The sequence below is a fragment of the Balaenoptera musculus genome, chromosome 14 (assembly GCF_009873245.2).
Source record: "Balaenoptera musculus isolate JJ_BM4_2016_0621 chromosome 14, mBalMus1.pri.v3, whole genome shotgun sequence".
NCBI classification, from domain to species: Eukaryota; Metazoa; Chordata; class Mammalia; order Artiodactyla; family Balaenopteridae; genus Balaenoptera; species Balaenoptera musculus.
In genome coordinates, this window is record NC_045798.1 from 18568884 (window position 1) to 18639225 (window position 70342).

Genomic DNA, 70342 nt, shown 5'->3' on the forward strand with positions numbered 1-70342 from the left:
AAAAGAGTTGGATTGGATCTCCCAATTAAAACCAGCAGGTTGCCCCCACACTGGCTCCTAGGAGAACCCCTGAAGGAGGCGGGGTCTGGTCCCTCTGACATTGTTAGCCCCTATGGCGCCTTTGTGCACATAGGTAAATGGTGCCCCTTCCTCAAGATTCAGAAAATTGCTGTAATAAATATACAAGTCTAGGATGCAAATGGTGTCTCCTCAGATGAGTTGCCCTTGTGCAGTACACAGCCTGCACAACTGTGCCCAGAAGCCCTGTAAGATGTACTGAAGGGAAGGGAGAAGGTAGTCCAGGGTTTGGAGAATGGAGATGGGATTCTGTGTTGGGAAGGAATGGTGGGGAGGGGAAGAGAGTCTAGAAGAGGAGGAACAGGGGGACCTGTAGTCCCCGGAGCCTGTATTAGAGTGGTCTTCGCCTGGAGAGGGCAGTGAGGGCGCTGTGGACTCGATGACTTCCTCTAGGCCCCCTCTGCTCTTTTTCCAGGAGATTGGGGAGCTCGTGGGGGGAGGAGCTGTCTAAGCCCCAGGGGCCACTCTGATCCCACCCCGACTCTAGACCCTAACGTTTCCTTCTGCATCCCACTGTGGTCTGACCCCCCTCTCCTGGAGAGCCGGAAAGAACCACTCCTGTTTTAAGTGGTTTCTCGCTCCCTGCCTCTGCCAGCTTGGATGGAGGAAGGCGTGGACGTCGGCAGCTGCCCCTGGCCCTCCGCGTGTCCTGGGGCAGCTGATGGTGGGGAGGGGCCTTGGTGAGTGAGGTCACCTTGCCGCTCCCCGTCGGCAGCAGCCGGCCTGGCTTCCCTGTGGGCATCAATGGGCACTCGGACGCCGGGCGGGGCTGGCGCCCCCGCCCCGCGTGCTGCCCACCCTGTTCTGCGGCCTGCCTCCCCCCGGGGCGCCCTGTCCGTCTGTGCATCTGCCAGGCAGGCCTTATCTGTAGACGGGCAAGCGGATGTGGGCGTGCTGGTGGTCGAGCAGCCGGGGCACAGCCACCGTCTCGTAGCCCTTGCCCAGCATCTGCTCCTTGATGCATGGGGGCCGGATGTCGTTGATGAGATACTCCAGTGACTGCAGGCTGCTGCTCAGCACGGCCGTGTTGCACACGCTCTTGCTGGGCAGGCCTGAGAGGGTCTCCGCCGGCGGCCCCGCCAGCTCCCGGGCCACCCCCGGCCCCAGCTCGGTCACGGCCACTGCCGCGGCTGCCGGATTGTAGCAGTCGCTGGTGGGGGTCACCAGCACGCTGTTCCAGGGGGCGGCGAAGTACTGGCCCACGGTGAAGCTGGTGGGCAGCCCCACGCCGCAGTTGACGGGCGACCCGCCGGCCCGCTCGTATACCCGCCCCCCACAGGCCTCGGGGGACTTGCTGGCCACTGTGCCGCCGCTGTAGGCCCGCAGTGGCTGGGGCGGCGGCGGTGGCGGCTTCTGCGGCCACAGCAGGTAATCCAGGCCCCCGTCTGCGTACCCTGTGGGCTTGGTGGCCCCAGCCAACGTCAAGGCCGGCGTGCTTCCCTGGCCCAGCTCGGCGCCCTTCCGGCAGTCGGGCGGGCCGGCGGTAGCCGGGTAGGCCAGGCTGGGGAAGCTGGGCACCGGGCCGTGCTTGGCTGGGCTGGGGTGGGGAACGGCCACGGCCTGGCAGGCGGCGGGCGCAGCGCCTTGGGCCTGGCACTGCTGGTTGAGCTGGTAGAGGATGCTGTGGATGGAGGGCAGGTTGGAAGGTGGCAGGGGCAGGCCGCGGCCGGGCAGGGGGATGACGGAGGCGGCGGTGGCCGCGGCCGCGGGCAGGCCGGGTGGCGGGGCGGGCGCCTCGGGCGGCTTGGGGTAGGCCAGGGGCCCCAGAGTGCTGGGCGCCGGGTAGGGCGCGATGCCCACCTGCACGGCGGCCGGCGACAGCTTGGTCCGCTTGCCCTCGGCGCTCTTGAGCACGCTTTTGGTGAGCCCGGGGGGCGCAGCCACGCCGGAGGAGGAGACGGCGGCCTTGACGACGGCGAGCAGGCCCTGGTAGCCGGCCGTATGCGGCGGGTAGGGGCTGTAGCGCTGGCCACTGGTGTCGTAGCCGTTGACGGTGCGGCTGAGGTGCTTGTGCTGGGGCACGCGGATGTTGGTGGGGAAGATCTTGATGGAGAGTGGGCTGTTGGCCACCTTCTCGGCGTAGGCGTCCAGCTCGGCCGGGCTCGGGTAGCGGGAGGAATGCATGGAGCTGGCCACCGTCTCGCCTGTGGGGACACGGGAGGGGAGGAAGCACAGGTCAGAGCCGACCCTGCGACCCGGGGAGGCCCGGAGGCCGCACCCCACCACTGTCCCTGGAAGGACTCGCCAGCCACCCCTCCCTCGCTTTTTCCATCCAGTCACTTGCTCCTTCATTCATTCTTTCTAAATCGTTAAGCTTCGCATCGAACTGTAAAGTACGTAAAGGAAACTGCATACATCACAAGCTTCCTGCACTTTCACAAACAGAACACACTCGTGTGACACCTAGGTCAAGGGAGAGGCCTGTGCCAGTCCCCAGAGGGCCCCCTGCGCCCCCTCCTAGTCAGTACCCACACCAAGGGAATGGTTCTCCTGGCTCCTAACGGCGTGGGCTCGTGGTGCCTGGGCCTGGCACAGGTGAGCTGGGATCCCGCAGTGCATGCTCGTTTGCACTGTCGGGTCTCCGCCACTTAAGGTTATGTTTCGAGGTTCGAGGTTCATCCGGGTGGCCATGGGCGCGGCGGTCCGTTCATTCTCATGGCCGTGTGATGTTTGAGTGTGACGACATCACAGTTTACTCATCCTTCCCACTGCTGATGGCATTTGGGTCATTTCTGGTTTGGGGCTGATACAAATAGTGTGACAGCCCCTGGGGCATGTATTCAGTGAGTCCTGCTGGGAATAGGCCCAGGAGCAGAACTGCTGGGACAAAAGGAGAGACGAGAATGCTTAGCTTCAATAGAGAATGCCCAACAACTTGCCGAAGGGACTGTGCCAGCTGCGCTCCCCGCCCCCCCAGCCCAGCACGGGAGTTACGGGGGCTCCAAACCCTCCACTCCACCTGCCCGGTACCGTCGTTCATTGTATTAGGTTGGCCAAAAAGTTCGTTCGGGTTTCCCCGTGCCATCTTATGGAAAACCGGAACGAACTTTTTGGCCAACCCCAATACCACCACTCTGGTGGGTGTTCATTCCTTCCGCCCCTTTACTTGTCCTCTCGGTGCCTCATCTGTAGAATGGGGTGATGACGACCCATGGATGGTTCAGTGCGTTGCTACATGGGCCTGGCGCTGGGCAAGTTGCCACAGTTGGCTTTCATCCTGGTGCTCACCAGGCAGCTGGGAAGGAGGGGTTTTGCCCCCGCTGGCTGCCCATCCCCTCCCCAAGTCTGCCTGTCACCTGCAAGACCTGTGTGGTGGCCACTGCCTTTTTTGTGAGCTGTCAGCACGTCAGCTGAAGGGTGGACTTTGTTTAGTTTATTTATTTATATTTATTTATTTTTTTGGCCACGCTGCGCAGCTTGTGATACCTTAGTTCCCTGACCAGGGATTGAACCCGGGCCCTCGGCGGTGAAAGCGTGGAGTCCTAACCACTGGACCGCCAGGGAACTCCCTGAAGGGTGTACTTTGTGTGACAGGCTGACTGTCCCCACTGTCAGTGGGCACAACTGGGCCCTGCTGTGGGGGAGGTGGGTTGCCGGTGGGCAGACCCCCTTCTCCCATCCAAAGCCCCTCCCTGGTCCTAAGACATTCCTCAGTGCCACCCAGGAACCCCTCTGGGGCGGGGAGTGGAGCAGGAGGCCTGCGTGAGGCAGATGGAAAGACCCTGGGCTTTGGAGCTGGCTGCCTAGGTGGAGTCCTGCCTGGTTGCAGGGCTGTGTGGCCCTGGGCAAGTTGTTGGCCTGGCCGAGCCTCAGTTTCCCCACCTGTGGAATGGGGATAAGGACTGTGGCAGATCTGCAGGGCGGCCTCAAGGAATGTCTGTGCCAAGGGGCCGAGCAGGGGGTGAGACAAACAGTAGGTGATGGGAGATCGTGACCTGGCTGGGCCCTTGGGTGAGGAGGACCCTACAAGGTCTCATGGTGCACTGCCTTCCTCTCGGCCCTGTGGGCACCCCTGGGACCCAACAGTGACTCCTGTGGGGGTGTGGGGGGGTGGTCACCACTCTGAGCCTCAGTTTCCTCATCTAAAATGGGGTTATACCGCTGCTAACACTGCCTCCCAGGATGGCTGTGAGGCTTTCATGAGTCGTGCGGTGGAGCGTTAGCAGAAGTGGGTCTCTCTAAGTGTGTTCAGACCCTTCCCATCTGCCTGGCACAAGGGTTTTCCTGGGAGAGGAAGGGGTAGGGCTTGTGCATGGGTGGGCCTGGCATTGTGGCTGGGACACAGTGCAGACCCCACCGCCTTCCTTAGGCCTTCCCACCACATCCCCTCCTTCCCGAGCCTCACCCCTGACTCCCTTGTGGACTTAAGAGCCAATCTGAGCAAAATGCATGCCGTGACGGGGAAGCCTCACCCCCAGGGCTTCAGAGGCAGCTTTCTGGAAGAAAGAGCATCCTGCTAAAGGCAATGGTGAAAGGAGCGAGGAGGGAGGAGAGAAACATATTTCAGCAGAAGAAACTGCACAGGCAAAGGTCCAGAGTTGAGGAAGCCTGTCCCAGTGGGAACTATAAACCAGAATAAAAGCAGAAGCCCAGAGCAGGCATGCAGGGGAGGAAAGACCATGACAGGCAGCTCAGGATGGTGTCGGGCCAGAGCAGGGCCTCTTCGCTGTGGGGCAGTGGTTCTCAATGGTTCTGCCCCAGGGCACACTGTTGACATCCGCAGACGAGTTCGGTTGTCATAGCTTGCAGAGAGGGTTCTACGGCAGCTAGTGGGTAGGGGTCAGGGATGCGGCTAAACATCCTGCGATGCGCAGGACAAAGACCTGTCAGGCCCCTGGCGTCTGCACTGCTGTGTTGGGAGCCCTCGCCCAAGGCATCGGCGGCTGTGGAAGGTTCTAAGCAGGTGAGGGGCAGGGCAGGCCTACGTTAGGAAGACCATTCTCCTCTGCCCTGAGGTGCAGGGATGTGGTCTGACCTGGGCAGGACAGTGGGGAGGGAAGAGGCTGGTGGCATCGAGTACCCCAAGGAGGCTGGGGCAGTGCCACTCCATCCGTGTGGCCTAACCTGGGCCAGGTGGGTGGAGCTGACCCCAGGCCCCCCATCCTGACCCTGCCTGGGGCAGCCCCCCTCCCAAGTGGCCTAAAATAAACTCGGTGTGGAGAATGGAAATGTCACTTTGGCCAACGGGGGAATCTTTCTCCGAGATTGGATTTAAACTACATTATACAAGCAATTTCATGGGCACTTAGCGCCGCTCGGAGAGTCCCGCAAAAAAGGGACCAGCTCTTCATTTACCAGCCATAAATCAGCAGTTGCTATAATGAGCACAAAAATGTCACTTTTATGCAATTTTACAGATGAACAAAACTGGTGAAATTAACTGTGGTAACCTACTATAGTCAGCAAAAGCGGCTGCCGGGGGAAAAAAATTATATCTGTATGTATTTTTGTTCCTCTTAAACTCTCTTCCCGAGCAAGTTTCTGCCATTGTGGTGTGAAAACTCATTTGTCCTCACCATTATACTTTCATTTGGAGTTTATCTTGAGTATCCAATGAGCCACCAACTGTGAAAATGATTAAATCTACAAAATCTATCTAATGGATGGAATAAATTAGGTGTTTAAAACCTTAAGAAGAAAAAAAAAAGAAGAGCAATGCCTGTTACTAGTTTCCATTCATTGAAAGAAGGGGCCCATCTGGCCCCTCTGCTGGTCAACAGGGCTCAGCCAGTGTGGGTTGGTCCCTCCAGTTTGTTGGAGCCGACGGCGGTGCTGTGACACAGAGGCTGTCCTTTGGTGAGCGCTTCGTATACGTGAGGCCCCGTGCCTACAGCTTTTCTCCATGCCTCTTGTTTGGAGCACCTGACAGCTCCGAGAGGTGGGAGGTGGTCCCATTTTACAGATAAGGAAGCAGACAAGTTGTGACATTTGGCAGGCGGCCTCCAAGATCTGTCCCCGACCCCAGTGCTTCTCACCTCCTGGTGTTCACGCCCTTCCACTCCACACGGGGCTGACCTGTGTGACCTGTAAGATACCGTGGAAGTGAAGGAGTGTGGCTTCCAGGGCAGGGTCGCGAAAGGCTCTGTGGCCTCCTCCCCTCTTGGATCACTTGCTCTGGGGAAGCAGCTGCCTGTGAGGATGCCGGAGCCATAGAGGGCCACATGCGCCTTCTCGGAGGCAGGTCTTCCAGCCCTGGTCGAGCCTCCAGAGGACCGCAGCCCCTGCCGACATCCGCCTGCAGCCTCACGAGAGACACGGAGCAGAGCTACTGGCTAGGTGGCTCCTGAGCTCCTGATCCACGGAAGCCGTGAGAGACGGTACATGATCACTGATGCTTTAAGCCACTAAGTTTTGGAGCAACTTGCTACACAGCAGTAGATAACTCATCCAGGCCCCCATTTTACAGAGGAGGAAATGGAAGCTTCCCGAGAATACACAGCCAGGGAGGGGCTGAGCTGGGATTTGCCTTCCGTGTCATCGTCATGTCACCTGCACCCCAAGGCAGGCCCCAGCTGAAGCCAGGACACTCAGGAGGCGGACAGTCCTGAGGAGGGACTATAGAGTCAGCCCGGAGGCTCAGAGAGGCAGGAAGCGACCCATCAGAGGACACACGGCCGGGCAGCTCTCACGGCTGCCCTCGGCTCTCAGAGACTGCCGGCCGGCGGCCCTCGGCAGGCCTCCCCTGGACACGTGCTTGTCTCTGGGTGGGCGTGGACCAGGGTCACCCTGTTCCAAACTTGGCTTGATTGCTGCACCCCTGTGAGCCTTTGCATCTGCGGCCTCTACTGTCTACCTTGTTCCTGAAGGGCCTTCTCCTGAGCCACCCCGGGGGCCTCAACCCCAGCCTTGTCCACCAGCGTACAGTGGCCATGGCTTGGGGGGGGTCTCTGGCCACTTGGGCCAGGCTGGGCCCCCGAGTCCGTCTGGCCGAAGGCTCCTGACCCTCCCCTGGAGGTGGGCGCCACCACCAGTGTTCGGTGCAGTTGCACAGCCCCATTTTGGCAAATGTCATGACACAAAAAAGGCCTTACATGAAGGAACCAGCCAAGCCAGCTGTTTGTGGCGGGCTTCTACGCAGTGGCAAGGATGGGGGGCAGCGCTCACGGGGTTGATGGGCAGAGGAGGGGACCCATGGCCCTATGGGCCCCCTGGGGAGCCCCAGGGCCCACCTTCCCTGGTTCCCCGAGTTGGCCAGGGCACCCCCAGCGAAGGTTCGGCACCACGGCAGATTCTGACTGCCCTGGGCTTGTCCTGCTGCCCCAGCAGACTGGGCTCCCTGAGCTGGCTTGTTCAGTGCTGTCCCCACTGCCCACAGGACACGGAGCAGGAACTCAGGAAGGTCGCGCTGAAGGAATGACGAGGCTGTGGCTAGAAGGACCCGTCCAGCCTGGGAGCCCCTGTTCACCGCCAGTCACGACACTTGGGAGAGTTGGTCCTGGGAGGAACTAAGCCAGAGACGGCCCCATGGAGAGATGCCTCCCCCGCAAGCCCGCATCCCCCGGGTGTCTCCTGAGCCCTCCCACGTGCAGGCACCGTCCTGGGCTTGGAGACAAGCAGTGGTCAAAGCAAACCAAAGTCCCCGCCCTCTCGGAGCTGACGTCTAGTCGGGGGAGACAGACAATAACGTGTAACGCGTCCGGCAGCGACAGGCCCCGTGAACAAGGAGAAAGGTGTCGTAGTTTATGTCCACAATTCTTTGGCGCTCCTCCCACAAATAGCGGAGGCTAATTTTCCTTTACTTAAACATGAACTAACTAAGCAACTCGATTCTACTGAATAGAACGCGGCAGAAGTGGCGCTGGTGACTATCATGGCTCAGTCCTGAAGGCGCATGGCTGCCTCCTGGAGCTCCGGGTGGGTCTGTCTCTCAGGAGGTCCATCCCTGGAGTCATGTCCATCCCCGCCATCAGGTTCTGGGAAGCCCAGGCCACGTGGAGAGGCCACGTGTGGGTGTTTCAGCCAACAGCCGGCACCCACCACCCGACGTGTGAGGGAGCAGGCCTTCGGAAGACTCCAGCCCCGGCCCGGGTCTTCCAGCAAGGCCCCCTCCCCCAACCCCGTGCCCAGCGACGTCACGGAGCAGAGACACCGCCCCATGGTGCCCTGTCTCTAGTCCTGAGCATACGACAGAGCTGTGTGAGGCCGCTGAGCTTTGGGGTGATTTGTTACACAGCCGTAGTCATCGGGACAGCAGGGCGTGGGGGACGGAGAGGGATGGGATGGAAGGGCGCCTCGTTTGGACATGGCAGTCAGCGCAGAGGCTTCTCTGATAAAGCAGCTCTTCAGGACCGCGGAAGGAGGTGCGGGAGTGAGCCGCGTGGACATCTGCTGGGAGAGTGGTCCCGGCAGCAGAGGCTGAGGGGAGTGGACGGGCGCCCCGGCGCCTGGCACAGCGGGGCCGGCGGGGGAAGGTCATAGGAGATGGACCAGAGAGGCAGGGGGTGCACAGAGCAAACGGGCTGGGCCTTGGGGGCATTGAGAGGACCTGGGCTTTGCTCCACGGGGGAGGGTTGGGAGCAGAGGAGGGACATGACCCGATGTGGGTTTTAATGGTACCCCTAAGGCTACTGGGTGGGAAACAGGAAGAAGTCATCCCGGGAGCAGCCTGACTGTCCCTATGAGACAGGGCACCCAGGAGGCCCCCGGCAGAAACGCACCTCGCTGGGCACTAACGCTTAGGGTGTTGGAAGGCTCTGACGACGCTGGGAAGCGGGTACAGTACAGGGATGCGGCAAGAGGTCACAGAGGGGGCTTCTGTCTTCCTCCTTCCCTCTCGAACCAAGACTTGAAGGAAAAAAGCCCTGGACGCCAACAGGGGCTGGCCTGGGAAGGAGGCATTTTATTTCTTCTCTGTGCTTTTCTGTAATTGCCGGTGGCCAGCTACACCTGAGTATTGCTTTAGGGTGGGGGAGAGGCACAGGCTCGCATTCCTCCCAGGGTGCTGCCTTTGATGTCTGCTTCAAAGCGTCCTCCACTGCCCTTGGCCTTGAGCAGCCTGAGGCTCCCCGGCTCCCCAGGTCATAGGGCAGCGGCTGCTCCTGGGCAGAGCACAGAGGGTGGTCGGCAGCCTTTTGAGAAGGAATCACGGTCAGATCCCAGCTCTGCCACACACTGGCTGTGTGGCCCTAGGCAGGCCGCTGCCCTCTCTGAGCCTCGGTTTTCTCTTGTGTAAAATGGGGATGATACTGCTGTTGCTGACCTTCGAGAGTCTTTGTGAGCACTGGAAAGGGTGCCTGCCTTCAGTGGGTGCCAAGGTTGTTGGTGATGAATTCACTAAAGCCCCTTCACTGCCTTCAGGCCCCCAGCTGCCTTGCCTTTCTCTGTAAAACCCTCCTGTGAGCCCCCCATCTGCGTGAAGTCTTAGCTGCTCAGGGTGGCATTCAGGCCACCTGGACTTGACCTCCCTCTGCAGCCCCCCCTCCCCACAGGCCCCTGGACGCCTGCATGGTGTCCCCGGGCCTCCTGTACACGCTGACTGCCCCCCTCTGTTAAGTGCCACCTCTGGGCCCGGCATCGCCCCAAACACCCGGGCCTCGCCCCTCTGCCAGCCCCGTGGAGGCCCCGGGAGGTGGGCCCTGGGTTCCAGAAGAGGAGGGTAGGCATTCAAGGGACAGGACATCCGTGAGGGTTGCAGACGAAAATCCCTGCTTGGTTTACTGACTGCTGGCAGACAGATGGGCTGCCAAGGAGCCAGAGCCCAGGTAGGGCAGGGACGGAGGTGGGCGGGGAAGGCGTGCCCTGCCCTGAGGTGTTCTCTTCTGTTTTTTTAAAATATTTTTTGGCCGCGCGTGGCATGTGGGATCTTACTTCCCTGACCAGGCACTGAACCCGCGCCCCCTCTGCATTAGAAGTGCAGAGTCTTAACCACTGGACCCCCAGGGAAGTCCCCACAGGTGTTCTCTTTTGAAACAGTGTTCAGACACCAGCAGGACACACCACACACCTGGTGGGCAGGTTGTGGCTCGGGGGCTGCCAGTTCGAGACCTCTGGTGGCAGAGAAACAATTTGTGAGCCAGGATTTGAGCCCCGGGCATCTGTGCCCCAGGCCCCTGCTCTCAATCACTGGGCACCGTGGACACCATGGCTGGACCGGTTCTCTCAGGTTGATGCCGATGGCCTGGACACCCTGCTCGTCTAGTCTGTGTCCGTCTGTCTCCCCCGCCCCACACCCCGAGGAGAAGTGCCCCATCTCTGGGTCCCCCCCAGTACCTGATCTGGAAGGGTGAACCTGGGGCGGGGTGGAATTGTCCATGCAATGCCCAGCACGCAGTAGGTGCCTGAATTATGTGCCGAGAGGATGAAGAAGAGGTGTTGCTTACACCCCCTGGTCTGCTGGCTCTGACCCTCCTGGTCTCAGCCGAGACACGCCCCCCCGCCCCCATCCGGGCCGCCTTCCCTGCCTGCCCCCCAGCACTCCCCTGCTGTAGCTGTTGGCTTGTCTCCTGGGCTGGATTTGGAGTTGTTTGAGGGCAGGCTTTGCTCCTTCTCAGCACCCTGATGCCTAAAAGAATGTGTGGAACCATGGCAGGTGCCCGGGGAGCATTGCATGAATGACGGTGCAGGGTCTAGCGAATCTCCCCGCATGAACTGAGCTGCCCCGGCCCCCTGCCCACCCGCCGTGGCCCCTGTGAAAGCCTCGTCGGGAATGTGAAAGGCTGCCTGGCTGGCTGGCGGTGCAGGCGAGCCGTCGCTGCCATTAAATTGACGTTATGGGCCCTTTACAGGTGTGTTAAATAGACGCAGTTATTAACGAGTACATTAAGCCAATTAAAAGCAGCCCTTTGAGTGGGATTTAATGTTGCTCCAGGGAGACAGGAGAGCGGGCCTCGGTGGCACCCTGCCTTCCGGAAGCGGGAGGGGGAGCATGGGTGGAGGGGTGAGAGCGGGCAGAGGAGAGCGGCTCGGGTTCCGACTGGAGGCCATGGCCTTTTGACGCCCAGCTCAGCCACTTGCCGGGGGTGACCTGGGGCAGCCGCGGGACGTGAGCCTCGGTTTCCCATCTGTAAGGGGCTGAAGGGGTGGGCGCCTCAGGCGTTGCCGAAGTCAGCGTGATACTCTGTACGGGCGGGCACGTGGTACCTGCCCATCAGGGGGCAGGTGGAGGTGGGAGGGGTGGCCAGGGCAGGACGCCAGCCCAGGATTCCTGCTCCCACGCCCTGGGCTTCTCCGTGCTGCCCCGGTGGCAGCCCCAGGTGCTCCCAGGCACCTACCACCCAGACGCCAGTCCCTGTGCGGCTGAGTGCAGCTTCCTGCTGGGCCACTGGACGTCCCCACCAACCCCGGCCCCGGCGAAGTTGTCCCCTTGGTGGACCTCAGACTTTCTGACTGTAAAATGGAGCTATTGGTAACTGTAGCTTTCCTAGAGGAGGGGTGGGAGAATGAAAAGTGTGCCGGGCACCGGAGCACAGCAGGTGTTTGGTGAATATGCCATTTCCTTCTCATGCTGTCACAGATTTTGCCTATCACCTCCTCCCTAAGGCTCAGGAAGTGGACATGATCTGTGTTGAAACGGGGCTGGGGTGGGGTGTCCAGGACAGGAGGGGTGGGCCCCAGCCCACCGGGAGGAGCAGCCTGTATCTGCATTCCCCTTCGCTGCCGACACTCTGCCCTTGGAGGTGGCAGCCTTCTGAATGCTCAATTAATGTGACACTAATTAGCTGGTGGCACCGGCAGAATCCCTAATGAGGCTGCCCCGGAGGGGGGGCAGGGGAAGGCGCTGGGCCGGGGCAGACGCAGCTGTTCTCGGGCCTCTGCTGGGAGGGAGGCAGGGAGGGGCAGGGCGGCGGCCAGCCACCCCGACCTGCCCCCAGCCCACTGCCCCGGTGGCAGCCCCAGGGCCTTGGAGGTCAGGCCTGGGTGTCACTCCAGGTGCCCCAGCTACCAGCTGGGGGACCTCAGGGGGCAGTGACCCCAGCTCACTGGCCTCCATTCCTCCTAAAGGGACGGAGTGAAGATTAAATGAGAGGATGCGTGTCAGAAGGCCTGGTACGTAGTGGTGCTCAGAGAAGGCTGGCTGCCTGCCTTCTAGCTCTTTCTGTGCCAGAGCAGGCAGTACAAGGTAGTGGTGGTCATTGGGCGCCGCACAAAGGGTCCTCTCATTCTCTAAGCATGTTGTGTGTACACATGTCCAAGCTCACACACATGCTCAGATGTCTAGGGTCACACATGTGAGCCACGTGTGCCCAGATATTCAGGGATGTCCTGCACATGCAGAGGCTGGCAGGTGCTCGCAGGCACACGTACCCGTGTCTACATCCTCCTTCCCCACCTCTGGGGCCCCAGCTGGAGCCCTGCGGTGGCCAAGGTGTCCCTCCCTGTAGGCAGGTCTGGGAGTACTTCAGTCCCTCCCCAGTCTGACTTTCCTGCACCTCAGTTTCCCTGACCTGCTCCCTGACTGGGCTCGGTCTTTGGGAGCCCACTCCTCACTCTCTCCCAGGACCCAGCAATGCCCATCCCCTGCCCTGGGCTTTGCCTGTGTTCCCATCTCACCCTGCTGCATTAGCCGTGATGCATGTGGGATCTTAGTTCCCCGACCAGGGATTGAACCTGCGCCCCCTGCAGTGGAAGCTCAGAGTCTTAACCACCGGACCACCAGGGAAGTCCCTGTCCCTCTGTCTTCGTGGCGGCTGTCTTTGCCCTTTGGAACTGCTGCCTCATCTTTCCCTCCTTTTGGCCATTTTCCTACTCCTGTCTGTCTCCATCCACATCCATGCTGGTCTGACCCCCCATCCCTTCCCTCCCCCCTCCAGTCTCTGTCTCCAATCCTTAGTCTCACCCCCTCCCACCCACTACTGGCTCCCTGCCCCTCCCTGTTGCTGTCTTTCTGCCACCACATCGTGGCTCTCTATTCTGGATACTGGTCCGTTGTAAGTGCTGAAGACTTCCTCTCTCAATTTGGGGGCTCATCTTGACTTTTTTTTTGGTGTATTTTGCTGAGTTTTAAATTTTACCGTGGTCCAACCTGTCTCTTCACTTGTGCTTTTTTTCCCTCTCAGTTTGCAAATCCTTCCTATCCTGAGGATGATGTTCTCTGTCATTTTCTTCAAAGAAGAAATCTATCTGTTTTCCATGGTTTTTTGGTCTGCCTAGAATTCCTGTTGATGTATGGTGTTGGGTAAGGCTCCAATGTCATTTACTCCATATGGATAACCAGTTGTCCCAGCACTGCATATTCATCCCCAGTGATCTGCAAGACCCACTTCATCCTAGATGGAGCTGGATAGTGCGTGGATCCATTTCTAGATGCTCTGCTCCATCCCCTGGTCCCCTCTTTCCCTTTGTTAGTCCCATGGTTTCAGCCTTAAGCCATGGCAGTACTGGCCCTTATACTTTTTTTTTTTTTTTAATTATTATTTATTTGGCTGAGTTGGGTCTTAGTTGCGGCACACGGGATCTTTCGTTGCGGCGTGTGGGCTCAGTGGTTGTGGTGCGTGGGCTTAGTTGTTCGGCGGCATGTGGGATCTTAGTTGCCCCGCCAGGGATCGTCCCCTGCGTTGGAAGGCGGATTCTTAGCCACTGGACCACCAAGGAAGTCCCTGGTCCTTATACTTCTTTGTCAAAAGCACCTTGGCCATTCTTGGCCCTTGGTTCTTTCCTTATCAACTTCCACATCAGGTTTTCAAGTTATACACAGGATGGCCAGGATGTAGGGATTGGATTGAAGTTTTTCCATATTGAATCTCTCTCCATGCACAGGACATATGTCTAAGTTTGTTCTGGTCTTTAAAAACTGTCATTATATAAACTTAAATTTTTCTCCATAGAGGTTATTTACCTCTTTTATCAATTTATTTTAGGTTCCTTAATAAATTGTAATAGTATCATAACTTAGATAAAATGGACAATTCCTACATAGACACAAACTACCAAAACTGACTTAAGAAGAAATAGAAAATCTGAATAGACCTATAACAAATAAAGAGATTAAACTAGTGATCAAAACATTTACCCACAAAGAAAAGCCCAGGCCTAGAAGGCTTCACTGTTGAATTCTATAGAACATTTAAAGAAGAATTAATGCCAATTATTCCACAAACTCTTCTAAAAAAGAGACTAGGAGGGAACACTTGCAAACTAATTCTGTGAGGCCAGTATTACCCTAATGTCAAAACCAGACAAAGACACCACAAAATAACTATAGACTAATACGAATATGTACTTGGTCCTCCATATCCACAGGTTATGTATGCATCCATGGATTCAACCGAGGACCAAAAATTCCAAAAAGCAAAACTTGAATTTGCTGTGCACCAGCAACTATTTTCATAGCATTTACATCATATTTACAACTATCTACATATCATTTACATTATATTTACAACTATTTACATAGTATTTACATTGTACTAGGTATAAGTAATCTAGAGATGATCTAAAGTATATGCAGGGGAATTCCCTGGTGGTCCAGTGGTTAGGACCCCATGCTTTCACTGCCGAGGGCCAGGGTTCAATCCCTGGTCGGGGAACTAAGATCCCACAGGCCACGCAGTGCAGCCAAAAAAAGAAAAAAGTATATGCATAGATTATACTCAAATACTATGTCATTTTATGTATCAATATAAGAGATGTGAACATCTGTGGATTTTTGTATCCATCTCCGGGGGGCGGGGGGGAGTCTTGGAGCCAATCTCCCAGGGATACCATGACTGTACATGCAAAACTCAACGAAATACTAGCAAACTTAATCCAGTAATATATAAAAGGCATTATATACCATGACCAAGTGGGACTTATCCCAGGAATGCAAAGTTGGCTTAACATCCAAAACTCAATTAATGTAATACACCATATAGATAGAATAAAGGACAACTACCACATGATCATCTCAGTGGATGCAAAAAAGCATCTGATGTAATCTAAGGTACCTTCATGATAAAATATTCAACAAACTAGGAAAGAAGGGAACTTCCTCAACCTGAGAAAGAGTATTTAGGAAAAATCCACAGATTATGTCACATTTAATGGTAAAAGACCGAATGCCTTCCCTCAAAAATCAGGAATAAGATTGCCACTTCTATTCAACATTGTACTAAAGATTCTAGCCAGGGCGATTAGACAAGAAAAAGATAAAAGTCATTCACATAAAAAGCAAGAAGTAAAACTATCTCTTTTCATAGATGACATAATCTTGCACATAGAAAATCATGTGAGGGCTTACCTGGTGGCTCAGTGGTTAAGAATCCGCCTGCCAATGCAGGGGAAACGGGTTCACGCCCTGGTCCAGGAAGATCCCACATGCCGCGGAGCAACTAAGCCTGTGTGCCACAACTACTAAGCCTGTGCTCTAGAGCCTGCAAGCCACAACTACTGAGCCCACGTGCCACAACTACTGAGCCCACGTGCCACAACTACTGAAGCCCACGCGCCTACAGTCCGTGCTCTGCAGCAAGAGAAGTCACTGCAACGAGAAGCCCGTGCACCGCAACGAAGACCTGATGCAGCCAAAAATAAATAAATAGATAAATAAGTTTATAAAAAAAAGAAAATCCTATGAAATTCACTAAGAAAACTATTAGAATAAACAAGTTCAGCAAGTTTGCAGAATCAATATACAGAAATCAACTGTATTTCTATACATGCACAATGAACGGTCCAAAACAAAATTAAGAAAATGACTGCATATACAAGAGCATCAAAAAATAAAACTTAGAAGTAAATTTAACAAAAGAGCAAAAGTTATAATCTGAAAAAAATTTTTTTGAAAGAAATTAAAGAAGATTTAAATAAATGGAAAGACATCAGACATTCATGGATTAGAAGACTTAATATCAAGATGATAATATTCCCTAAACTGGTGTACAGATCCAACACAGTCCCTATCAAAATCCCAGATGGCTTCTCTGCAGAAATTCACAAGCTGATCCTAAAATTCATGGGACCCAGAAGACCCAATACAATCTTGAAAAACAACAAAGTTGGAGGATTCACAATTTCTGATTTCATGACTTACTACAAAGCTACAGTAATCACGACAGTGTGGTACTGGGATAAGGAAAAACACGTAGATCCAAAGAATTGAGAATCCAGAAATAAGCCCTCACATTTATGGTAAACTGATTTTTGCTGAGGGAGCCAAACGATTCAATAGGGAAAGATTGGTTTCTTCAACAAATGGTGCTGGAACAAGATATCCACATGCAAAAGAATGAAGTTGGACCTTTCTTCACACCATACACAAAAGTTAACTCAAAATGGATCACAGACCTAAAAGTAAGAGCTAAAATTAGAAAACTCTTAGGCAAAAACATAGGAGTAAATTTTCCTCCTTAACGTAGGGTTAAGCAAAGCCTTTTTAGATACAACACCAAAAGCACAAGTGACAAAAGAAATTTTTACTTCATCAAAGTTAAAACCTTTTGTACTTCAAAGGACACCATGAAGAAAGTGAAAAAGGCAACCCTAGAATGGGAGAAAATATTTGTGAATCACGAATCTGATAAGGAACTTGTATCTAGAATATATAAAGAACGTTTACAACTTAATAAAAAGACAGCCCAATTTAAAAATGGGCAAAAGAGCAGAACAGACATTTCTTCAAAGAAGATATACAAAGGCCTGTATGCACATAAAAAGATGCTCAACATCCTTAGCCATTAGGGAAATGCAAATCAAAACTACAGTGATACCACTTCATATGCACTAGGATGGCTGGAATCAAAAAGATGACAAGTTTTGGTAAGATGTGGAGACAATGGAACCCTCATACACTGCTGGTGGGAATGTCAAATGGCGCAACTGCTTTGGAAACCAATTTGGCAGGTCCTCAAAAAAGTAAGCATACAATTACCATGTGACCCAGCAATTCCACTCCTAGGTGCATATGCAAGGGAAATGAAAACATACGCCCACACTGAAAATTATATACAAATGTTCATAGCATTATTCATAGTTGCCAAAAATGTGGAGATGACCCAAATGTCCATCAGTTGATACGCAGATAAACAAAACATGGCATATCCACACAATGGAATATTATTCGGCACTAATAAGGATGAAGTACTGCTGCATGCTACAACATGGATGAACCTTGAAAACATTAAATTAAAAAAGCCATACATAAAAGGTCACATATGATTGCATTTATATGAAATATCCAAAGTCGGTAAATCTAGAGCGACAGATAGTAGTTTAGTGGTTGCCTAGGGCTGTGAGGGGGCTGAGGGGTAGCTGGGCAGTGACTGCTATTGGCTATGGGGTTTCTTTTCGGGGTGTGGAGAAAATGGTCTGGAAGTTGATAATTGGTGATGGTTGGACAACTGTGAATTTATGCTAAAAAGTATTCACTAGTATACTTTTTTTTTTAAAGCAAGTTTTTTTAAATTTTTATTTATTTATTTATGGCTGTGTTGGGTCTTCGTTACTGTGCGAGGGCTTTCTCTAGTTGCGGCAAGCGGGGGCCACTCTTCATCGCGGTGCGCGGGCCTCTCACTATCGTGGCCTCTCTTGTTGCGGAGCATAGGCTCCAGACGCGCAGGCTCAGTAGTTGTGGCTCACGGGCCCAGCTGCTCCGCGGCATGTGGGATCCTCCCAGACCAGGGCTCGAACCCGTGTCCCCTGCACTGGCAGGCAGATTCTCAACCACTGCGCCACCAGGGAAGCCCCACTAGTATATTTTTAATGGGTGATTTGTAGAGTCCCTGTTACCATACACGTAAAACTGTCCCCACCCCCAACTGTAATAGTATCTTTTTGTAATACATATTTCCCAACTCTTTGTTATAGATACAGAGCTGGCAAACTACCACCTGCAGGCCAAATGGGGTGTGCAACCTGCTTTTGTAAATAAAATTTTATTGGAACCCAGCCATGCACACTCATTTCTGTGTCTGTGGCAGTTTTCGCACCACAGTGCCTCAGAGCTGAGTAGTTACAATAGACACTGTATGGCCTGCAAGGCCGAAAATATCGGCTCTTTACAGAAGTTTGCCCACTTCTGCTGTAGAGGAATGAAATTGCATTTGTATGTTGATATTCTTTTTTTTTTCTATTATTCTGCTTTTATTTTTTAAAAACTTTGTTGAAATGTAGTTGATTTACAATGTTGTGTTAGTTTCAGGTGTACAGCAAAGTGATTCAGTTATGTGTGTGTGTATATATACATGTATATTCTCTTTTAGATCCTTTTCTATTATGTTATTACAAGATATTGAGTATAGTTCCCTGTGCTATACAGTAGCTCCTTGTTGGTTATCTACTTTATGTATTGTATGTTGATGTTCTGTCTGCAAATCTTGCTGAATTCTTGTTCTCTTGAGGTTTCTATGCAGACAGTCTGACTTCTTTCTAATCCTTAAAACTTGTTATTTATTATCCCCTGTCTTACTGAGATGGCCAGGACCTCTGTACAGTGTGGGAAGGCAGTGATTTGGGTCTCTGTCCTCCTCTGATTTTATCAACCCTTGGGTTGGTTTGTGGTGGATTGTGGTTGTATCCTCCATAATAGAAGAAGGAAGTTGCCTGCCGTCCTAGTTTGCTAAGAGCTTATTTTTATTCATTCAATCATAAAAGGAGGCTAACTCCATCCGGGCCTGTCCTGGCCGTCACCTCTGAGCGTCTCTCCACTCCGGGGCTCGGTTCCGAGGCGGGGGTGGCCCTGGACCATCCCTCCATCCCCGGGGCTGTGCTCAGCAACAGCTCTGTAATTGAATCTGCTGTGCGGCCAGCGGCGGGTTTTTAATTTTATTGGAATTTTAAATTGCTTTGTTTCTTCCTTATTTTATTAGTGTTAGTGGAAGCAGCTGCACCTGCAGGAATGCTTGTGGGGCTACGGCCCGCAGGGGCAATGGCGCCAGCCTTTGGGATTGGGGGTGTTGGGCAGGAGTCAGGTGAGGAGGGGTGGGCGTTGGGGAGAAGCTCCATCTGTGAAGATGCGAGGGATGGGCTGGGGAACCTCTTATCCCTTTGTGGGTATGGGTGTGGGGAAAGGGGTCCTGCCCTCTGGGGGAGATGGGGGCAGGTAAAGGGTTTGAGTCTGCTGCCAGGCCCTGGGGATTCTCTCCTTTTCTTCTTATTCCCACGTCACAGCGGAGGAAACGAAGGCCTAGAGAGGGCCAGTCCCTCATTTGCCCAAGACCACACATACATCCCATTCAGGGCACAGCCAGGATTTGACCCCCCAGGCCATCTGGTCTCCAAGCCTGTGCCCTGCGGGCTCCTGGGGAGGCGGGCAGGGCAGCCACTCAATCCTCATCTTCAGAGGACCAGCCTGAGGCACAGAGAGGCTGCGTCCCTCACCTGGGGTCCGGCAGAGCGAGGCTGGACGCTCACACCAGGCTCCTGGGGCAGCTGCCACGGCCCCTCCCTCCCTGGATGACAGGTCCCTGAGTCTACCCCTGCACCAGCTGAGCCCCCATGGTGCCTCTCTGCCTGGCCCGTACTTTTAGCGGTGTGTGACTCAAAGTTTATGTATCAAAACCATGATGAGAAAGTCAAATGTTTATTAGGGGCACGGTCCTGAGCAGCTGAGAAGAACAGGCTTCTGTCCCAGGGGTGGGTGGGTCCTGTTTGGGACCCAGGGACTCTACCCAGCTGGGAGTAGCCCAAGATCTTAGGCCTGAGGTAGGGAAGGGGGATGGACTTTCCCTCCCGCCACATCTTTTTCCCTTTCTTTTTCTCCAGGTCACTTTCTCCGGTTAGCTGGAACAGGCTACAGCAGCCAGCCGCCTGGGCTCCTGGACACGTGGCTGCCCGCGCCCCTGGCTCCTCCACCTGCCTGACCTCAGGTCCTAGAGAGGTAAACTGCAGCCATTTCTGGTTCACTGGCTACGTTCTGGGCGCTTGTGGAGGTCAGTCCTCGTGCAGCCCAGTGTAGTCAGGCCGCCCTGATCCCATTTCACAGGACGAAGAGGGGGGAGGGCTCAGACCAGGCCACGTCTTCTCCCCACCGGGTTTTTGACATTATCATCACAGATGGTCAGAGCTGGATGGCTTCTTAAGTCCATCTGATCTGACCCCTTGCTTTACAGAAGGGAGAATGCGGGCCCCAGGAGGCCAATTGACTCATCCAAGGTCACGCTACATGTGGCCCAGTCAAGACCTTTCTCCCTTAGCGAGAAACAGCACAGCCCGAGGTCTGGTCACGAAGCTCAGGGCCAGCCCTTCCTGTCTCGGTTCTGCCTGGGGGCCACAGGAACAAGAGGGTCAGCCTAGGCCTGAATGCCCGGGAGTCTTGTCCAGGCCTTGACCAGGCAGCAGGGCACCCAATTCAGTTTGCTTATCTCCCTTCCTGCCGCCATCTCTCCTGTGCTCTTCAGTTACAGGCAGAGTCAGTGTCTTTTCCAATAAGTGCAAAGATGTCAAAGGGTCTGAGTGGGCAGGGGAAGCAGGACATCCTTGGTGGCCCTCCACATTCTCTAGTTCCGGCCTTGGAGCAGGAAGGAAGGACTGGCCCAGGTCATTGTGCCCAGCCCTTATCTCCAGCCAGTTGGCAGCAGAGGGCAAGGCAGGGGACAGTGGCAATCAGAGGTTAAAATGCACAGATCCTTTAAACCAGCAAGCCCATCCTGGAAGAATTTTTTGCACAGATAGATAGATATACGTACGTGTACGAAGCTGATGTTCATTACAGCACCGTTCAGAATAGCAAGAGACTAGAAACAACCTAAACGTCCATCAACAGGGAGATGGTTAAAACATTATATTCATCTGTACAATGGAATACGAGGGTACTCTTTCTGTCAGGTGAGGAATAATCTTCAAGACACATCGGTAAGAAGAAAGGCAAGGAGCTGAGAAGTATGTCGGGGTGCAAATGTTTACATAAAAGGTATTTACTGCCCCTCCTACGTGCATGCATTTTTCAGGAGGGTATTTAAGAAACTGCTAATGCTGGTTTCCTCTGGGAAGGAGAGTTATTTTTCACTGTAAATCCTTATGCCTTCTGAATTATGTGCCACGGACAATCTATTCAGTGGAGTATCTAATTTTATAAAAGAGAACGTGTTCTCCCTGGAGGCCATGTAAAGGAGGGAAGGGGGCTGTGCATGAAAAACATTTTTCCTTGAAACCGAAGGCCCTTCCAGATTATCTGTCATTGTTCTATTTTTGATGAGGCAGACATGCATTCTGTAAACCCCTATCTCTGAAAGAACACCATCAGAGGACCTTCAGTTCTGAGGATGTTGATATAACATCGTAGGTCCCCCTTGTCTTTCTGGAAATACCCTCCAGAGGCAAGTAATCAAAATTGAACCAGCACAGGACCTAATCAAAATATATAAGAAAAGGGAAGGAAAGGCAAAATATAAGTAATGGTTGGCAAAAAAACACTTCCCATCAGAAAAATGTGGCCACAGAAGAGATGAAGATTATGGCCAAATATTTCATTGTGAAGGAAACAATGTAGTAAGCAACTGTTTCCATAAAGCAGAAATGCAAAGAGTAGGAGGAAAAAACTTATCATAAAAGGAGAAATGGAATGAGCACAGGGAGAAAAAAAAGAAGTCATAGAAAACAGGATGAAAAGTGATCAAAATGAAAGGGAAATAGGGAGTCAGAAAGGCATAATTAGAAGAGGGTACATAGGGAAGATGGGCAAAAGACAGCCAATCTGTGCTTAACTAGAGTCCCCAAAAGAAGGAAAGTGAAATAATACAAGCCTTGCATCTGCCTGTCGAAAGGCACAGACTGTTCCAGGAGAAACAGACTCTGAAGGGTCAACCCCAAGACACAGGCTAGTAAAGTAATGGCATGAAAGATGTGGAAAGATCAAAATGAAATATAAAGGAGGAGGGCTCAGGCTTCAACTTCTCCATGGCAACATTCAACATCAGAAAAGAACAGAACAAGGTCTACAAAAATCCTCAAGGAAACAAAGTGACCCAGGAATTATTTTTTTGCTCATTCAAGTAGAAAGTCGACAGACCATCCTGAATGTGCGGGAATTCCAGGAGTGTTGTTCACAGGAGGCCTTAAGCCACAGACTAGAGGGCAACTTCAGATGGTGGAAAAATAAGGCAAAAGAACTGGTGATGAGCATGGACCCTGTTTATCTAGGAGACTGAGATGTATAGAACTGTGGGAGTGTGGTGATGTAACCAGAGGTTAACATCACAAGCCCTAGGAGTAAAATAATGGTATCACTAAGAAGAGAGGGGATGGGGAAAGAGGGGAACAGTAGTATAAGTACACAGGTGTCCTCATTTTTAATAGCTGGTATCAAAAGATACTTAAAGCTGATGTCAGTTAATAGAGGTTTAAAAGGATGAAGTGAACGCTGAGAAAGTGCTGTAGGGAGAAAAAGGAAATACACTAATTTCATCATTTTGTTCATTTTAGGGTAGATGGAATAGATGCTGTTACAAAGAGACAAAAAATTAGGGGATTATTTAATGCTACACCACTAGAACAAGAACACCAGCCTTCCCTATGATTAGTAGGTACACAAAGCAGAGAACTTAGATCACATAGGGAAAGACTTTTCAAAGCAATTAAAACAAAGCACAGCATGACTGAACTAATACCAGACATCTGTTATATCAATAAATGTAAATGGGCTAAACTCTATTAACATTTTTTTAAAAGGCATTCAGATTGGATCACAAAGCTTAATTCAACTCTATATTATATGAGTCACATCTAAACAAAGTAATTCAGAAAGGTTGAAATAAAAGGACTGGCAAAGGTTTCAAGAAAAATGTGAATTAAAAAAGCATCTTAATAGGCAGTTACCATCTTAATAGATAAGATTGAATCCAGGCCAAAAAGTATTAAATACAGCCAAGAAGGATGCAATTCACCATGGAGATTTAAGGTACTAATACCTGTGCATTAAATTCCATTGCATCTTGGATACACAAGACCTAACTAATGTAATTAACAGGGTAGATATAACTGGTTAACACCAAACTCTGAATCCCGGAAACAAAGCCACATCTTTTCAAATGCCCATAAAAAGTCACAAAACTCACAAAAATCACCAGAGATTATATCACAAAGAAAACTTCACTGAAGTCCAAAAAAGTAGAAATCATAGATAGCATTCTCAGATTATAATGCAATAGAACTAGAAATAACACAAAACACAAAGGCACCTACTACCTGGGTGGACAGATGGAACTCAAATGAGCCTGAAGCCAAAGAAGAAGAAATCAAAGCCAAAGTTATAAAGTTATCTAGAAAATACTGATAATAAAAATACATGCTAGAACCTACAGCATACAGCTAAAGCAGTGCTGAGAGAATTCACAGCCTTAATTTTCCTTTTTTTCTTGTTTAGCAGTATAAAGATTTAAGCCTCTCAAGAAATTTTTTAAAAAGGAAAGCAGGAGGAAGATTTTAATAAAGATAAATGCATAAATTAATAAATTAGGAACCAGAAAAGGGTAATTACTATAAATGGATCCTGAAGATGGTTCTTTGGGAAAGAGGGGTAGATAACCTCATTAGCTAACTAACCTAATCAAGAAAATGCGGAGGGGAGCACACACAAAATATACAATATAAGAAACAAGGGTAAAGTAATCATTTAAAAGAATTTATTTTGTGCAACCTCATGCAAATAAATTAAAAAACCTGGATAAAATGGGTACGTTTCTAGAGAAACATAATTTACCAAACTCATTCAAGAACAATTAGATCAATCATTACAGAAGAAATAGAGAACATTATCTCAGAGTTACCCAGCCCTCCATCTCCCAAATAAATACACTAGCCCAGACTGCTTCATGAAGGATCAAACAATCTTTAAAGAACAGATAATCCATTTCTACTTAAGCTGTTATAAAGCACAGAGGAAGAAGGAAAGCCTCCATTGTCTTTATGAAGCAAATGTAACACTGATAGCAAAACCCAACAAAAACTGTTCCAAAAAAAGAAAACTAAAGACTATTCTCACTGATGAAATTGAGGCAAAACTCCTAAACAAAATATAAAATCCAATTCTATGGTATGTTATAATGTAATGTTTATCATGACCAAGTGGGAACCAACCAGGAATGCAAGGATGGTTCAATATAAAGAAATCTGTATCATTATTCATATTAACAGAACAAAGAAAAAACCCATATGATCAGTTTCACAGACATTGAAAAGTCATTTGGTAAAGTTCAGATTCCATTCTTGATTTTTAAAATTCTCAACTAAATAGGAATAGATGGACACTTATTTAACCTGATAAAATATCTGCCCCTAAACCAGCATTCTGTGTAATGAGGAAATCCTAGAAGCTTCTCAAGGGCAAAGACAAAGCAAGAATGTCTACTGTCACCACTATTATTTTTCACTGTTCCAGGGATAGTAGACAACACTATTAAATAAGACAAAGAAATCAAGGTATAAGACTTGCAAGGGGCTTCCCTGGTGGTGCAGTGGTTAAGAATCTGCCTGCCAATGCAGGGGACACGGGTTCGAGCCCTGGTCCAGGAAGATCCCACATGCCGCGGAGCAACTAAGCCCGTGCGCCACAACTACTGAGCCTGCACTCTAGAGCCCGTGAGCCACAGCTGCTGAGCCCGCGTGCCACAACTACTGAAGCCCACATGCCTACAGCCCATGCTCCGCAATGGGAGAAGCCACCACAATGGGAAGCCCGCGTACCGCAACAAAGAGTAGCCCCCGCTCGCCGCAACTAGAGAGAGCCCACGTGCAGCAACGAAGACCCAAAGCAGCCAAAAATAAAAATAAATAAATTTATCAAAAAAAAAATTAACTTTCCAGAGGAAGGAAACTTTAAAAATGTGTAAGATCTAAATGAAGAAAATACTAAAACATTCCTGAGGGACACAAAAGAAAGTCTGAACAAACAGAAAGGTATAGATCATGTTATTGGAGGGAAAGACATCATCATACAAATGTCATTTCTTCCTAATTTATAAATTGCATGCAATCCCAGTAAAAACCCAAACAGGATTTTGTTCTTACCTAGATAAGTTGATTCTACAGTCCAGACAGAAAACTAATGGAACAGCCAAGGAATTTCTGCATAAGAGGATGGTGAATAACAAGCAAGAAGCACCAGCAAATATTAAAATGTTTTATACACATGCTTACAGCATGGATGAACCTTGAAAGCACTATGCAGAGGGAAAGAAGCCAGTCACAAAAGGCCACATACTGTATAAGTCCCTTCCTAGGAAAGTCCAAAATAGGGGAATCTATAGAGAAGGGAGGAGCCAGGGGGATGAGGGAGTGGGTAAGGGATTTCTTCTGAGGTGATAAAAATGCTCTAAAATGAACTGTGGTGATGGATGCAAAGTTCTGTAAATACACTAAAACCACTGAACGGTACACTTCAAGTGGGTGGATTGTATGGTACGTGAATAATATCTCAATAAAGCCATTAAAAATGTTTAAACGTGTTATAATGCTACAATAATGAAAACAGTATTGCACTGATATTTGAATACACTTGCATCCATACCCCGCACTTTGCACCAGATAAATTATCAAATAATCAAAGATCGTATATTTTAAAAATTAAACCAGAGAAGAACTAGAAGAACCCCTGGGGACACCTTTTGTTTGTTTGTTTTTTAAAAAAATCTCAGCGTGAGAAAGTACATTCTAAGTATGACACAAAATCCAAAGGCCATAAAAGGAAATACTGACAAATTTTAGTTCACCAAAAAACTACTCCATGGCAGAATCAAAGACAAATGACAATTTGGGGGAAACATCTGCAATTCATATGACAGACAGAAGTCTAATTCCATCATATACAAAGAGCTCCTATAAATCAATAAGGACAAAACCCAATGAGAAAAATAGATCAAGAAGATGAATAGGTAAGTCAGTCAAACCACATCCATCAAAATTACAAATGCACATACCTTCGACCTGGTATTTCTTCTTGTAGAAATTTATGCTGTAGTTTTATTCACACCTTTGTGACACATACACAGTGACAGAGTTTGTTGCTGCATTGCTTGTAATGGCAACAGGTTGGGTATGGTTCTTCTTAGGGGACTGGTCAAATAAATTATGGATCATCCGTGCTATGAAAAACTATATGGCAAAAGAATGAGGAAGCTCTTTAGAGGCTGACATATAGGATATACTGCTAAGTGAAAAAGTGAGGGGTAGGACAGTGGATAAAATATGTATATACACACATATTTGCTGGGATGTGCATAAAACGTCTCCTGAGAGGACACACAACAGCGGGGAGAGGACGAGTTTTATCTCTATACCCCTTTATTCCTTTTGAATACTGGACCACGTGAGTATATTACCATGTCTGAAGATAAAATACATATTAAAAAAGCAAAAAGCAACAACGTAAACACTATGGTAAATGGCAACCGCTCCTGCACTATAGGACAGAGGCAATAGGAAAGGGTGAGGACTGTGGTGAACTGGAGATGGGTGTCCCCTTTAAAGAGGCAATAGTTACATTCTAACCAATAGCTACAGGACAGGAACACAGGCTTATGTTACCAGATCCTCTGATTTGTGTTCAAGACACACTACCATCCAGATTTTTATACAAATCTCCCCGTTTTTAAATGTGTCTAAATACTTGGGAAAAATAAAAACCCAAACAACCTATGGTGGTTAAAAATAATCAGATCAGAGGGTTTGGGAGCCCTGTCCTGGATGGTGAAGGAGGACAGACCCTTGGAGGTTACCAAGTCCGGCTCCCTAATGGCCCAGAGAGGGAAAAGACATGCCCAAGATCGCCCAGCAATTCAGGCCCCAAGCTGGGATCCCATTCAGGACTACAGTGAACTTTTGAACAACGTGGTGGTTAATTCAGGCATAACTTACAGTTGGCCCCGCATATCCTCGGTTCCTCCATATCTGCGGATTCAACCAACCACGGACCCTGTAGTACTGTACTATTCACTACTGAAAAAGATCCACCTATAAGTGGACCTGCACAGTTCAAACCTACATTGTTCAAGGGCCGGCTGCGTTTGCTTCCCCGTTATCCTCTCTGCTGATGCAGAGGGAGACAGACGGGACACACGGTCAGGTCACAGAAGAAGTGCTGGGGTCGGGGCCATGGTGCTGGTAGTGGTCAGAGAAGGCTGCTGGGGAGAAGGTCACGCCCAGTGGCAGTCAGCCAGACCAGGGGAGTGGGAAGGGACCCCAGGGAGGCAGCACAGACGGGCAAAGGCCTGGGAGAACACGGACGGTCCAAAGCAGGGTGGTGGTGGGCAGATGTGCCGGAGCGTGGACGGCTTTCCCCGCCTGGGAGCTGCCCTGCAAGGGCCCGAGGTGGGGAAAGCTTGGTGTGTCCAGGAGAGAGGCAGCCCCGTGGACTCGGGGTGGGCAGAGGAAGGGGCGGGGCTAGGGCCACAAGGAGGGCGTGTCACTCACACTTGCGCAGCTCCAGGCTCTTGGTCGGGCAGGCCAGGTGTTGGCCGGGGGCGTTCTGGGTCCTCTGCAGGCAGGCCAGCATGGCTGAGCGGGGGGCCCACGGCGGGGGGGGACGCGCTCTGCGGCAGGGTCCCTGTGAGGAGGGAGAGGAGGTGCTGGTCACCGGGGCTGCTCTGTGCCCACCTCCCCCCTCCCCACCCAGCCCTGCTCACTGTGTGGGCCGCCTCCTCCAGGGGGCTTCCCGACACCCCCAGGCCTGCTCAGACCCTCACCCCCTCCGTGTTCCCCCAGCAGGCCGTCCTTCCAGGGGTGGCGGCCTCCAGCTCTCCTGTAACCGCCCGCCAGCAAATCCGTACCAGCCTCCCCGCCCCTCACCTTCAGCCTTGAGCTCATCAAGGGCAAAGACCCCATCTGGTCATCTTGGGAAGCAACATGGACGGGTGCCCGGGAACGGCCAGTGGGCGAATGGGCGTCCCCACTTATTCAGGTGTTGGTCTGCCCTCACCCCCGGCCTGGAGACTTCTCACAGCGCCCCTGGAGGGGAGATGCCCGGGATGGTGTCCCCGGGAGAACCAGAGGTGACCTGTGCTGAGCCCTGAGCCCAGGCCCCGAGGGCCACCAGGGCCCCCTGACCGAGTTCCCTACCCCGAACGGAAAGGGCGGGGCCACCCAGGGCAGCTCTGCCAGGCTGGGGCGAGGCCCCCCATGGGCAGCAGCTCAGATGTGGCTCCAGGCAGGTCCACGTGTGCTCACTCACCCAGATTCACACAGAAACGAGCATTTTTATCTTCACAGAACCCACTTTCCGGAGAACCCAGAGCCCCCGAGGGGCAGGGTGACACAGCCTGCCCTGGATGGATGGGGAGAGGGTGGGAGGTCTCCTGCCAGGGTCAGGGTAAGGAGAAGGCGGGCTCAACCCTGGACACTGCTGATGTCCGCCCAGCCTGGGCGCCCCATGCCCACCCCGTCCCGCTCCCACGCCACCGCCACTGCCAAGGCCTGAGCCACCAAGCTGGGCTGGTTTGAAAACAGAAGAAAGTGGAGGGGAGGGTGTGTTGAAGGGGAAGAAAGAGAAGTTATTTAACACTAAACAGGTGTCTGGAGCCCTAAATTCTGCCGCTTTCTTCTAATAATGAAGTATTCACGAGGAAAAGCCTTTTTTCACTACTTTCTTAAGATACTAATTTCACAACAAGCTCCTTGTTACGGCGCAATTATTCCGATCTTGTATTTCCCCGAGACGGGTACAGCCTCCTGTCTGTCCTGGACTCCCGGTAAATGAAAGACAATCACGTACCCACCTTTCATTATGCTCTATTTTACTTTCAGCAAAGGTAGCCTGAAAGAAATGATTTACTCTGAAAGGGACTTTTATTCAGTTTCAAAACCAATTTTCTCCTATTACTGTCTCAGAAAAAAAAAAAAGAGAGAGAGAAAGTGGGGGGTGGATGGGGGAGGGTCGGTGGTTCTCATGCGCCACCCCGCCCAGTCGCCAGCCTTAACGCAGCGATGCAATGAAAGATCTGGTATCCACTTCCTGGCTTTGATTTCTGGTAATTTTAAAATATGCCATTACAATCAGGCAGAAATTATGCAGTTTAAAAAGGGAATGAAGTAGGGCTATTGCAGGGATGAAAGCCCTTGACTGCGGGAACGAGGCGCCGCTCCCTGGGGACGCGGGCAGCGGGAGCGGGCCATGCTGGGACACACCCGCACACATGGGGGCAGCCGGCCCCCCTGGACACCCGGGGACACGTGGACATGCTGCCCGCCATGCTGGGCCTCCACACGCATCCCGGACATGCTCGCTGCATACGTTTTCCTGCAGGTGGGCACACCCCGTCACACCCTCGCCCACCCCGACCGACACGCTCCCCTGGCACCTCTCAGCACACGCGGGAGGTGCACGGACACGCACAATCATGTGCCCACCTGGAAGGTAAGAGGCCTGTGGTGACCCTGGCAGCCCGGCCCCTCGCCCCTACTCCAGCCCAGAGCAGCGGCCACTTCTTGCTGCTCTGATGCAGGGGTTAGGGGACAAAGGGGATAGCTGGAAAAGGCCAGCCAGCTGCAGGGCCCAAGCAAGCCCTCTCCCTCCACAGATGGGGAAACCCAGGCCAGAGGGAGGCAGCACCCTCCCCGGGGCCACCCAGCAGACAGTGACTGGGTCAACCTGACCCCTCTCCACTGGGCTATACTGCTTCCCACAGGCTGGGGCAGCGCTGGGCCGGGAAGGAGGGAGGCCAGCCTCCTGGCACACCGAGGAAACCTGGGCTGGAAGCCTGGAACCTCCCCTGCCCCAGTGCCTGCTGTGTGACCCCAGGGGAGCTACTGCCCCTTTCTGGCCTTGTAAAAGCACTTCCATGATCCTTCCCAGGTCATTTTTCTCCAGGGTCCTGGCCAAGCCCAGCCCCACTTTGGGAGGTCCTCCCCACCTCTGGCCTTTCACCAGGTGCTGGGGGCCCAGAAGCCCAGCCCCTCTCCAGCGCCCCCCCTCCCCAGGGGCCATGCACCCCAGCATGCTTTTCTGTTGAAAAGGGCAGGCTGGGACTGCAGTGCTAATCGGGTGAGGGGTAGGCTGCCTGTTCTGGGGCCTCTCTAGACCCCATCAGCTGCCCTCCAAGCAGGGCTCTGGTTTCCGAGTGCTCGGATGCTGGACGACCGGGCAGCTCTGGGAGCTGAGGTCACGTGGCCCAGCTCAGGGGGCCACAGAGGATTCCCCAGAGGGGACGGTATCCACGTGAAGGCCTCAGCTCAGCTTTTCTGGTGCAGCCACCTGGATCATTTCATCCCTCGCCTCTGGAGGACCAGCAGCCTAAGAGGCTGTCTTCACTTGGAGAGGAGCGATTTCTCTCTCTACACCCCCAATCCCCCCAACCCCCTGCCCATTCTCCCAGGAGCCCTGAGCCTGCTGCTGGGGCGGGGGGGGGGGGGGCGGCGGGTGCAGCGTGGGATGTGGGCAGCGGCCAGTTCGGTATCATCCACATCATCTACAAACAAGACAAACAAAACAGAGCCCTCTTTTTGGCCATAAAAATTCTCTCTGGTCCCAGAGTAGAGCCTAACCTCCTTTACCTGGCCCTCAAGGCCACTATGACCTGTCCTCCCCGCCTCCCACCCCCATCTCTCCTAGCTCCCTCCTAGCGTTCTCTCCAGCCTGGCAGCCTCCCACCTCCAAACCTTTGCCTGTGCTGGTCCCTCTGCCTACAGCACCGCCACCTGATCCATTTTAACTCAGACTCTGGCTCCCCTCCTCTGGGCATCCCCCCTCACAGCCCTAATCACACAGAGTTGTAATTGCCAATTTTCATGTCTGTCTTTCTCCACTGGACTGTGAGTTTCTCAGGGGCAAGGACCGTGTCTTATTTGTCTCTTTCTCCCCAATGCCTGGCAAAGAGTAATCACTTAATAAATAGGTGTTGAATGAATGGCTAAATTAATGAATCAGTTATTGTCAGATGAAGTGATGGAGGCCCAGAGAAGCCAAGCGTCGTGCACAAGGTCACACAGCAAGCTTGGAGACAGGACTGCAGCAGGTGCCTAAAACACTCATGATCTTCCCATGACCCACCCCCCGCCCCCTGCTTGGCATCATCCCATCTGCAGAAAGCCAGCCCCTCAGAGCCCCCGCCCCAACTCATTACTCCCCCAGCCAGGGACCATCCTGGGAACGCTGCACATTCTGAAACCCTATCAGCAAATTGGGCTGTTTATAAGCCCAAGGTCTTTTGTGACTTTAATAATAAAAAAGGGGGGGAGGGGGGAAATGTCGCAAGCCTCAATGATTAGAATGCTTTGGCACCGTCCCTGACATGGGGGCTGATAAGACGCCTTATCTCGGAAGCACCCCTAGGAAAAGGTCCCCTCCACCAGATAACGCCCCCAGCTGTCGATATGCCCTTTCATAGCTGAGGATTTAGATAAAGAAAATGTGACAGGGGAGGGGAAAGAAAGGAAGGAACTTTCCAAGTCCGAGGAGGAACTGAGTCTGTGCTGCTCGCCTCGGCAGAACAATGCATAGCAGAAGGGTGTCTAAAGGCTGTCTTTATTTTTATTAAAAGAACAGGGAATTGGGGCCTTTGGCCCTGCCCGCCTTTTGTCATCTCTCCCAGCCTGTCCGGCTGCAGAGGGTGTAGGGGAGCCACCCCGCCACCCCCCACGCTGCCAGTGGGAACAGGGAGCTTGAAAATTACAATACGCACGTTAGTGCTAGTAACAGCAGCGCACGTTTACTCAGTGCTCCCTCTGTGCCACGCCCCATGTGCACCCTGTGTGCTATCTCTCACAGCATCCTCCTAGCAGCTGCTGTGGTGGGTTCTGTTTTTAGCCCCATTTCACAGATGAGGAAATGGTCACAGAGAGCAGAAGTAATCTGCCCAAGGTCACACAGCTTTTAGGTGGCAGAGCCCCAGGGTGTCAACACGGCTCCACACTGTACGGCCCCCAGCCCTGGCTCCAGAAGCAAAGTCCCGCTTCTCCCCGGTGCCCACGTCTTCGGTTCTACTCCGGGAGGGGCTGGGGTCACAGACAGGGAGATGAGAGGAGGAAGAGGGGCTCTCAGGAGTCCACCTACTCATCCCATACACATTCATGGAGGACAACATGAGAGGCCTGCGTGAGCAGAACAGTACAGAGGTGGCTAAAGCAACGCCCTGCCTCCAGGAGGGAACTGTTTCGAGGCAGCTGTCATTTACCCAGCCATTCATTCACTCGTTCATTCATTCAGGCAGCAAACACTCCCTGAGCACCTTTTGGGGGCCAGCCCCGTGCCATATGCTGGGAGTATGGAAATCGGTGAGAACATCCTGCCGAAACAGAATATCCAACCGGAAGCGACTGCCTACTCCCAAGGCCAGCCTGTTCAAAGTGGACTTCCCTGGCCTCTCCCTCCGGCCTCCAATGTTTCTCTGAAGTGGCAGGTGGGCAGGACTTTCCCCCATGTATCCTGTAGGTCAGCAGTCTGCCCCTCACCAGGCTGGGCTGGCCCTGGAGCCCGTGGAATGCAGGGACGTACTTGGGCTCCACAGCAGGAGGCTGTGACCCTGTGAAGGCCACGAGCGGTGCCGCGGCCAGCCCCCGTCCTTCCCTCCTCCCTGGAGCTCCCTACTCTGGCCTCTAGGGCTCCACTCAAGGCCAAAGACCTGCTGTGGCTTGGAGGAGAAGGTCATGTGAGGCCTTCCCGTCATCCAATGGGACTAGGAGTTCACAGTAGAGGGCCAGCCCCGGAGGCCTCAGGGTTGCACCTGCCAGGCAGGGGCCAAGCACCAGGGTTCTGACTGGCCGAGTGACTTTAAGGAAGCGACAGCCCTTCTCTGAGTCTCAGTTTCCCTTGCTGAACCCTGACGGGCAGTGGCCCAGCCGATCGTAGGAGGGCCTTTGAGCCTTTGAGGGGATGTTACCATGTGGTTTTCAAACACAATCCAGTGCACTAGCTGTGTGCAAGACACAGGGCTGAGCCCACACAGGGCGGGTTCCAGATGTAGTCTGTTCTTGAAGGATTTGGAATGTTGAGTCAGGAAGCTGGTAAAACCCAGCATGTTAAGTGCTGAGTGGACAGTCAGGGCTCTGAGTTCCCTAAAAATAGGCGAAGGAGAAGCCTGCTATTCCCAGGGCCTCACAACCTTCACGGGGAGGGGGCAGGAGTCTCCCCACCTCCGCCCCCCAGTTCTCACCTCCATCCCCAGTACTGCACTTGAAGCCTTGCTCTTCTTCACCCTGTCCTGGCCCCAGAGCCTGCCCCCAAATGCAGGGAAGAATTTGAAGTAGAGGCAGAAGGCCGAGGGCCTGGGGAGGGGAATGAGCATTGGATTGAGAGCCTGGAAGAGCTGGGTCGGATCCTGGCTGTGTGGCCCTGAGTACCAGCTCCCTTCTCTGGATGGGTCCCCACCACCATGAGCCAGGCCAGCACAAAGCCTCAGAAAGCTCAGTGCCCCCCTAAACCACAAGGGGCAGGATTTGCCTGCCCTTGGCCAGGACAGAAGGGTGGAGGGGCCCTTGCCTGAGAGTGCCATAGGGAACCTGGGTGCACAACCCTTCCCCAAGGACGGGCGGATCCACTGTCTGTCTGTCTGTCTTTCACTCCTGTCTCTATGGTTGTCGCTCACTCCATCTGCCTTCCTATCCTGGCGCTTCCCTTCTTCCTCCCTGCTGTCTCCTTTCTCACTCCCTTCCTGACCCCACTCTCCCCTACCCCTTCCCCCTCCACCCGCCCCAACTCTCTCTGCAAGGCAGCCAGAGTAGAAGCCCTCCCCCACCCCCTCCTGCCGCTCCCTCCCCCATTCCTGTTCCAAGCCCGAGCCCGAGGCCTTCCAGGGGACCCTGTTAATAATTAAATGTTAATCTAAAAAGCAATTTGAGCTGCGGCTAGGCAGATCTGGTTAGAGATTACATTAGCATGGAGGAGGCGAGGGTAATTTTCTTTAACCCCTCTCCTGATCTCTCAAGCCCGGGAATCTTCAAGTCACACTGGCACTGCTGATTAAACTGGCGCAGGGCTTGGCTGTGGATAAAGGGGCCTGTGAAAAGTGATTATTTCCCACTGCCATTTGGGCTGCAGCACCAGAAAGGGGAGTCTCACTTTCTTTTTTTTAAGGTTGGGGTAGGGGGAGGGCACTGGCCCCTTCCAGAGGAGGCCTCATCTACTGCCAAGCATTACCGCTGCGTCCATCCCCACCCCCAGAGGCCGGAGGTCTCTCTAAAATGCACATCTGGCCACTGAGCATAGCCTGGCTGCCTCTGTTGCTAGGACAGAGATGCCGGCCTCCTGCCTGGGCGACAGCACCCCTCCACTTAATCCTCACTCATAGTTCCTAGCACCTTGTCTGGGCCCTACCCTGGGCAGACCACTGGAGCCACAGATGCTGGTGGCTCTGGGCTGCAGGGGAGGCCGAGGAGTGAACCACCAGCCACGAGTTCTGGATGGCGGGCAGCAGAGTCCAGAGGCGGGCATCCCTCAAGACATGCCTCTCACCTGCACACTTGCAGGCCTTTGCCCATGCAGTCCCTTCTGCTTGAAGCCCTTGAAATTCTACTCAGCATTCACCCGAAGCCCAGGCTCCTCAAAGGCTTCTTGGAGACACACGAGATGCCTGATAAATGTTTGATGAATAACTGGAGTGCCCCGAGCGGCTCTCCCCGATCCCTCCTCCATGGGTTCACGGTGCCATGACCAGTGCTTGTGAACAGTAGGCCCTCAGGAAACCCTCTCATGAAGGAAGGATGGGCGAGAGGCTGGCCCAGGGAGCTAGGGCAAGGCGGGATTAGGAAGTATCCGACTGGGACACAGGGCTGCGGGCTGGGGCGTGCGGCGGTACCCAGGCCCTTCAGCACCATGGCCAGCTCCCAGCACAGGCACCCTGGAAAGAGGGGCGGGGTGGAGCCTGGGAGCCTAATGATGTCAGTCGCCATGGGAACTACCTTGACGTTATCTGCCCTGGGCAGCGCTCCAACCTTCAGAGATGACTACGTGACAAATTAAGCACCTACTATGTGCCAGGTCCTGTGCTAGATGCTGAGGCAGATGCCAGGAGAGGGGTGTGTGCGTCCGAAGCGCAATTACAAGGCAGGGTGACAAGTGTACCCTTGATGCAGCCACCCTACCTAGCTTGGGGGCTGTCAAGACAAAGGGACAGCCCCACTGCCTCATAAGGAGGGTGACAGTATTGTGTCCCAGGCTTCAGAGCCAGATGCCTGAGCTTTCTCTCTTAACTAAATCCCAGCTTTATCCATTAAGTCTGGCCTTGGGCAAACGCCTCCATCTCTCTGAGCCTCAGTTTCCTCGTCTGAAAAAGGGGTTAATTCCTTACCACAGCTCAGTACAAACAAAGTGCTAGGGTCACAGTAGTAACTCCCTAAGTGGTAGCCGTTACTAGCATCATTTATGATTATTATCAACAGGTAAGTAGGAAACAGCCAAGTGAACAAGGCAAGGGGGAGGGGGTCCCAAGCAGAGAACTACACAGACAAGCTTATGGAGACCTGAAAGAAATCAGTGAGTGTGGAGAACCTGAAGCAGCTCTGGGTTGCCGGAGAAGACCGAGAGCATCCCGTCCTGGCCGGGCAGGGTCACCAGGACAGAGGGGACAGCGGCAGGGTCCCCCAAACCTCAAGGTGGGGAGAGCCGCTTTCTGTGGACACGTGCTGGGTCAGGGCAAGGAGAGGCTAAGAGCAGGTGCTGGGTGCATGGGTAGGTGGGGGGCTCACAAAGGCTCAAAAGCCGCCCCCTCAGTGATGGGGTGAGATGGGCAGTCACTGCCACCAGCAGCAGACCTGGCTGGCTCTATCCCAGAGGCCCCTCCACAGTACCTAGGGAGTGAATGCGGGGCTCATTCGCATGAAAATGAACCTTCGGGAAGCCCTGGCTGGAGAGCAAAGCCCCCAAATCTCAGAACCCCTTGGCCAGTGTCCCTGAGAGCCTTCTTCTCTGAGAGCCAGCCCCCAAGGGGGGGAAGTCTGGGGCGGGGTCCCATCCTACAAGTCATTTGTTCCTCTCCTAGTTCTGGCCTTGGCTCTTGAATGACAAAGTGGCAGTCACCTTCCAGCAAAGGGGTGGGGCGTGCGGTGAAGCCGGAATCAATACCAAATGTCATCAGTGCTGTGATGCTACTACAGTGGGGGCCGGGGGAACCCAGCAGAAAGGCCCCAACCCAGTATTTCTGGAGGGGGGCATGGACCCTTCCCAGAGGAGCAACATGGTACCAGATGACTCCAGGGATAACGGGTCTGGAAGAAGAAACACTGTGCGCAAAGGGCATAGGTAAGATGCACGGTAGAGCCAGGAAGGGCTGGATGCGCCCAGCCCTCCTCCCGCCTACTCCAGGTCCCTACATCCGCAGTTCAGCGTTAACCCAGCAACGGAGAAGGAGAAAATCTAATACTCAGAGCAATAATAGGAGCTCGTTTTTATTTTTAGTGTTCCCCATGGGCTCAGCACTTTACAGACATCACCTCATTTAACCCACCCCAGGCCTGGGAGAAGGAGAGAGATGATTACCATGGTGTGTGTACCCGTGAGGAAACAGAGGCCCGAGGAGGGGGAGGGGCTGGAAGAGGTGGGCCTGGGCCAGACGAGCATGAGGTTTAGACCCTGGGGGGAGGGGAAGAACGGTGGAAGATTGGGCCCTGGCAGGAACGGCCAGGAGTGCTTAGGAGAGAAAAGCCTAGGTGGGGGTGGCCGGTGAGGGCTAGTCTTTAAATCAAGGATCAACAGATGCTTCTGGGGGTCAGGCTGGGGCAGAAATCAGTAGAGCCTTCCAGGCAGGGGTGGGGGAACAGGACAGGACACTTGGGACCAATAAGAGCACAAACATAAAAGTATTAACCCCTGAGAGGCAAACCCCACTTCTGCGTGGGCCAGGTCTCCCCATTCTGCCCTTGCTGTGAGCGAGGCCGGGGATGCAGTGTCCCTAAGCCCTTCCCTGGTAGGGGAGCTCCCTCTGTGTCATCTGGCCACAGGGCGCCATGATTTTAGTGCTGGGGTGTAGGGGCCAGACCACCTGGGTTCAAACCCCAGCTGGGCCAGAGCCTCCCCTACCTCTGGGGAGTTTGATTTTTCCTCTTTGTGCTTCTCTGCATTTACAATTTTTCTATGGTAAATATGCCATCATTTCTGTTTTCTTAAAAATAACTTTTCGGAAGGGATTTCAACCACTGACCACCTGGACACAAAGCTGGGGTGCTGTAAATTCACTGACTTGACAGGGAGACAGCGGCCAAGGAGGGCAGAGGTGGGTGGGGAGAGAGACAGGAGGAGGGGAAGGCATCGAAAGCCAGGAGTGGAGAGACAGACAGACGGAAGCATATCGGGTCTAGCCCAGCTTCCAGCAGGTCCTGTGGACCACGCTTCTACAACAGGTCCCTGCTCCCACCATGCGCCCCATCACCTACAGGCCTCCACTCAGGCCCCTTCACTCCCCACTCCACCCTGCAGGGGCCAGGCTGAGCTTTCCTGTGTGGAACTCACTGCCTTCCCCACTCAAAACTCCCCCGCTGGCCTCCAAGGCATTTCTAACAATATCCTCTGCGGCCCTGCGTGTACCCCTTCCTCACTCCTTGCCCACTCTGTCACTCTCCCCTGGTGCACCTGGTCCTCTCAGCGGCCGACCCTGGTCTCACCCCAGGGCTTCTGCAATTACAGTTTTGTCTCTACCTAAATACTCTAGATCCAGTGCTCTCCCATAGAAATATAATGTCATTATAAATTTTCTAGTACCAACAGGGGGAATTATGTTTAATAATATATTTTATTTAATCCAATATATCCAAAATAGTATTACTTCAACATGGAATCAGTATTCAAAAATTACTAATGCGGTATTTTATGACCTTTTTTCCATAGTAACTTTTTGAAATCTGGGGTGGATTTCACACATAGAAGACATCTCAGTTCAGATGGGGCGGCACTCTCTGTGCCAGCTCCGTCCCCTCATTCACACCTCAACTCAAACATCACCTCCGCCAAGAGGCCCTCCTTGATCACTCTGTCTAAGCTGGCCACTCTGCCCTGGCCACTATCCTGTCACCACTGTAGTTCCTTCACTGTCATTACCACTTTGAAATGATCTTATTGAGGAATGGTTTAGCATCTACCTCCTGTACTGGAGCACTGACTCTGCTGTATTTGCACACTGGGGCGCATAGTAGGTGCTCAGGGTGAGCAGGTGGTAGGGGGTGGAGGTGGCAGCCTGGGGCCCTCATCTGCCTGCCTCATTCCAAATTCTACTCTCAGCGACGAGAGGCAGAGGCCTGTGTGTGTGCGCACACGTGGGGGGGACGTGCACACACACACGCACACATAAAGACCCCCCCCTCCCCCTGCTTCTGAAAAGCGGGCCCAGAAGATGGGCCTCCTTTCAAAATCAGCCCGGCGCAGAAAAACGGCTGTGACAGCACAAAGCCGAGATTGAATCAGCGACGGGGCCGATTGCCTGGTGACGGTTACAAATGATCTGATGTGGAAAAGACGGGATCAGATGTGTGCAGAACAACGGCTGCTCCGGCCCCTACACGCCAGACAATGGGCGGCTGGGCGGGCAGGCGAGCGGGCAGGTGGCTCCAGAAGCCCAGGCCGGAACGTGCCCATCGGTGCGGGGCCCAGGAGAGACTTGGCCGTGTCCCTGCACCGACTCACGTGAGGTCTGCTTGACCAGGATGGTCGTTCATGCCACGCAAGGCCAGACCCTCCCCAAGTGCCCTACACCTGGGAAGGAGGGCCCCAGTGTGCGACCAAGTCCCCAGCTCTGGGCAGCTGGATGATGGCCAAATTTTTCGTGATCAGACTTGTCATTTCCAAACACTTAGAAATATTACTTTTGTCATGGGGGAGGAAAAAGAACTTTCTCCCTACTTCTTGTACCCCACTGGCCCCCGGCTTCTGCTCTCAGAGCCAGGAGCTATGCCCCCTCCACACACAGCCACCAAAGCGGCGCCCACCTACCCCCAAGGGGCGGGGCAGGGCAGGGGTTTGAACCTCTGAGGGTGGAACTCCGTGGCTCTCAACCACCTCGTACTGAATGTCGTCCCACCTTGACCCTCTCCACAGCCCCCTGGGAGGAGGCTGGGTCCAGAAAGACTGCCTGGCTTGCCCAGGGGTGCACAGCCGGGAGGCGGCCGAGCCTGGGGCCTCACAGACCCAGCTCTAGTCTTCCCACTCTGAGGCCAGGCACAAAGCAGATGCTCAATAAATCCACACTGAACAGAGGATACACTGGGGCCTTTCTTTCCCTTCTTTCGTCCAGACCACTCCTTGCATGCCCGGGGCTCACAGCTCTCCTCTCCGGTCATCTGCCCTGGCCCCTGGGGTCTCTCCCCTCCTTGTTTCACTGCACAGTTTACCACTTCAATCCAACAAACCCCTCTGCACGTCTGGAACACCCGGGCCCCCAGAGAACCGAGCGGGTGTTTGTCAAAGCAGGTGGGTGAGTGGCACATCGGATGGGAGGCCACGCGAGCCCCATCCCAAGCTGTGTCCTGGAGGCGCGAGGGCTGGGAATCCTCTGGAAGAGGGGGAGGGCCGCTTCCTCACAGGTCTGAGCAAGGGGCTGCTTCAGCTGGCAGCAACCACATGCTGGAGCCACGTCCCAGCCTTGAGCCCATCCTGAGAGGTGCGGGCACAGCCATGCCCCCCATGCTCCCGGGGGACAGAGGACAAGGGTTTGTCTGAGGCCAGCTGGTGGGGTGGGGGCATGAAGCTGGGTCTGCTGGACTCTTAGGCCTGTGGCAGGGCCATGCCAAGGGAGGGCTGGGATTCCAAGTGGGCACCCAATGTCCCACCAGCCACCCCTGGGGTGGGCACTGGGTCACCACCCTCAGGGGGCCACCATGGCCCTGAGTGGTGGGCGTGACTGTAGACCGAGGCTGATGCCAAATAACCTGAGGCCAATGAAGTTAACCCTCTACCACCACCACCAGGACAGCGTCCTGCTGGTCCTCACCGTCCAGACCTGCTAGACACTGCCCCCTTCACCCCTGACCAGTGGCATCCAGGAAGGGCCAAACAGCACCGCGGCTAAAGCGCAAACCCAGAACTGCTGTGTTTGAACCCCAGCCCTGCCACTTACCAGTGGGACTCTCTTGAGTCTGAGTTCCTTGGGTCCTCAGTTTCTCCATCTGAAAAATGGGGCTAGAAACCTCCCCTCCCTCACCCAGTTGTGGTGAGGACTAAGCCGGGTGATCAAGTACTGTCACTCGATCGGGGACAGAGGCTACTCTGTTGCCCTCTTAGCAACTTCAAATCCACTGCCCACTAGGTGCCCACCGTGCTGGTGATGTCCACCCTCAGCTTTCACCGTCATGGACCGGAGACGAACGCAAGGGGCTTGCAGAGGTGAAGGGATTTGTCTGTGGTCCTGCAGGGCAGGGGGAGGGGGCTGGGGAGGCATCCTCAGCCCTGGCCTGGGGACCCTTGAGCCCCAAGATCTTAAGCCCCAAGTCCTTCCAGCACAGTTTCTCCTTCAACTCCCAGGGACAAGCCCCAGAGATGCCCAGGTGGGGGTGGGAGCGAGGGGATGGCTCCATTCACAGAGACTTGCCTGAGCACCGGCTGTGCGCCAGGCTGTGGGGACCTGAAGAAGAATCAGACACAGCAGGGAGGATCCGGCGCATGCCCAGCAATCCCACCCCCGGGTCAGACGGAGCTTCGCGGGAGCCCAGAGAAGAGGGCTCATCCCCAGGATGAGCGGCTTCCCGGCAGAGAGGGCCCCTGAGCCCCTTGACTGCGTGCTCCAGGGGCAAGGGCAGCACCTGGCTCGGAGCCCAAAGGCCCCCAACAGGGGCTTCTCTGACGAGCCAGGCCTTGGAGGGCCAACTAAACGGTGTGGGGCTGGGAGGGACCCCTCCCCGTGGGCAGGTGCCAGAGGTAGTACTTTGCAGTCATTCACCTACCAAATCTCCTAACCTCCCTGCGGAAGGGACCATTATTATCCCAGTCTTCCAGGAGGAGAAACTGAGGCACAGAGAGGGCCAAGTCACTTGCCCAAAGCCATCCAGTGAGGGACTGACGGATCAGGGATCTGAACTCATCTCCACGTGGCTCTGCGATCCTGACCACCACACCCACACAGCCCTCGGAACGAGACAGTGCGCCGGGAAGGGGTGGGCAAGGACTCCAGGGCTGATCACTCTAGGTTCAAATCCCAGCTCTTCCTCTCCAGCTGTACAGCCTTGGGCAGGTCAACTAACCTCTGCGTGCTTCAGCTTCCCCATCTGAAGAAAGGGGTTCAGATCAGTGAGGCTGAATTTTGGCATACGATGAATTTCATGCGTTTATTAAATTGGAAAAGAAAAGAAAAAAGTGAAGAACGTGAAAGCCGGTGGACTTAAGACAGTGCCCAGCCAGGTGTGGGGACAGTCAGGTCGCTGGGCCTAGGGCACATTTTGGCCCTGGGCCGTGGGCTCAGCCTGGCCCGGCCCAGCCCTGCCAGGTGGGTGCCAGGCCTGGGGAGGGGTGGCAGCGGTGTCTCCCAGCCTCGCCAGGGCATGCGCCAGCACGTGCGTGTGCGCGGCTGTGTGTGTTGCTGCAGCAGTTTCTATGCAAACATGTTAATTTGTTTTCATTTTGTGTTTTTTTTTCTCTCGCAGGATAATTGGGTGAGTTTGAAGTCTTGGCGAGGCTGCTGATTATAGCTATTTGGGTGGTGCCCTCGTGGGGCTCGGGCCCTGCCTCCTGCCTCTGGCAGTGAAGGCGGTGGCTGCGGGTGCCTTCAGGGGTGCGTGGAGCTGCCGCTGGGTTCTGGGGACTGTTGTTGGCCGGGGATGGGGATGGGGAAGGCAAGACATCCTGGGAGCCCCATCATTCCCGCCACCCAGATAACACCACATCAGTGAAGGGTACAAATCCTGCCCACAAACATCTTTTCTGTGCTCTGTTTGTTGAAGTAAAAAGAAATTGTGACATGGCTGCCAATATTGAAAAGAAAAGAACTAAAATTCCATCTAAAATTCTCATTGTCTGGTTTCTCTTGAAAACAAACTAAAGCTGGCAGCTCTGGAGCCCACGTTCCCACGAGGCCCAGTGGCAGCTGGCTTTGTTCATTGTGTCACCTGGTTGGCCCCTGTGGGCACCTGAATTTTCCACCCGGGAGTAGGGCACAGGCTTTGGGGTCGGATGGTCCAAGGCTCCAACAGAGGCTCCACCCGCAGAAGCTGTGTGACCTCAGCCGGCATCTGCCTTCCCGAGCCTCCTGTCTCATCCGTAAACCCCTGCCTCGCCCTGGGAGGATTAAACCGAGATGGCCGAGCTTTCAGGAGCATAGTAAGGGCTTGGAAGTGTTCGCTCCCTTGGGTGGAGGAGGGAGAGCTGGGGTGGGACCTGCCTGCTCCTTGGATGTCCTGCACTTGACCCCATCCCCAGACATGCAGCCTTGTCACTGATCTGTTTGTATCTGTTTCTTCCACTAGGCTAGGCAGGGACCTGGTCCTGATGGCCAGGGCTGCATCTTTGTTTAGACTTCACTGAAAGCCTACCACACGCCACACTGTGGACGGAGAGTTTGGAGAAAGAGGCTTGGGGCTGTGGCACTGGTGAGCAGGGTATAGGCCCAGAGGAGGGACTTGGAGCCCTTTAGGGAAGAGGAGAGTTGGAGTCACCCCTGAAGAGAAGGCATGAGTGTGCCCGCATGAGCGTGGGGCGGGGAAGGCACTCCGGGTGGGAGCCCCGGCCTGAGCAAAGGCACAGAGCAGGGAACGACCTGGTGGGTGCAGGCTGGTCCCGGGTCGCTGGACTATGCCATGGGAAGCCTAGTGGCCTTTGGGGGCTTCCTGTGGGTGGTTCTGGGCCTCCCACAGGGCTGAGCTCACAGACGGGACTTGGTCAGTGGCTGCAGGCCAGGTGGGGGTCAGAAAAACACTAAGAGCTGGGCTTTCTGGGAAGCTACCTTCCCTGTGTTCCTGGGCTCCTTAGGGCCCTGGGACCCCTGACAAGCCACTTCAGCTATCTGAGACTCAGTCTGCTTACCTGCAAAATGGGGCTACGGCAGGGACCCAGTGAGCCAATCCCTGCCATGTGCTTGTGCTCCTAAGAGTTACCCTCACATCCCTGCCACCCACCCACTGCCTTGTCCTCTCACCTCTCCCAGGAGGTGGCAGGGGTGCCGGGAAACCCCAGGCCACGTTTGTGCAGCCTGAGTACGTGCAGGCACTGAGCTCGGCACATTACTTGCCCCCTGGCCCAGCATCCCTGGTGCTCCCAGGGGTGGATTCTATTTCATTCTCATTTTTAAGCCAAGGGGATCGAAGCTCAGAGAAGGTTTAATGGGTAGGGCAGCCCTCAACAGGTCCCGGGCTCGGTCTCCACTAAAGCTGCAGCTGCTAGCCCAGAGCCTGGCCAGGATGGAGGGATGGAATGGACGCCTGGTACCCTGTTGCCCAGGCAACAGAGCCAGCCAGCAGCCCTCCTCAGGCCACCCCGGCAACTGAGGCGGCACCTCAAATTGCAAGCTCTGGGTCCAGGCCCAAAAGGCAACTCCATGGGAAGAAAAGGCTTTGAAGTCGGCCAAATCCTGGCCCCAGGACCAGCTGTGTGACTATGACAAGTGGCCTGTCCTGAGCCTCAGTGTCTTCACCTGTAAGTGGGACTATTGCCCTTGACCTGCAGGGTTGGTGGAGTGTCTGGCCCAGTGCTGGCACACAGTAGGCCCACGGCAAACCAGGTTAATGGCTGCCCTTGGCTCCTCTAGCAGCTGGGGCCCCCAGAAAACAAGAGGCAGGCAAATAATGGTGGAAGGAGGTGTCAGGGAGAAGATGACAGGCTCCCTGGCCAGTCCCTTGGGGATGGCGGCAGGCCTCTGTGGAGGACTCAGGCCTCCCCGGTCACACAGGGTGGCAGCTGGCAGCACCCCCTCCCCCACTGAGCACCACACAAAGGGGCCTCTATTCCTGCTCTGAGCATTTGTCCCTGGCCGGCTGGGCTGCACCGCCTCTCCCCACTCCACTGGCTGCCCCGCCTGGCCCAAGCCTGCCCAAGCCTACACAAAGGCCGGTGTGTCCCTGCCGAGCCAGCCTGGCCTCAGAAGACCCCATCCACAGAGAGCTAGAGAGCTCAAAAGGGTCCTGGGGAGGGTCCGTAGAGTTGGCCAGGCCTCACATCCAGGCCACTGATGGGGAGGCGGCTGGAAAGGCATAAGAAGGGCTTTGGAGTGGCTGAACCTGAATCTGGCTCCAGCTTCCCCACCTCCTAGCTCTGCAGCCCTAGGGCAGTTTGGACCTCAGTTTTCTCATCTGTACAATGGAGGCAATGATGACAACCTGCCCAACTTTCTGGGCAGTGGAGGGTTTGGTTAGGTACGCGGGCCTGGCGTGTAGTTAGCACCCAGCACCTCCGAGGCAGATTAGAGGCAACTGGGGGAGGGGGCGGCAGGCAGCATCCCCCTGTAGACCACTCCCCTCACTACCTCCATCCAGCAAGGTCCACGTGTGTTGGTGCTGTCCCTCAGGCCTGGGCCTGAGCCCCTTACTGCCCCTGGCCCATCTGCAGGCAGTGGGATGACAGCAGCTACTGTTTATGAAAACACCCACTGTGTGCTGGGACTTTTAGCTCCATCATCTCCTTCTGACCCTACAGCTACCCTGGGAGGGCACAGCAGGATGGGCTCTGCAGTCCAGCAATCCTGGCTCCACTACTTCTGGCTGTGAGACTCTGGGCCTCGCACTCCCTGTTGCTACTAAGAAGAGCAGCCCGCCCTCAAAGGGTCCATGTAACAACTAAATGAGAAAAAGCCTACTTCATGCCTGCAGCCCAGAGCTTGGCCCCAGCCAGCTTGAAATCCTGACCTACTGGGCTATGACCCCCAACTCACAGGTGGGCAAACTGAGGCCCGGCTGGCAAGTGGCACAGGGCCTGGCATGCAGGGGGAGGGCAATAAACCTGATGGATCATTCTAGGAGATGGGATTCAAAGCCAAAGTCTGGTGGACACTGAGCCCCTCTTTTCTCCTTGAGGATTTTGCAGACGTATTTTAGGCGGCTTTTTTTTTTTTTTTTTTTTTCTTGTTTCACAGTCATCCTCAGCCTGTGAAGGGTGTGGCTGGAGACCCGGGCCGGGCGCCTGACCCATCTCCCTGGCTGACCCCCAGGAGCCCTCACCCTGCCAACACAAAGTCCCCCTTTCTCCCTTCCATGGGCGCGGGGCGGCCAAGTGAACAGCAGAATCCCAAGTAATTAAGCCGGCGTGCACCATCCGGGTGCCCGGGAACACTGTGGAGTTTCCCTTTTATGTTTATAGCAATTGTATGAAAATGTGCAACACGGAGCGGCACCAGCTGACAAATGAGACGAAACAGACAGGATTCCAGGCCGGCTTTTTTCCGGCCCTGATTGGCATTAATTGTGAGCGTTTACAAAGCACAACTCGGCGCCTGACATTTGCTTCAAGCGAACGTTTCCTTCTAATAGTTTTAATGATTACAACGGGAGCTGGTGATCACTGCCAGGTGGGGAATGGGCTGCCTGGTGTCTGGCCTGGGCTCCTGCCAGGGGCCTGGCTGGCCTGTGCTTGCCCGGGTCCCAAGGGTCCCCTTTCCCCCGCTACCTGTTGCAGGAGGGCTGCCCCAAGTACCGGGCCTCAGGCACCAGGACCCCAGCATGAGGCCTGGAGCTGCCAGTTTATGAAGTTGATGGGGAAACCCACTGGCACAGGGATCCTGGTGCAGACCTGGGGGAGCTGGAGGGCAGGGGAGGAGGGAGGAGCAGCACACTTGGCTGGCCTGGCTCTGAGGCTGGAGGGGCTGAGTTTCCTCAGTCTACAAGGGACTAGGAAGGACCCCACAAACGCTGCCTGCTGTTTCCTTGCCGTGTGACCTGGGCTGAATCCCTTCCCCACTCTGGGCCTAACCTTCCTCACCTACAATGTGAGGGTCAGGAATATGGTCAGACCAGAGTTCCGGTCCCAACTCGGGCCTCTTTCCAGCTGCATGACCTTGGGAGAGGCCCTGGCTCTCTCTGGGCCTCAGTTTTCCCCATCAGTAGAATGGAAGTCATAATCCCCACAGTTTGCAGAGTGGTTTCTAGACTCCAATAGAAAGGGTGTAAAAACCCTGAGTTTCTGGCTGGCCTGGAGCCTGTGTCTCATTCCCTCCCCAGAGAGTCCTCCAAATACTTCACTCACTCATGCATGCATTCATTCACTGACTTATTCATGCAATAAACATCGAATGTCCTGATTAGGAACCTGGGAAGACATCAGTGAACAAAGACCTTCACTTGGGGAAGAGATATGACAGATAACAGAGGCTTTTCACATGCAGTTTCGCATCCACTTCTTATCCCCATTTTACAGAGGAAAAAACTGAGGCATGGAGGGGAAAAAACAACAGTCTGACATCCCCCAGCTGGGATGAGGTGGTGTGGCAACAGAACCCCCGCAGGCTGCCGCAGAGGTGAGTGCTCTCAGATGACCAGCCCACTCAGCCCTTCCTGAGGTCCCAAGGAGCGCTGACCCCATGGACAGGGCTCATCTGCCCAGCCGGGCTGGGCACCATGCCAGGTGGCCAGGACCAATGGGAAGAGCGGAGTCTGTGAGGCCTGGGCAGCCTGGGGGAAATGAATTCCTGGGGCTGCATTTCCTGGGCTAGAAATGGAAGAAGAGGCGCCTCGTCCGGGAGCCCCACTCATGCCCACATTTGCATCGACACTGCACAGTGCCCATTCCATGCCAAGAAAGAACAGCAGATACTTGGACAGCTCCATGGCACGTGCAAAGGCCCGGAGCCCAGAGAAAACCCAGTGGGTTCAGGAACTTCTGGCAGTTTGCTGAGGCCAAAAAAGCCTCCTCTCAGCAGTCAGGCCCCATGGGGCCTGCTCACCCCTGCCCCACCTAGCCCCCTGACTTTGCCGGGCCCACACTAAAGGAAGCCCCCATGGTGGATCCCAGCTCCATGCTTGGCTCCAGCCAGAAAAACCCTGGCAAATGTTTCTTTTGGAGTCAGTTTGGGGGATGGGGCAGGGAGAAACGTTTTTTCTTTTTTATGGGAATTTTTTTTTTCCCTTTTGCATATGGTGGCACAGATGGGCCCATGATCCATAAAAACTGTTTGCAATTAAACTCCCACTTTGCATGGCTGGATTTGTCAGTTGTGTGAGCCACAAGCACGGGGCTCCACACTGACGGGGAGATGGGACTTGGGGCAGGACGGGCGGAGGCCCACGAACCTGCTCTGGGCTTGTGGCCCAAGATGATGGTGTGCTGAGACAGCCATGCCAGCTCCCTCTCTGGGCATCCCCCAGCCCTCGCCAGGAGTCGGAGTGTGGCCAGGCAGCTGGGGTGGGGCTTGGCAGGGCTCCCCTGCCCAGCGGAGACTTGGCCAGTGCTGGGTGCCCCGGCTGTGTGGGTAATGAGGGTGGAGATGGGGGAGGTAATCACCACTCAGCCCCTGCCAGAGACTGGGGCTGGGACCCAGGACAGGCAGGAGGGTGGTCGGGCAGCACGAGCCATAATGGGGGTCTAGTGGGCAGAGTGCAACGCCAGGTTCAAGGCTGAGGAGCCAGAACCTCTGGCCCAGTTGGCAGAAAGGATAACAGGTGGTGCCAGGAAGAGCTGCCAAGGGCCAGAACTGGCTCCTTCCTCATCCCCAGGGGAACTGGCAAAGCCTCTTTGTACCTCTTGGAAGCAGGTAGGGAAATCGAGGCAGTCACTAAGAATATCTCAAGGGCCTGGGCTTCCCCTTGCCACAGCAAGGGACCCTCTGCATTTGGAGCCATCTCCAAGGGCTTCCAAAGTGGAGGTGAGCGGCCTGCACCCCTTCCACTAGTCCTGGCCTCAAAATGCCACCCCAGCCGCCGCGCTGGCATGCCTGCTTAATTTGGGTTAATAAATGCATCATTTGGCTTTAGGAAATCCCGCCTTCACTAATAATTGTTCCCCAATGAAAAGAAATAAGGCCCCGATACCCCCTTTCGCCCCACCCCCTCCAAGCTGGGAAAGAAAAGTCATAAAAATAGCTTGTTATCTCACCTATTGAGGCCCCGACTGGATGTTACTGCTAATTGGGTATAACATCCTTGTCTTGTTCTCTTAGAAGCTAAATCAAGAAAGCGCCACTGCTGTGAACTAATTATATCTCCGGCCTGCAGCCTGCAGCTTGTCTCTCCCTTTATTGAGTTAAAAAATGGTCACGAACCTTCATCTTTTATCCCCACCAAGCGCTGGGTCCAGGCTGCCTGCCACGCCTGGTGGTGAGGAGAGCGGACAGCCCTGTGGGAAGGTCTAGGAGGGCTTTGGGGACACGCAGCAGGGTTGGGGAGGGCGGGAAGTCCCTGCCCCAGGTACCTGCCTGGTTCCCTCCCCCAGTCCTCACCCCCAGGCCTGGTGTTCAACTTTTCCTGGAGAGAGAGACTCTGGCCTCTCTCCTCCTTGCAGCTGGGCCCACGGGGACACCAGGAGCATTTCAGCCCGGCAGGCATTTTCATTCATTGATTCATTCAACTATTTCTTGGATGCCTACCTACTATGTGCCAGGCAAAGGTTCTAGGCTAAAGCCTCCAGTAGACCAGAGGTAGCCCCAAGCACCAGCTGACCTCACCCTGGGTTCATGGAGGCGCTGAATAAATACACTTAGACAGGATTGGATCATTCCTCTGCTCCAAGGTCTGCCATAGTTCCCTACTATGGGAGGGCAAAGTCTAAATGCCAAGACCACCACAGTCTCCTCCACAGCCCCGTCCCCTCCCACATTCCAGCCACATCCAGCCATACACTAGTCCCTCAACCTAAACACTCTTGCCTGTGGCCTCTGAGCTGCTTCTCATGCTGTTCCCTTCACCTAAAAGGACCCCCTTCCCTTTCCCAGAAGGCCCAGCTCTGTCTGCCAGAAGTCCACCAGCCTTTAAGGCCTTGGCCTTTAATGACACCTCCTCCAGGAAGGCTGCCCGGTCTGTCCCAGGCTGTGGACTTCAAGACCTGGATTTGAATGCCAGCTCAGCCACTCAGTAAGTATGTAACCCTGCTCTGCTTAATGGCTCTTAGCCTCAGTTTCCACATCTCTAAAATGGGTTAAGACTTCTTCCTAGGAGTGCTGAGAGGCACACTGCAGGTGCTCTGGGGAATGATGAATGAGAGGGTGCCCAGGAAGGACCTGGCTCTCAGGAAGAGCTCAATAAATGCTATTATTATTATCCAGACTGAAAGCATCTGCAATCTGCTGACAGCACTCCATGCTGAGCATGTGATGGGCTGTGCAACTCTGGGAGTTGGAGGAAGGTAACAGACTCTCACACCTCAACAGTCTTCATGGCTGAAGAACAACCCATATCCTCAGAGAAGATTCCCCAGAAATCCCTCGCTCTGGTACCCTGGTCCTCTGAACCGTACAGAGATGGGCTAAAGGGACCCCTGAGCTTATTGAGGCCAGGCAGGCAAGCAGGCTTCAGCACATAGGCCCCACTGATTGACTGGTGCCGCCTGCCCAGAGCCCTCCCTGGCAAGAACCCAAGGTCAGGGGAAGAACTCAGCGGGGGAAGAGGGCAGCAACTGACTGGCGATGTCTGCCAAGGGCACAGCAGTGTAAAGCAAGCCAGACCTGCCACGGATTTGCTATCCTTGACATCCTACAGAGGACACGGCTGAGGCCGGGCTAGAGTGGAGGGTGACTTGCTCAAGGTCGTGAGCTCATGAAAGCAACAGCTGGCCCAGAACTGGTCCCCTTAGCTCCTGCCCAAGGATCCTCCTGTGACAGCCCCACCCAGCCCAGCACCCTCACAGGCAGAGGACAGGCAAAACTTGTGTGGATAACAAAGGGGATTCTGTTGACCTGCCATGTGGCCCTGGGCTGAGCCTCAGTTTCACCATTTACACAACAGGGACAAAACCTTGCTGAGTCTCAGTTTCTCCATTTACACAACAGGGACAAAAACACCCTTCCCAGAACCACATGAGAATGTGGTTGCCAAAGCGGAAAGCTCTGTCTGGCACACAGCAGACACCAGCCGTGTCCTGTGATTCCCGTAATAGGTGAAGGTGTTTAGACAGAAGCTCCCAAAGCTAGCAATAGGAAGTGTCTCCTCCTCCAGGGAGCCCTCCCTGAATACTACAGCTGGAAGTAGTCATTTCCACCTCTGATTTCCTAGCGTGCTTTTGAAAGACTGGGGGCCCCAGAGGGCAGGGGCCATATCTGGCTTGTTCATTGCTGTCACCCCGCCTCTGGCACAGTGCCTGCACACTGTGAATTCCTATATTGTGGCGACCTACCCACTGTACTGTGATGGTGTGTCTAAAGCCTCACCACCTCTCAAGGCAACTGGGCTTGTTCATCTTTGCATCCCCAGCTCCTGGCAGGGAGCCTAGCACAGAGTGGTGAATCTCCCGGAATGAACGGATGAATAAAGAGCAAAAATAGCAGTTCCTGTTTACTGCCCGCTTGCTGTCAGTTCCTGCCAAGCCTCACAGCTGCTCTCCAAAGTGGACCTCTGACCCATCTGACAGATGAGGAGACTGAGGTCATGCAGATGCTGAGGGGCAAAGCCGAGCCCCCAGTTCAGGCCTGGGGACTGCAGGCCAGGAGGCTCTGCCACCTCTTCCTCTCCCAGTGCCAAGCTCAGGCCTGGACCCTGCGGGGCAGCTGCCCCTGCCTTGGCAGCGAATCCTGGAGCAGACAGCTGGTGGCTGGACCTCCCTCCTCCTCCTCCTCCTCCTCCTCCTCCTCGGCCCCCTGCCCCACAGACTCTAGGTCAGTAAGTTCTGAGTCATTAAGTCCCCATCCTCAGGAGCCTGTTCACAGCCAGCCTCGGCCTTACCCCCTGACCTCCCAGGCCTTTGTCCCCTGTGCCCTCTGCACAATGGCAGGGGCTCCCAGGGCCCCAAACAGCTGCTGTGGCCGGGATGCTGGTTTGTTGTGAGGCCAGGATGACTGGCTGGGTCCTGGGCCTGAGCCCACCTAGCTCTGAAAGGCTCAGTCAAGCTCCCCCAAGCACTCCGCACACTCAAGCTCATCCCACCCACAAGCCTGTGAGAAAACTGCTATTACGCCCTTGAACAGATGAGGCAAGTGAGGCCCAGAGAGGCAAAGTGACTTGTCTGAGGACACACAGCCAGCGAGAATGCAGTCAAGGTTCATCCCAGTCTGCAACGCCCAAGCCCCTACAGAGGCTGCCAGACTGACCTACGGGCACCCAGATCATATTGCACCCCTCCCTGCCAGACACCTTCACTGGCTTCTGGCTGCTCTTCCCCTGGACAAGTCAGGTACTTAGCGCAGCACTCCTAGCTTAACTGCACATCCTCCTAGCTTAACTCCCTTTTACCTCCGCCCGCTTATAAGCTCCCCCTGCCCCTCTCATCATGCCCCTAGGTTCTCAAGCTCCCTCCTAGTGACATCCCCATTCACTCCATACTGGGCAGATCCACCCAGTCCTCAGGGCCCAGAGCAAAAGCCTCCTCTGCAGGAAGCCCTCCACGACCAGTTGTAGTTTCCCCCTCCTCAGTGTCTCTCCTCCAGCCCTGCTCTGGCTCTGTCTGTAATTCGAGTCAGTTGCAGACTCATCTTACTCCCCATGGAGGCTGCAGGCCATCTGATTCCTTAGAGCTTTGCCACCCAGACAGTGGCCAGCAGGGTGCCCTCAACCCAGGCTGATGCCCGTTGTTTACCAAATGGAAACACAAAGGGGTGAGGGAGAGGGGAGCTGGAACCCATGCCTGCCCTTTCACCCTTCTCACTGCCCACGCTGCACCCCTATGTCTGGCCATCAACAGACCTCACACTTCTGCCCCTCCCTGGCTGTGTGACCTTGGGTAGTAATGTAATCTCTCTGTGCCCCTGTTTCCTCCCTGGTAAAATGGGGGTAGTAATAGCATCTGCATTTCTTAGGGCTATGACATAAACCCTGGGAGGTATCAGGCAGGAATGATTACTATTATTATGTCTGTCTACACCCTACTCCAGTGGCCAGCGCATGAATTTAGGGTCAGAGAGACTTAGGTCCCGACCGACCACTTATTAGGTGTATAATTCTGGGCAGGTGGCTCATCCCCAGGGCCTCTACTTTTCCCATCTCTAAAATGGTACTAACTCCGCCCCTAGGAATGCAACCCGCCCCCCCCCACCCCGGCCTTTTGTTCCACGCACGCAGTAGGCATTCAGATATTTCTCAACTAACAAACCAACCAACGGCCCAGGTGAAAGGAATCCCTCCCCCTTCCAGCCTCCTCCCTCACCCCACCCCTCCAGCCTCCAGAATCCCCCTCCCCACCCCCAGCCCGTGCAGACTAAAATAGTCATTAGGCAGATTTCAAAAGATGTCAGTAGCTTATAATTATAGTCGACATCCTTCTGAGATAAAAGTGATTACCTTGGATGCAAATCACTTAGCAACCAATCAGGGCGGTGGGCGGCGCCCGCAGAGGTGACCGGCCAGCGCGCAGCCCTCCTCCCGAAGCCCGCCCCGCACAGGCAGAGAAAGCGCACAATAGCTCTTGACACGCAAATGGGTTAACACAATAAAGGCGGCTCCGGCCGCTGCCGGGGCAGAGCAGCAATCCCCGGCCCGCGGGAGGTAATAAGGCGGCCCTTTTGTGTGCGCCCCCCCCCCCGTTCTCACCCCCGCCCCCGAGCCCAGAGGAATCTCCGCCTGATTGAATTACGGTCCATGAATATGAGCTGCTCCGCTAGCTTCCTCCGGTTGGAGAGGGACTGGAAGGCGGAGGGCGCAGAAGGGAGACTGGGCAGGGGGGCCCCTGGCCAGGCCCCAGGCCCCCAAGGGCTCACATGGGAGCCACGTGTGCTCACCACGTGGGGTGCTCTGGGAAGGTGGGTGGGAGACACAGCACAGGCAGCTGGAAGGGTGGGGGGTCCCTGACCTGCCCTAGGGTCTTTGATCTTTGGCTCCAAGAGGGACTGGGAGAGCCATTCAAGGCCCAGTTCTGAGGATAAGGCTACCAGTGGCCATGAGAATGTGCATTTATGGAGGGCTTATGGTATGCCATCGCCTGTGCTCAGCCCTCACTGAATCCCTAACATGAGGCTGGGCAGTGGATGCTATTATCTGCTCCTTCTCACAGATGAGGAAACTGAGGCTCAGAGAGGCAAAGCTACTCACCCAAGGTCACACAGCCAACAAGGTGGACCCACTCCACAGCCTGGCTCTTAATCACGAGCCACTGGGCGTTAAGAAACCCGGCCCAGTGCAGCCCCGGTCCAGAGCAACTGTGAAGCTCAGAAGGGATAGGGGGTGGGTGAGCTTATATGGAATTAGACCTGTGATAAGGATTACTGCGGGTGGAAGGTAGGGAGCTAACCTTGAGAGAGGAGACTGCTCAGAGATTTGAGAAGGTTTCCACCCACCCCCGCCCCGGACTGGAAGGGATGTCCAGGGTCTCCGTCACTGTCAAGGGAGCCCTCACCGGATCCTCTCCCTGCTTAAATCTCTCCCATCACCTCAGCCTCCAGGACACACCCACCCCAGGGCCACCTCTTCCCCTCAACAGCACACTCCAGCACTCAGGCTTGCTACATGGCCACTCCCAATGCCCAGAACACTTTTCCACTCCCCTGCCTGGCAGGTCTCTATTTGTCCTTTCTGAGACTCACATGGTACCCCTGCTAATAGGGCCCTTCCTGACCCTCAGGCTGGGTTGGGAGCCAAAGTTGTCATTGCCCCATCAACATCCTTGATTTCCCCACCAGCTGAGTGCCAACCAAGAGGGTCCCCAGAATGGCTGAGGGCAGACTCACACCCCTCCCCCAGGTAAGCCCAGAGGGGCAGGTGACAAGGAGCCTAGGGCTGGCTCTCTTGACCCTTCCTGGCAGGCAGGTTTCATGCCATACCTTTCTTACCCCAGTACTGGAGAAAGGGGTGCTGGGGGTGAGGGGAACAGGCTGCCCACAAGGCCAGGACAGAAGTTGCTACTCTGCTCAACACTGTCCTGTAGGTAATGGGGAAGCAGGATTCAAACCCGGGTTTCAGTGTGGGAAGGCATCACAGTGCCTCCATAGCAGATAGCCCCTGAGTCTTCCAGGGACCCTTGTCTAACACGTGGGGGTGCCTCCCTCCACCCATGGAAGGGCGTGGGAAGACCTGGGGACTCAGGAGCCAAGGCAGTTCAGAGCTGAACCTCTGCAGCTGCCTGGCTGAGCACCTGTAGCCTGTTGCTTCCTCTGTTTGAGCCTCAGTTTCCTCATCTGTAAAATGGGCCACAGCACATAAGCTACTCCAAAGAGTAACTGAGATCCTATAAAATGCCTGGCACGTAGGGAGACGCCGGGTAAGCTGGCACTCCCTCCTGCTTGTCGCCTGGTGCTATTGCCAAGCCCAGGGAAGGGAACAGAAGGAATTGCCCAATTCTGACAGCCTCTCCCTCCGCCTTGGCTGTGGAAGTGTAAATACTCCACGGAGGACCTCCGACTGCCTGTGTTTGTGGATCTCTGGCGCACACTCTGAGTTTGTTTCTAAACTGGGAAGCTTCTAGAGGCAGCGCAAACAGCCCTTCTACCCACCTCTCCCGCTTCTACCCCCATCTGCCGTTGCTCTGTCCTTGGAAGCCTGTGTGTTTAACGACACCATTTCAGCTGGAAATATCATCTCCCTGCCAAGCCCCCCAAAGCAGCTCCACTGATACTTATCGACCTGTTAAATCTAGCTAGAGAGCCTGGTAGGAGAACGGGGGGGAAGAAAAAGCTCACTACGTAGAGACTGGGGCCTGGCTTCTCATGATGACCCCCACGCACTCCCCTCTGCTGTCACCCCACCCCGCACCGCTTAAGCAATGACACAGTTCTCTAACCTTTTCCTAGAAATGTGATCACAGCAGTTTCACCCACATCCGACACCAGCAGCAACTGCTGGAAGGAATTTAGAAGAGGAATCAAAGAGCCAGCAGCAGAACGCTGCTCTGGGCCTTCACACGGAACAGGGGCAGGGCTGGGGTGTGGCGGGGAAGAGAGGGCTGCTGCCTGACCCCCATCAAAGCTGGCCCCTGGCAGGGGCACGCTTATTCAGACCTTGGCACTGATGGGCCTGACTTACCCTCCATTCACTTAATGAGCACCACACTGTGCTTGTCAGATCACCTTAAACACCAAGAGGAGAGTGGGGCAGTCAGGAGTTCAGGCTTGGCCAAGGCCCTGCCATCTTGGGGTCGAGCAGCAGGGGGAACCCCGGGACTGGAGGGGCAGCAAGCAGCAGCTCCCCTGCACCTTCCCGGGCTGGGGGTGGGTCACCCCCGTTTCCCTGAGCAGAAGTAGCCTGCTTTAAGGCTGGGGGTCCACCTCACTCTGGGGACCCTGGGAACTTCAGCCTGCTGGTTGGGGTCCAGGGAGCTCTCCTCTGTAGCATCCCCTTCTGAAAGCACAAAGTTGCTCTGCTTGGGAGTCCTGCGCCCCCAGGCACTGCCAGGCTATATGGGCAAAGCTAAACACCTGTCTTTGGGGGAGGGGCATCAGCAGGGACAGCTGGCACTCCCTCCCTCCCCCACCCCATCGGGGCGCTGGGGATTTAGGTCAGAGGACTGCAGTTGGAGGTGGGGGAAGTCTGCTTTCACCCCTCCACTACCCAAAGGCATCCAGCCTCGTCCCAGGTTACCACGACCCCGCCCCCTCCGGCCTTGGGTCAGGACAAGTCGCGTCGCCACGGCAACCGCAGCGACGTCAGAGGACTGGCAATGACGTCACGCCGTGACCCCAGCGGGGAACTCTTCGTCCCTGCGAGCTCTTTGTAGGAACGCGGCAGTAAGGTGAACCCTGCTACAGTCCAGCCTCAGAGGGCACAATCCTCAACGCAGCCACCTGCATGGTCGGGACACTACGTCCCCCTCTGAGCTAATGTCCCTTGAAGATTTCAGAGGCTACTCGGGAGAAGCCCAAGGTGTCCCATCCTGGGTGCTCCCCCAACCCCTCTAAGACGCGAGAGCTCCCGGGGAATTTTCGGATGATTGAGCTGCTACCTTTGTCTGTTGGCTTTAGGGGTGGGGTGACCTTTCCTCTCCGGCATACGCCCCACCCAGGGCTCTGCCGGAGTCCTCACAACGAGCCCCCCGTGTCCACTCCGGCCGACAGGCCGGTCTAGACAAGTTGTGCGCGGGGGGAAAGGGGTAGACAAGGGCCACTGCTGCTTCAGGATCCCCAAAAGCCCAGGGCCTCTTTATTTCCAATCTGGCTGCCCCGACGCCAGAGGGTGCCCCCAGCTTCACCCCGGAACCCCGCCCCGCGGAACTCACCTAATCAGCCAGGCCGTCGAAGGGCACCAGGTCTCAGCGGCTACGACTCTCCGCTCGCCGGGTCGCAGCCATGCAGAGGTGGCAGAGGCGGCAGAGGCTGCCTGAGGAAGCCCCCTTTGGGGGCCGATGCCTCTCTCCGGGTGGGAAGAGACGCTGTTGGTGTGGTCTATCCAGGCGCCGGCCCACGCCGTCCGAAGTCGGGGGTTGGGGTTCTCTCGGCTCAGCGGGGGTCGTGCCCGCCCGGGACCCGGGCCGCGCGGGCGCTCAGGCGGCGCATCCTCGCCGGGGGCCTGTGCTCACAGCGTCCGGCGGGCGGCGCTGCGCCTCCCCTCGGGGTCCTGCTCGGGGCTGCAGCTCCCCGGGGCGCCCTCTCTGCCCGCGCCAGGAGCCCGGCGACCACGGCTCCTCTCGCCGGCCCCAGCTGCAGCCTGTCTTTGTTGCTTCCTCTCACTCGACCGCCCGCCCGTGGCTTGCAGTCCCCCGGTTCGCCCGAGGGTGGGGGGGTCGCCTCCTCCGAGGCTGCACGCACCTGCAGCGGCCCGACTCCTCGCCGGGCATGCACCGGCCCCCGCAGGTTGCAAAGAGAGGCGGCGAGAATGCACCGGCCCCTCCTCCTCCTGCTCGGAGCCCCGGGTGTGGGGGGAGGGGAAGCCGGAGAGCAGCGGCAGCCGCGGCGGCGGCAGCGGGCGGTGGAGGCTCGGGTGCAGCCCCGGGGGCCTCGGCGCCGAGAAATGGTCCGGGTGGCGCTGGGCGGATGTGAGGACGGCCCGGAGGATGGTGCACTGGACGTTCGAGCTCTCGAGCTGCAGCAGGGGAGGCGCGCGCCGGGCTCTCACGCGCCCATGGCCCCGGGCGGCGCGTGGGGGCTCCCGGGGCCTCAGCCTCAAGCCGCCTGGCGCGCGCCGGCGCCTCGCCTCGCCTCGGGCCCAGGTGCCGCGCGCCGCGCCCCACAGGCGGCGTGCCCGGCTCTTCGCCTCCCCCCGGGTGCCGCGCGCAGCCTCTCGGCGGAGCCTTCAGCCCTGCAGTCCTGCCCGCTGCTTCGCTCCGGTCCGACTGACAGGCGCTAGCGCCCGCAGCCGCCGCCGCGTCTCGCCCCCCGCCCGCCCCCTGCGGCCTGGCCCAATCAGCGGCGGCCGAGAGGCGGTTACCAGGGTGACGCGGCGCCGCGTCCTGCGGGGGGCGGAGCCGGGGGCCGCCACGCGCGCTTTTCGCGGCAAAATTCAAAGGCCGGCAGGGCGGCTCTCCAACCTCCTCCCCCAAGCTGGGGCGAGGCGGAGCCTGCCTCGCGAGGACTGCAACTCCCGGCACGCAGCGCGCCGGCGCCGGTCGTAAGGGCCCCAACTGGGGGCGCAGGGCATGCTGGTACTTGTAGTCCCTTTGTCGGGAACGAGGGGTGGAAAAATCGGTGTCATTTTATTGAGCAAGTATTTGGTAGCACAAGCTAGGTGCGTTGTCTGCATTGTTTCACTTAATTTTGGAAACATCCCAATGAGGAGTTTGTTAAAAATAATAAAAGTAATAAAAGAAGCTAACACATGTAACCAAGTATTGATACTTTACCTAAACCTCACACACAACCCTGTGAGATAGGTATTATTATCACCCTCATTCTACACATGAGAAAACTGATATAGGAGGTACTATCATTATACTCCCAACTTATAGAGAAAATTGAGGCTAAGAGATGTAAAGTGACAGTCCAGAGTGTTTTGCCTCAATTCATATTGTTGGCAGTGATTGATTTTGGCATCACAGCTGAGATCTGTGGAGCACTAACTATATAGCCAGGCCTCATGCTCATTGTAAGTTTCACCTCACGGGATCCTCACCACACACGTGGGAGGTAGGCACTGGTACCCACCGCCCCAGCTTAACGGATGGGGAAAATGAGGCACAGTATCACCTGGGGTTTTTGTTTTTGTTGTTTTGTTTGATACTTCATTGGAAGTTTATTTGCCCTGCTTTTTTCTTTGGGGTCCAAATTTTGACTCCATCAAACTATACGCACCTTGCCTTTTACTTTCTAAGCAGCTTAATAGGTTCTCATTTGTTCTGCCTGATAGCCCGCAGGTTGGCCCATTTAGCAGTCCCATTTTACAGCTGGAGAAATTGAGCCCTGGGAGGGACATTTCCCTCAGTTGCCATGTGTGCATCACACAGCAAGTTGGGGAGGCAGCTTTCCAGGAAAGATCTCAGGATCCCTAAAGAAATGCAAAGCAGCAGCCAGAACTCCGCCCACCACACTCAGGCTGTGTCTGTGTGACCCTCACCCCCATCCCACCCCATAACCCCCCAGTCCCACAAAACCTGGGCAGGATTCTAGCCCTGGCCTTGTGGCCTTGACATTTATCTTCATGGCTCTGTGCCTCAGTTTCTTGTCTGTGTATCATAATTCCTACCTTACAGGTTTGGTGTGGGGGCAGAGTGAGTTATTGCCTGGAAAGGACTCAGAACAAAGTAAGTGCTCAATAAATGCCAGCTGTGGTCATTCAGATGTGGAGAGCTCTGGAGACCCTGGTGAATGTACCCAGTGGGAGGAGCTGATTATAGCTGGGCCCTAGCCTACTTCCAGGAGCCAACCCACACCTACCCAGAGCCTGGGAGAGACACCGGCGGGGAAGCTCCAGCGCTGGCCCAAGTAGGCCACCCACTGCCTTATCTAGGACAGAAGCTGGCCCTGTTTCAGGCTGCCCGCCACACCCCCCGTTCCCAGCATCTCCCTGTCTCGGTGCCCCACTCTATTTCTCCCCGCTGCCCCACCCAAACCCCCGGGGCGGGGCGGGGGGGGTTGTGGCGGGGGAGGGGAATCACCTGGAAACGTGATCTGGTCACCAGCTGCTTCAGCTCCTGGGCCAGCCGCCAGAGCTGCCAGTGACGTCTGGTTCGGTTGTCCAGGCGACCTGCTGTGTGGACCTGGGCGTGAACAGGTGGGGAGAATGCTTGGTGGACCCAGGCCAGGTGCAAGGCAAGGGACAGCGACAATCAAAACCCTGGGAAGAAAGAGAGAGCAGAAAGGGAAGATGGCGGCAGGGAGCCACACCAGAGCCTTTGCAAAGTTTGGGATTTTTTCTGTCGTAGGTTACCATGACTTGACACCTACTATGTGCAAAAGCTCATGCTCAGTGCTATTTATATCACATATTTCTACCTCCTTTTACCCTCACAGCAACTCTGTGAGGTCTATTCCATTATTATCCACATCTTACAGCCAAGGAAGGCCATGCGACTTGCACAAGGTCACACGATGACAGATTGGGGTCCCAACCAGAGCCCCTGACCTTGATTTATTGTGCTCTGCGCCAGCCTCTCATTGACTGGGTGTGACCTTGAGGGCAAGTTTCTTCTCCTCTCTGGACCTCAGTTTCCTCTGCTATAAAGGTTGGGGCTTATAACCCAGCCCTGCCAATCAGACTCTGGAGCTGGCAACCCATCTCTGTCTCAGTAGTTTCCAAAGATCCCCACATGATTCCAAAGTGCAGCCAAGGGGTTAGATGATCTCAAAAGGCCCCTCCATCTCTGAAGATATGTGAGTCCATTATGTGCTAAATGGTGGCATTTCAGGCAGCAGCAGGCTCGAAGGTAGCTACATAGGGAACTCATCTTCCAGGTGCCCCTATACCCTTCCAGGCAGGTGGATGTCCCCACAGATGCTCAGCCTCGGACCTTCACTTATGCCCCATACACAAGCTCAGTGCTACTGCCCCATACCGTTCCCCACAGCCCACATCCCTGAAGTCAGACCCTTGTACCATTGCCCCTTGGCCCCCCAACTCTCAGCCTTGACCCAGCCTTTCCTTGCTTTTGGTCGTGTCCAATAACTCTGCATTATGTGAATGGAGACAATGTCAAGATGGATTTGCCACGGTCCGTAGAACCAACAGGCAGGTCGGCCCCTGAACATTGTGTTGGCTCCAGCCAGGGGTCCAAGAGGCCCCAAGGGGGAAAGTGGACTGAGAGCACCTCATTCCTCATGTGCCCTGTATGCCCCTTACACTTCAGCCTTGTTAAAATACCTGTACATCCTCCCAAGTGTCTTTCTGGCCTCCAGGCCTTTGCCCAGGTTGTCCGCTCCATCTAAAATGTCCTCTCTTCCAGGTAGGTAGTTGATGCTTGCTCCTCCTTCAGATTTCAGTTAGGCTGCCACCTCCTCCAGGAAGCCTTCCCTGACTACTGCTCTCCAGGCTGGAGTGCTTCCCCTTTCATAGATGCACCCAGTCTGTGTTATAATGGCCCACTTTTTTGTCAGTCTTCCCCACCAACCTGAGGGCTCTGTGAGGTCAGGGGCTGCATTCAAACTGCTTTATCCCCAGCATGGGCCTGACATACGGTCAATGCTCAATAAAGGTTTGTTGAATTCATCTCTGAATCAATGGATGAATGTGGCCCAGGTTTCTGTTTTGTTTTCTTGTAGAGGGGGAGCAGGGAGAGGAAGAGGGAGGGCAATCAGACAGGCTGGATTTGAATCCTAACTCTTCAGGTGACTAGCCATGTGACTCATCTGCTCTGTGCCTCACTTTCCCATCTGTGAAATGGGGTTAATTGCCACAGCGGCACTGCTCAAGAGGCCTGGAGCCTAGTATTTTTGCTTCCACCCTCCCACGTATGTAAGGTTAGTCATGCCTCTCTCACTGAGGCCTGATCATTCCCCCTTTAACCCTACTCATTCATTCATTCATTCATCATTTCCTAAGGGCCTGCCCTGTGCAAGCCACTGAGGATTCAGCAGTAACCCAGACACAGTCCCTGGCCTTGTGGAAATCAAGTTTCATGGGGGACAGACAAGGCGACTAGCAGTTATCACCCAGGGTAACAGGGAAGGGAAAAGCACAGAGCAGGCACCTGACCCAGCTGGTGGGCTAGTGATGGTGGAAAGAATGATCAGCTGTCCTGGAAAAATGAGTAGGAGGTAGCCAAGGGGAGAGGCGAGGGAAGAGTGCTCCTGGCAAAGGGAACTGTCAATGCAAAGGCCCAGTGTCCCAAGTGAATGTCCTCAGAGTGGTGGTGGCTCAGAGGCTGAGCTGGGGCTGGGGAGGGAGGCGAGGAGGCTGAGACTGAGCCTTTATCCTGGTAGGGGGAGCAGGCCTGGCCCAGCCTCCCTCCCCATCCCCCAGGTACCTCACCTGCCCTCATTGCTGTAATCTAGGCCAGAGCCTGGAGGGAGCCGAGCCCCCATTGGTGCACGCCATGTAGGTTTTTCAGAGATAATTTAATCAGAGCTATTAATAAGCAGAAAAGAAAGAGCTCTTTATGCTTCTTCTGGAGAAAAGGAGAAAGAAGAAGCACGTGTAACCTTGTTACTCACCCGGCCCTGCCCCCCATCCCCAGTACCTGGAGCCTCTCTCTGGGCTAAGCTTTGGGGGGGATGGGGCAAAGAGGCCAACGGAGGGGGGCTGAGGAGGCCCAGGTAGCCGCAGGGACTGGCACCCCCAAGCTCCCGGACCACACCCCACCCTCACATCCCACCGGCCACTTTGGCCTCCTCTTGGTTGCTTGAAGGTGCCAAACTGCTTCCCACCTCGAAGCCTTTGCATGAGCTGTTCCCTCTGCCCAGACCACTCTTCCTCTGCTCTTTACTCGGCTGGCTTATTAGCTTAAATGTCACCTCCTCAGAGAAGCCTTCCCTGACTACCCCCATCTGAAGTTCTTCTTCCTAGAGCACCTCCCTTTTGCTTTTCCTTTCCCCAAACTTATCACTGTTGGCAACTCTCTGAGCACTGTGGGTTGACTTGTTTATTTCCTGTCTCCCTGTCTAGACTGTCAGCTCTGTAGGGGCGGGACTCTATGTCACCATCTTCACTGCTGTGTCCCCAGCACCTTGTGTAATCACAGACGCATACCAGCTTCTCTGTCAATATTTGTAGATGGAGTTTGGGGAGGGTTCGAGGGGCCTGGGTTGTTGGGACGGGAAACAGGAGGTGGTGGGGGTCCTTCCACTTGGGAGACCCCCTGGAGAATCCAGGAACCATGAAATGCCCCCCATCCCTTGTTTCACTACTGGGGATCAGGAGACCCCGGGGAAGGCATTCGCCCAAAGTTGTACAGTAAGTTTGGGCCAGAGGTGGGACTTGAACCTGGAGCCGTTTTGGGAGCACAGAGTTCCATATGAGTCTCATCTCAAATACCAGCTCTGTGTTGAGGAGGATTCTGAGGTCTCATTCAGGATTAGAATGGAAAGAACACTGTGCTACCATTGCGTAGTGATGTCTGCCAGAGTCAGGGCTGGCTATTGCTGTGCATGGAGTTTGAAAGGGCACTGGACTGGGAGTCAGGAGACTTCGTTCCTTCAATCAGCACCACCGTCTTATCACATGACCCCCTAGACAAGCCAGCCAACTTCCCTGGGCCTCAGTTTTCTCATTTGAAGATTGGGACTAGCCCTGCCTAGCTCAAGGACCGTGATGAGAAAATATGTATAACATTTCCAAAAGCCTAATGGGCTCTTTATAAGCATAATCAATGATTATTATTGTAAAATATAGCAACAATAATAATAATAACATCCATCTTCTGAGGCCTTGCTATGGACCAGGCACTACCCCAGGTGCTTCTCATGCGTGATCTATAAGCCTTGCAACAAGCCATGAAGGGGACCCACTGGCCTGTGTTACAGGTGTGGACCCTGAGGTGGGGTCAGTGGCCTTGATCAGGGTGGCACAGAGCTCTTGAGTGGGTGAGACTAGGATCTGAGCCCCAGCAGGTGTCTTTGCACGAAGGCCTGCTGACTTAGCTGGAGGCCTTAACAAACCAGAAATGGTTGGAGATGGGAGTAGTCCTGGCAACCCCCCCTCAAAGGCGACCCCCCTCTCAACAAGGTCATCTCTGCTCTCTGGCCAGCTGGGCCTGGTTCTCCTGGGCTCTGAGTGACAGTGAGATTTCCAGGGGATTAAACCCAGCCCGCCCCACCTCCCCTCTGGCCTGGAAAGGCCAGCCGGCCCTCCCCAGCCCGCCTGGCAGATCTCCTTTTGTACAAAAAGTTATTGACTTATCAAGGTTAAAATACACTCAGCGCAGGCCAATAAAACAGGGATACCGCCGCATCCCGGCTGTCATGTGCAGCCTGGTTTTCATGGCAACAGGCCCTCTTCTGAACATGAAACGGTTCAGTTGTGCAAAGTTCAGGCGTTACATAAACAGGGAGTTAACAACAGCGGCAGAAATCAATGTCTGGCCAGGCATGGCCTGGGGAGATAGCATTGATTGGGCCCTTGTTGTCGATGGGCTGGGTCCCTGCTTCCTGCCCGGTCGCCTTGGGCTCCCTCCCGCAGCCCCAGCCCCTGGCTCAGACCCAGAGAGCTCCAGGAAGGTGCCTCCTCCCTTGCCCCAGAGCCCCCTTCTGGCTGGGATCCAGCAGGGAGGGGATCTGCTAAGCTGTCTGCAGCTGTTCTGTAAACCATTGTTGCTCAGAGACACCATTCCATTCCTTAAAATATGTTCACGCCATGGTTGATGGAGAAAGCATCCCTTTGCCTTTTAAGCCATCCTGGTAACAAGGAACAATCCCACTGCCTCTATGTTTAGCCATAAAAACCACCCATACATCAAGATGTGACCTAATGGGGTCAAACAGACCAGGATATGAAATTAAACTGGCTGTGCAGCCTTGGGTAAGTCAGTTCGCCTCTCTGAGCCTCGGCTCTCTACCTTCTAAAATGACAAGAATAACAGCCCCAACTTCATGGGTGTAGGGATTTAGAAATCAGGGGACATGTGTGAAGCCCCTAGCTTAGGGCCTGTGTCAGGAAGCTAATGCTCTGTGTCTCTCTTCTGTCACAGATTCCAGAAGACACCCTGGCAGAGCAGAAAAGGGCAGGGAACTAGAAACTGATACTTGGGTCCAAATCCCCTCTCCACTGCTAGCTGTGTGACCTTAGGCAAGTCACTTCACCACTCTGAGCCTGGGCATCCATTCCCTTATATGAAATGGAGAAACTGCCTTTGCCAGAGTGAAAGAATGAAATGAGCTCACCCACGTGAATGTTCTGGGCACACAAAATGTGCCTAGTAAAGATCTATCACATCCTATCCTTCCTCCAGTGTTCCAACGTCACATACACCCTCCCTCCTAAATGGAAAATCTCACGGGCTTTCTCTCAGGAAAGGGAGGGTTCGAGGGGAAAGAGTTGTCTGTTTCATTTACTGGAAGGCGCTGAAGGACAGGGGGCTGGTCTTGTTCATCTTTGCATGGTCAAGGGTTGGTGCAGAGCCCAGGTATACAATAAGAGCTCAATACATGTTTATTGAGCAAAGTTAAACTCCTCTGGAGAGCTGGCTGGGCATGGGACAGCATGGAGACAGGGGATGGTTAGGATGATTTAGGGTGGCCAGTGGGGCTTCCAGCCATGCTGGATATGGCAAAGATAGCCAACCCCCTGCTGAAATTCATAGCCCCTTCCATGGGTGAAATGAGAGAGCCCAGGGAGAATACGTAGCTGGGGATGACATTTCCAGGCATGGCTGAATGAGTAGCTTTGGCCAACGAAATGTGAGCAAGCATGATGTGAGAAGTGAATGTGCCTTTTCTCTATAAGCTTTCTCTTCTGCCGTAAGGCAGGTGATCGACCCTTCTAGGTCAAGGCAGGACCAAAGATGGATGAAGCCTGGGTCCCTAAATCACTTGAGGAAAGTTGTCCACCTGTGGACCAACAACACAGGCTCTGAACTGTTAGGTGAGAAATGAACCTCTGTTGAGATATGCCACTAAGATGCTGGGGTCTATTTGTTACAGCAGCTGGTGTTGTCATCATGAATTCGCAGGGCTTCCCAGGAAGGACTCAGAACCACCCCTGCCCCCAGCACAGTCCTCTCTGAGTCATGGCATTTTGCAGAGCTTCGAGGGTGCCCTTATTTGATAAGGGAAGTACAGTAAAATATTGTTGGTAGAATCTAGATGGTGGATATTTGAGTGTTCATTGTAAATGTCTTTCAACTTTGCTGTAGGTTTGAAATGTTTCATAATAAAATGATTGAAAAAATATCTATTCCTGTATTTTCAAAGTCTTTCTAGGAACCTTAGAGTTTTAGAAAGATGCCTCAGGGACCACTAGTAAGTGGTGGGAGTGGGCAGATGGAGCTGGAAAAGTTAGAGCTCTGGGGTCCACACTTTACCCCTCACCCCGCCAACTTCAACCAGAGAACATTCAATTTCATCTCTTTTTCCTCTCGGAGCTCAGCACATGATTTAATTTGAAAAAAGCTCTCCACTGTTCCAACAATAAAAGGTTTGAAAACCACTGAGTTCAATCCTCTCATGTTGCAGATGGGGAAAGTGAGGTCTAGAGAAGGGGAGGGACTTGCTCCAGATTACACAGCGAGCCAGTGGCTGAGCAGGAATTCAAACCCAGGTCTCCTGGTCCCCAGGACAGAATTTTTCTCCATGGCTTTCTGGAGGGTCTCTGGGGTCTCCACCCTGGGGGCTGCTGGGAGGCAAAGAGGGAGGGTTGGGTACTAGGCAGGTGCCTTCACACCCTGTACCCTCCAGCCAGAGCCCTCTGCCTTTAGCTGTCATATATTGGGTTGCCAGGTATTTGACCAAATGTTTCTGCAGGTGGGGAGGGGCTGTTTGGGAGGTGATGGGAGGACACTGCACAGCGTTTCCTGGAGCAGCACCATCCCCTTCTCTCTAGCTGTGGTGGGAAGATGGATGGGGGGAGCCAGGGCTGGGACAGACCACTCAGGAGTGATGGATTTGGTCCCCAACCAGAAGCCTCCAGGGTCATCTGGGGTCATGAGCAGAGGTGAGAGGTCACCCAGCTGGGGCAGGTGGGTCAGCAAGAGACAGGGACAAGGAGTCAGCTTAGAGGTCCGAGGGCTGGTAATGGAAGGGGTGGCGTGTACCCTAAGCCTGGAACTCCTCTAGTACTAGTATCATTCATTCATTCCATGACCCCAGGGTGCCAGGTCCTGGGCAGGGCACTGGAGGTGCCAGGATAAACGGGCATCATTCCCGCAGGTGGGGGCCAGTGGAAAATAGAGAACAGTGCCATCTCACCCTACCCCTAGGAAACGACCAGCCATATGACTTTGGGCAGGTCCCATCACCCCTCTCAGCTTCAGTTTCCCCATCCAGAATATAAGGATAATTGTATTTGCAAACTGAGAATGTGTGTGACACTTTTGGCACAGAGCTTGGCGGGGAGAAATGGTGGTTCTCTTTCTTAGGCTTTCAATTAAAAGAGAAGAGAAGGTCTCCCTTACCCCATCTGGCCTGTTTCCGGCAAGACAGGTGCATGGGTTTGAATCTTGATCCCACTTATTAGCTGTGTGATCGTGGGCTAATCACTTCCCCTTTCTGAGCCTTGGTCTTAAAATGAGCATAATAATAATAGGAATGGCTTTATCTAATGGTTATTAGGTTTCATTGAGGTTTCAGTGAATTAATATATGAAAGCATTTAGACCAGTGCCTGGTCCAGAGCTAACACTCAGGGAATGCTAACCTTTGCTATTAGTGCTGTGATGGATTCTGAGTCTATCAAACCAGTGATAATGTTACTGGTGTATACTGACCTAGTGCTAGTGGAGGACTTGCAGACCCTCTAAACCCAGTCTGTGCCTGTGTGCCAACTCTGGCTCATCCAGGGGAAATGCCTCGAGCACTGGCTTGGGTTAGTTTTGCTACCCCATCCAGGTTCAATGAAAACAGTGCTGCAGTTGATTAGCAATGCCTGCCATGGGCATGGGAGGGGAGAGTGACAGGAGGCATGCCATCTATTAGCCATTCCTGGCCCAAGCCCTCCCCTTGCACAGATGCGAAATGAAGGCTCAGAGAGGGAAACAAGACTTACTCAAGGCCACACAGGCAGTCACAGACAGGGATCTTGCTCCTGCCTCCCCGATTCCTTGCTGAGCCCTGGTCTATGTCATTCCATCCTGTGGAGAAAAGTCATTATTTCTCCATTACATTTCCCAGCCTGTTTTCTGGAAGGGAGTTAATTGATTTAAACTTTTCCAGGATGATTCTCCCTCCTCCTCCACTCCCCTGGGCCCCCGATTCTATTACTACTCTGCCTCTTGGAAGTGAGTAGGTGGCATCTGCTAGGCCAGGCACAGAAGTCTCTAGGTGGGGGCCTCCAAGCAGGTGTGGAGAATGTGGACCTTGCCTGGGGTTGGGTCTTCTGGGGACCTCCACTTCAGTGACAATAACATGTGTGGTGTCGCTTATCCTCAAAGCGGCTACCGTTTGTGCTAAGTGCCAGGCGCAGCTCAGAGCACACTGGCTCTTTGCATCCACCCAACATACAGAAGGGGAAACTGAGGCACAGGGATGGTCCCAGAGCTGAGATTCAAACTCATGACCACCTGGCCCCCAGTTATTTAGTCTTTACTATTAATATCACTCCTCCTTGGCTCTGTGAAACCCGGTCACCCCAAATGCCCTCTCAGATTCTAACTCCAGACCTTTGAACTTGGCTGAAGGGTGATCACTGACACCCATTTGATGGATGAGGAAACTGAGACCAAGAGTGGGGAGAGAGGCTGATCCTGAGTCACATAGCAAGAGAGGCCAAGGCTCTGTCCTTTGTCTGCCCCTACGGGGAAGAAGCAGGACAAGAGAGGCTCAGAGCGGGGCTGGCCACAGCGGTCCTCCAGGCCGATTCATCTTTCAAGCTGAAATATTTATTTACGCACCCCATTTAATCAGGATATGCCATAATTAGCGGCAGATTTGTGCCTCCTGCCTGTGGTATTATTTATTTCAGGTTCTGGGCAGCCACTTCCCTGGGCCGTGTGTGCACTGGGCCTGGATTTCAATCAGATGGGGCCCGGCAGAGCTGTCCCCAGGGACCTCACGGCAGTGATGCCCCCCCTTGGAATGATAAATGAGCCCGCAGACAGCAGAAATGCTGCCCAGCTGCTCTGGGGGGCTGGCATGCATGGGGTGGCGAAGGGGGTGTTGTCACCAATCCCAGGATCCTGTTGCCGAGGAGCTCCCCCTCCCCCAGTGCCAGACAATAGCCTGGCATTCTCCAGCCCCAGGAAGAAACATACAAGCGAGATGGCATCATGTGGGCCTGCTGCCGTCCTGCTTCTAGAATCCTAAGGCCAGAAGGAACTTGGAAGGGCTGTCTGCCCCCTGCCCCTATTGCTGTCTCGTGAAAGTTTTTATCTCAGCATCTCTCAGCCTTGACTCTGGGGAACACACTCTTTTGCTCACAGCTCCCGTGGCTGGGAAGTTCCTTCTGCTGTCTCACTTTAGTCAAGGTAAAAGCATTTGCAACTCTGTCCCCTAGGTGATCCCACAAATGACACACTTTGTCACTGTTTAGAAGCAGGTGGAAGATACAGGAAGGGTGGAGAGTGTGGGCAGGGGTTCTTTGGGTACTGAAGGGAGTGGAACAGAAAAAAGAAAGCTAACCTTTATTGAGGCCTCCTGTGTTAAGACCTTTATCTGAGTTTGGGTGAGGTTTTTTTTTGCTGCATCGGGTCTTCGTTTCTGCACATGGGCCTTCTTTAGTTGCGGTGCTCAGGCTTCTCAATGCAGTGGCTTCTTTTGTTGCTGAGCACGGGCTCTTGGCGTGCAGACTCAGTAGTTGTGGCGCATGGGCTTAGTTGCTCTGCTGCATGTGGGATCTTCCCAGACCAGGGATCGAACCCGTGTCCCCTGCATTGGCAGGTGGATTCTTAACCACTGCGCCATTAGGGAAGTCCTGGGTGAGTTTTTTAACCTCTCGGTGCCTCTGTTTGCTCAACTGTAGAATGGGAATGATACCAGGAGCTAACTCCAGAGATTGCTATGAGAATTTAAAGAGTTAACACATGCAGAGATCCTAAAAAGTACCCGACACACAGTAGGTGCTCAATAGTTGTGCACTATTGTTATTATTTGGTGATTAATTCTTACGTGAGCCTGGCAAGTCAGATCCCCACCATTTTACAGATGAGGAAACTTAGGCCATCCCTTGCCCAAAGAGGGGCGTCATCATCATTTTCTAGATGAGAGAACCGAGGCTTGGGAAGCCAGGGAGCCCTCAGGGGCTGCCCCCAGCATGGCTAGGGCTCTGTGGGTGGTGTCCCAACCCTGAATCTTCCTCTGGAAAGTGGAGACACAGGTACTGACCTCCCTGGGTGCTTTGGGAATCAAGTGATGGCATCTATGGGAGGTATCCAGTGTGGGCCTGGCAGGGAGAAGGGCCCTGTCTGATGTTTGAAGCCCATTCTCCGGCCACAGAGGAGCTGGGTCCCGGGGTTGGCTCAGAGGCGCTTGAGACCAATGTTACGTGGGTCACGAAATGATCACAGCGAAGCGGGCACAGCTCCCGGGGCTCTCCTGCCAATTAGGCCAGATGCCTGCAGGGGGATCCCATTGTCCCTGGCCTAGTTGGGACAGGGTTTGTAGCTGAGCCTCCCCCAGGGACCACTGCTTCCAGGCCAACTGCCCTAATGAAGTCAGTGAGAGATGTGGCTTTAACAGGTATGTGAGGGGGCACTTCACCTAGGTCTCATTTTGCAGGTAAGGAAACTGAGACTCATCAAGGAGAGGTGACTTGCTGAGGGTGCAGGCTGTAAACCCTGGAGACTCTGGGAGGGCCCCCGATAAACAGCTCCTTGGACCACCAAGCTGGTCCAGATCCAAAGTGTCTTTGTTGGGTGACCTCGATCGAGTTACTCAAGCTCTCTGAGCCTCCCTTGCCTCAGGTGCCATGATGGGAATAATATCTAGCTGGGGATAGGGGTGAGGGGCACGGTGGCTGTGAGGATCACATGCTGCTGGACACACCTGCTGCTCAGAGGATTCTGATCTAGAAACAAAGGAGGCTTGTGGGAGGGCCCCTTCTGTGTCTACACCCTGTGCCTTCTCACATTTCCCAGGCTGTTCCCTCTGCCCGAGATGTCCTTCCTGGCCCCCTTTCCCAGGCTAACTTCTACTCATTGTTTGTGTCCCAGTTCAATTGTCACCTCTACCGGAAATCTCTCACTGACCCTCCTCCACATATAGGTTGAGTTCCACTTCTGTGCTCCCTGATCACTCTGGACTGTACCTGCTTCCTCCCTGTCAGCTCAGCAGGGCAGGGCCCCTGATTATCTGGTGTGCACAGCAGCCTTGGTGTCCAGCATGGGGCCTGGCATGTGGCAGGGGCTAATAAACGTTTGTTCAACGACTGACTCACTCCCTGAGTGATGGAACCAGTGAGTGAAATTCACCAGCACACTGCTATGGCCTGAATGTTTGTGTCCTCCCCGAATTCATATGTTGAAACCCTAATCCCAAAGTGATGGTATTTGGAGGTGGGGCCTTTGGGAGGTGATTAGGTCATGAGGGTGGAGCCCTCAGGTATGGGATCAGTGCCCTTATAAAAGAGACCTCAGGAGATCCCTCGCCCCTTCAGCCATGTGAAGACACAGTGAGAAATCTGCAACCTGGAAGAGAACCCTC

At 54.3% G+C, this 70342-nt stretch overlaps 1 protein-coding gene across 3 annotated transcripts; it reads right to left on the reverse strand.

Moving 5' to 3' along the window:
- Positions 1 to 804: 804 nt before the first annotated feature.
- FAM222A (family with sequence similarity 222 member A) lies at positions 805 to 56098 on the reverse strand. Of its 3 annotated transcripts, none has more exons than XM_036823944.1 (3): positions 55970 to 56098; positions 27337 to 27469; positions 805 to 2222 (listed from the first exon to the last, which is right to left on the reverse strand). In XM_036823944.1, exons 2-3 carry the CDS (start codon positions 27416 to 27418, stop codon positions 940 to 942), a joined length of 1365 nt encoding a protein of 454 aa, XP_036679839.1. In that variant the 5' UTR covers positions 27419 to 27469; positions 55970 to 56098; the 3' UTR covers positions 805 to 939. The 3 variants fall into 3 exon arrangements, with proteins under 3 accessions (XP_036679839.1, XP_036679841.1, XP_036679840.1); XM_036823946.1 differs by lacking the exon at positions 55970 to 56098 and adding an exon at positions 25845 to 26019 and having other exon boundaries at positions 27337 to 27369; XM_036823945.1 differs by lacking the exon at positions 27337 to 27469 and having other exon boundaries at positions 55970 to 56085.
- Between the last annotated feature and the right edge of the window lie 14244 nt (positions 56099 to 70342).

Bases quoted from the DNA above. Each gene is read 5' to 3' on its own strand.
- FAM222A (XM_036823944.1), bottom strand. From the start codon at position 27,418: ATGCTGGCCTGCCTGCAGAGGACCCAGAACGCCCCCGGCCAACACCTG. The intron at 2,223-27,336 runs GTGAGTGACACG...GTGTCCCCACAG, and splicing joins GAGCCTGGAGCTGCGCAAGT to GCGAGACGGTGGCCAGCTCC.